The sequence below is a fragment of the Xyrauchen texanus genome, chromosome 3 (assembly GCF_025860055.1).
Source record: "Xyrauchen texanus isolate HMW12.3.18 chromosome 3, RBS_HiC_50CHRs, whole genome shotgun sequence".
NCBI lineage: Eukaryota > Metazoa > Chordata > Actinopteri > Cypriniformes > Catostomidae > Xyrauchen > Xyrauchen texanus.
In genome coordinates this window covers 34,702,156-34,774,244 of record NC_068278.1, presented here as the reverse complement: position 1 = coordinate 34,774,244, position 72,089 = coordinate 34,702,156, and the positions used below count along the sequence as shown (strand labels likewise).

General features: G+C 41.9%; 2 protein-coding genes across 4 annotated transcripts; one reads left to right on the top strand and one right to left on the bottom strand.

Annotated features, from left to right (window-relative positions):
* Positions 1–25,718: 25,718 nt before the first annotated feature.
* zgc:63972 (protein CutA homolog) lies at positions 25,719–40,602 on the bottom strand. Of its 2 annotated transcripts, XM_052102393.1 has the most exons (6): positions 40,372–40,602; positions 38,647–38,795; positions 27,949–28,008; positions 27,568–27,613; positions 27,330–27,379; positions 25,719–26,702 (listed from the first exon to the last, which is right to left on the bottom strand). In XM_052102393.1, exons 1-6 carry the CDS (start codon positions 40,414–40,416, stop codon positions 26,600–26,602), a joined length of 453 nt encoding a protein of 150 aa, XP_051958353.1. In that variant the 5' UTR covers positions 40,417–40,602; the 3' UTR covers positions 25,719–26,599. The 2 variants fall into 2 exon arrangements, with proteins under 2 accessions (XP_051958353.1, XP_051958362.1); XM_052102402.1 differs by lacking the exon at positions 27,949–28,008.
* A 23,742-nt stretch (positions 40,603–64,344) lies between these two features.
* On the top strand, positions 64,345–67,282 carry LOC127626506 (uncharacterized). 2 transcript variants are annotated; one of them, XM_052102335.1, is made up of 5 exons: positions 64,345–64,533; positions 64,857–65,273; positions 65,971–66,099; positions 66,242–66,306; positions 66,631–67,282. In XM_052102335.1, exons 1-5 carry the CDS (start codon positions 64,506–64,508, stop codon positions 66,754–66,756), a joined length of 765 nt encoding a protein of 254 aa, XP_051958295.1. In that variant the 5' UTR covers positions 64,345–64,505; the 3' UTR covers positions 66,757–67,282. The 2 variants fall into 2 exon arrangements, with proteins under 2 accessions (XP_051958295.1, XP_051958289.1); XM_052102329.1 differs by having other exon boundaries at positions 65,947–66,099.
* Positions 67,283–72,089: the final 4,807 nt, after the last annotated feature.

The window sequence follows — 72,089 nt, the reverse complement described above, 5'->3', positions numbered from 1 at the left end:
GCAATTTAAAAAAAATACACTTACTGTATAAGTGATCGGATATCAATGTTGAACCCTTAGACCTTTGAAAAGATGTATCATTTGTTAACATTAATTACATACGTATATAGACGGTAAGTTATATATATTAAATGTAAACAGAGTGACGTCACTCCAGAGTGCGAGTGATTGCATATCAACATTGCATATTAACATTCTCTTAAAGCAAGTCTAAATATCATATATGTTGCTTCTCAAGTAGGCATAAATGTATCTTATTTTAAGGATTTTTAGACAATTTTAAATGGAAAACAAGACAAAACACTTGATTACAAAGGGATTTTTGCAGTGAATTTCTTTACTGAATTAAACTATAAAAAAAAAAATGTTTCCCTTTAATTCAGTGAATGTCATTAAGAGGTATTTTTATCAGATGATTTTGTACTCTTTATTGTTAGTAAGCATGTTTAATACAACCTTTTATGTCAGACACAAGCTGAATAATCGGTTAAGAGCTAAGAGCTAATGATTAATCGATAGCAATAATCTCAGAATAGTCAAATAATCGTTCTAATAATCCTTAGATTCGTCGATTATCAAAATAACCATTAGATGCAGCCCTACTAACTTTCTTGGACAGCAAAGCTCATTCCCAATACTGGTAAATAACTGGATTAATAATCTTTTATGTGTGTCTAATACGCTATATCCCAATTGCTATGCATTTTTGATTGATTCCTCTATGTTAATTTATCTATGTTCTCTTCCACATGACATAAGTGAAAGTCACAAATCAGATTGTGTTACTTGAAATCTCTTAATGCAATAAATATGTTTAACAAGCAGCGAAGCCTCTCCAATTTACATGTATGAACAAGAACTTTCAATGTTTTGTGAGACCTAAAATGTATTTTCATGCTCTAAGATTTACTTTGAGAAGCGTCATAACTTGGAGACCAGGGGGCTTCCATCCATCCATCTTCAACCGCTTATCCGAAGTCGGGTCGCGGGGGCAGATGCTCCAGCAGGGGGCCCCAAACTTCCCTATCCTGAGCCACATTAACCAGCTCTGACTGGGGACCCCGAGGCGTTCCCAGGCCAGTGTGGAGATGTAATCTCTCCACCTAATCCTGGGTCTTCCCTGAGGCCTCCTCCCAGCTGGACGTGCCTGAAACACCTCCCTAGGGAGGCGGCCAGGGGGCATCCTTACCAGATGCCCAAACCACCTCAACTGACTCCTTTCGACGCAAAGGAGCAGCGACTCTACTCCGAGCTCCTCACGGATGACTGAGCTCCTCACCCTATCTCTAAGGGAGAAGCCCGCCACCATTCTGAGGAAGCCCATTTCGGCCGCTTGTACTCGTGACCTAGTTCTTTCAGTCATGACCCAGCCTTCATAACCATAGGTGAGGGTAGGAACAAAAATTGACCGGTAGATCGAGAGCTTTGCCTTTCGGCTCAGCTCTCTTTTCGTGACAACGGTGCGATACAGCGAGTGCAATACCGCCCCTGCTGCCCCGATTCCCCGGCCAACCTCCCGCTCCATTGTCCCCTCACTCGTAAACAAGACCCTGAGGTACTTGAACTCCTTCACTTGGGGCAATACCTCCTTCCCTACCTGCAGTACGCACTCCATCGGTTTCCCAGGGGGCTTATTACAGAAAAATTCCTATCTTAAGTTAAGATCTGATCAGTTAAGTTAGGATTGTTACAAATTCTTAATACAGAAGCAAATCCAAAATTGATTTTATCTTACTAAAGTTAGGAAATCATAAATCTCTCCGTTGAGTTCAATAATCAACTCTCATGTCTGTTACCAAACAACCAACAATGCGCAAACTGCTGCTGTGAAACAGATGAAAATGGAGTAACAAAATCAACACACTTTTAATTTCAAGGCTTCAGAAATAAAAGTTTTGATAACTGCATTATCATATTTCGTGGGAGTCTGTAATTATTTTTAGTGTTTTTTCCTCAGAGTGCAGCACATAATCTGGGTCTTCCTAAAGTGTTTCCACCATCAAAAAACCCTTTTCTCCGTTTTGTATCACTAAAAAATTTTGTGCCATTCTTGGACAGTGCTATTGTTATAATATATACAGTAGTATTGTAATGTGACTGTAACTGTAGGGTTATCCCAAAGTTATGACACCTTTTTAAGATTTTTGGCAAGTTAATATGCTTCTGTAATACTCTTTTCCTATCTGAGTTAAGATAATGCATTTAGGAAATTTTATTTTGTAATAGTTTTGTCCTGCATGAGATCCTAACTGAAATTGCCATGTTTACAAAGCAGATAAGACAGGATTCTAAAATGTAGGATCTTTCTGTAATATCCCCTTAGGGGCCATATTACAGAAACTTCTTAGGCCAGCCACACTAATTTCTTTTTGCTTGAAAACTCATTTTCAGTTTCATAATATCATAGTTTTCCAAAGTACATGGTAATGGAGAGCATTTTAAAAATTACATTTTGTTGGAGGAAAACCCTGTTCAAGTGTGGATAAAAGGAGCAAATGAAGCAAAATGAAAACCTTTTAGCATGGATGTGGCCTCAATTTAAGATCTGACAAATGAAATTCTAAAGTACATCCTAATAGAAATCACCATGGTTACTAACAGACACGATAGGTTTCTACAGTTATGTTACATCAAAGTCTTTCAAGCATCAGAGTCCACTGGCAGCCATTTTAGGAACGCTCACAGCTATTATCAGTCATGAAAGTGCAGCTCCCATCTATTTTTATGGGTAAAGACCGAAATCTCCAAAACAGTTGGTCAGGATTACGATCAAATAACATATTTTAAATCATAAGTAAAATCTGACAACACTGGTATCATAAATTGTATTTCTTTACCTCATATTACCCTAAAAACATCTAGGTTACGTATGTAACCTCCGTTCCCTGATGGAGGGAACGAGACGTTGTGTCGAAGAAGTGACACAAGGGGTCTCTCTTGAGCGCCGAATATACCTCTGATCTATGAAAAAAGGCCAATGAGAAGTTGGCGGACAGAATTCGCATGTCCCGCCCCCGGACATACGGGTATAAAGGCGTGGAAATGCATCTGTTTCATTCAGGATTTTTCTGAGGAGCCGGAAATGGTCCAGCCACAACAGTGGCTCGGCTCAGCTACATGGACAGGAGGACACAACGTCTCGTTCCCTCCATCAGGGAACGGAGGTTACATACGTAACCTAGACGTTCCCCGTCTGTCGCTCACTTCGAAGTTGTGTCGAAGAAGCGACACTAGGGGTCCAATTTAAATCACGCCATGCACTGAGCCGTGTACGTGTACTGCTGACACAGGAGCAGGCAGGTACTTGACGTGCCAAAACAACCAGCTGGATCAGACTGCACGTACCCTTCCCCAATGCCCCATAAAGTCATCAGAACCCTTATATTTACCCTAGACAAGGGAACCAGGCGACGCTTGCCAACCTGGAAATGGGCCGAGCCTTGCCGGGCCTCTTTTCTCTCTATGTTTCTCGCATAGAGCAAAACGGCTGGGGTTCTTACATGAATCGTGGGAAGGGGGTCTTACCCAGTTTCCTATTCTTTCTGAGGGAAAAAGACCCTGCGTAGACCACACCCGCCCAGAGAGGTGGAGGTAAAAGTGGCGAAATACACCACATGGGCTTTTAGGTCACATGTGGAAAGTTGCGCAGTGGTAGAACCCGCCTCTTCGGAGGGAGGAGTTGCTACAGACATGGCGACAGTGGGAACTCACCAAGGGAGACGCGGTTCCACTCATAAGGAGACCGTACCGCGGAAAATACACACAGGGGGAAGTCCACGTAGGAGCCCTGACCTGTGGTGCATCAATTCCAGTACAAGGTAGATTGAGTAACCGCAGTGGATTGGGTCGGCAAATTCCTCTGCTGAATTGCAGACCCCGAGGGCTAGGGAGGAGTCATCCAGGGAGACAAGTGGGTGGAATCTCCTGGGAGAAAAAGCGCATGGTTTTACCTCAACCGAGGGAAAGGTCGCTAGGTGCAAGCGACCCACCCAGTCAGTCTGTCAGCGTGTTACCTAGTTTTACTGACTCTACCCTGAGATTGTAAAATATCGCAAAGGTATTAGATGTTGCCCAACCTGCTGCTCTGCGTATGTCTGCCATGGAGTTGCCTCTGGTCAGTGCCCATGAGGACGCAACACTCCTTGTTGAGTGTGCTCGGACCCGCAAGGGGGGAGGCGCGGCCTGGGTGTGATAGGCCAATGAAATGACATCCACCCCCCAGTGGGAGAGCCTCTGTTTGGAGACAGCGTTCCATTTCTGCTGTTCACCAAAATCAGACAAAGAGCTGCTCAGAACGTCTAAAGCTCTGCATGCGGTACAAGTAGGTACGCAAAGCACGTACCGGACACAGTAACTAAGGGGCTGGGTCTGCCTCCTCCCGGAGCATCGCTTGCAGGTTCACTACCTGGTCTCTAAAGGACGTGGTAGGAACCTTGGGCACGTAGTACGGCCGCGGTCTTAGGATCACATGTGTGTCTGCCTGACCGAACTCCAGGCAAGTGTCACTGACAAAGAACGCTTGCAGGTCCCCGACCATCTTGATGGAGGTAAGCGTGATCAGCAGGAGAGGGTTCTGAGTCCAACTGATTCTATCGGCTCGAGGGGGCTCTCTGAAGGCCTGAGAGGACCACTGAGAGATCCCAGGAGGGGAACAGGCTTGGCCGGAAGGGATTAAACCTCCGGGCGCCTCTTAGGACAGTCGTGGGCCAATAAGGAGCCACTAGAGTGACTTGTTCCTCATCCGTCCTGACCTTGTACAGCACCTGTGCAAGAAGGCTCACTGGGGGAAATGCGTACTTCCGAAGCCCCGTGGGCCAGCTGTGTGCCAGTGCGTCTGCCCTGAAGGGGAGCCTCTGTTCGGCATACCAGAGCGGGCAGTGGGAGGTCTCTCGGGAGGAAAACAGGTCTAGCCTTGGCAATTTCCGTACGCTACTGCGTTGGTGCTGTCTGATCTGATCAAGACATGTTTTAAAGAATACAGTCAACAACTCTAGGCAGTTGATGTGCCAGCGCAGCAGGGCCCCTATCCAACGGCCCGCGGCTGTGTGCCCGTTTTGGAGGTGTCGGTCGTGACAAGGACGCGTCGGGACACCTGCTGCAAGGGGACTCCTGCCCACAGACAGCAGAGGTCTGTCCAGGGTTTGAATGTTTGGCGGCAGGCAGGGGTGTCCATCACACGGTGCGTGCCGCGGCACCATGCTCATCTCGGGACTCGAGTCTGGGCCCAGTGCTGAAGCGGTCTCATATGCATCAACCCCAGCGGCGCAACCACCGCAGAGGACACCATATGCCCCAGGAGCCTCTGGAAAAGTTTTAACGGGACCGCAGTGCCTGGCCTGAAGCGGCGAGGCATTCCAGCACTTACTGCAAGCTTGTTGGTGAGGTGTGCTGACATTGAGACTGAGTCTAACTCCATGCCGAGAAAAGAGATGCTCTGAACTGGGGCCAGCTTGCTCTTTTCCCAGTTGACCTGAAGCCCTAAGCGGCCCTCCTCGAGGGGGTCCGTGAGACGGGGGGGGCGTGCGCTTCCTGTGAGGTGCTCCACGCTGGGGCTGAGAGCTGGGCCTGGGTTGAGGCGGAGCACATTTTGTAGCTGCATGAGGACGCCCTCAGTGAGCAGACGGGGCTTGGCCCGTGGATCCTGCGGGGCAGGATGTGTGAAATGGCCTCCGTCTGCTTTTTCACCGTGGAGAACTGCTGGGCGAAGTCCTCGACTTATGTTTTTTCTTCTTCACCAGGACACTGACACAATAAGTCTAACAAGCCAAGTAAAAATCATTTAGCAAAAATATAAGTAGCTACTGTATAGTAACATGTTTCTGTGAGACCAGGTTGGCATTGCTTATGGCCTCTGAATACTACAGCAATAGCCAAAATATTCGCAGTGAAATACATTTTGTGTTTTGCAGTTTACTTCTTCAGTATTTGTAGATGTTTTTATGGTATACTGGAAAACAATAATAAGCATTTCATAGGCTTTTATTGGCAAAAACATTCAATATACAAAGAGTCATTATTTACAGTGTTGACCCTTGTTTTTAATAACCTTTGCAAATCGATCTGGCATGCTGGATATCAGCTTCTGGACCAAATCCTGATTGATGGTGATCCATTCTTGCCTTTTAGTGCTCGGAGTTGATCACAATTTGTGGGCTTCTGCTTGTCCACTCACCTTTTGAGGATTGACCACAGGTTCTCTATGGGATTAAGATCCAGGCAGTTGCCTGGCCGTGGATCCAAATTTCAATGTAATGATCTCCGTGCCACTTCATTATCACTCTTGCCTTGTGACATGGTGCTCCATCATGCTGGAAAATGCATGGATCATCACCAAATTGCTTCTGGATCATTGGGAGAAGTTGCTGTTGCAGGACGTTTTGATACCATTCTTTAATTATGGCAGTGTTTGTGGGCAGAATTGTGAAAGAGCCCACTCTGGATGAAAAGAAACCCCACACATGGATGGTCTCAGGATGCTTCACTGTTGGCACGACACAGGACTCATGGTAGTTTTCACCTTTTCTTTTCCAGACTATCGATTTTCCAGATGTCCTAAACATTCAGAAGGGGGATTCATCAGAGAAAATTACTTTGCACTAGTCTTCTGCTGTCCAATCCTTGTACTTCCTGCAGAATTTCAGTATGTCCTTGATGTTTTCCTTGGAGAGAAGTGGCTTCTTTGCTGCCATTCTTGACACCAGGACATTGTCTCTGCACTGGTGGTGACACGATTCCGTAGCTGACTCATCAGGAGGAGACGGTCCTAGTGCTTGCTGGACACTCTGGGATGTTCTGAAGCCTTCTTCACTGCAGTTGAACCTCTCTCCTTGAAGTTCTTGATGATCCAGTAAATGGTTCTTTCAGGTGCAATATTCTTTGCAGCAATTTTCTTGCATGTGAGGCCATTTCGATGCAAAGCGATGATGGCTGCATGTCTTTCTTTAGAGGTAACCATTGCTAACAAGAACACAATGATTGGAAGCAATTCTTCCCTCCTTTTATAGCATTCAGTCTGCTCTTATAATCCAATCAGAATGATAGAGTGATTTCACCTGACTAGTACTCATTCACTTTCCCAGGTGCTGCTGATATGATTAGTGAAATTATGTTGGCTGGTCTTTTTGTGCTAGGGCCAAAAAACGGTGAAATTTGTATTTTTGTGATAAAGTAATTTATTTGGCCAATGAAGCTTTTTGCAATAATTTAAAATGCATTTGATCACTCTGCACAATAATCTAGAAAAAATATGAATCAACACCAAAACAACTGAAGGAGAAAACTTTGCGAAACACAACATCTATGTCACTGCCAATACTTTTGGCCACAGCTGTACATACGGGTAAATCATTCTATGTTGCAAATGGCCTCATTTGCCTTCAAGCGTAATTTGTGTACACAATAGTACACACAACTCTTACTATTTTTAAAAAGAGGATGTTTGCTTTGGAATTACAACCCCTGTCTTTAATCTTTGGCGGCAGTGACATTTAACCAGAAGTGGAATTCATGAGCATGTTCACCTGAGTGAAGAACAGAACGCTGGGATATAACAGATTTTAAGTTTAGAGAGAAGAGAAGACTGCAATGGGGAAGCACCTGAAGCGGCCTGGGGAGCATGAGAACTCCATTCACACCCACTGACATTTTCCAGAGGACAAATCAATTAGCAGGGTATTAAAGAGAGGCCTTGTGTGACTGAGTCCCCAGGCACTTAAACTTTAACTGACAAAGTACTGCAAAATGCATGCACAAACACACGTACACACATCACCACACTATAGACATATTCTAGACAGCACAAACAAAAATAAAAAACATCCTGGCTTGGCACACACATACAGTATACACAAATTAATGTGTACTGTTTAGAATAACAAATGGGATCTAGGGGACCAGGACAGGGTAATGAAGGATTATTAATGTTTTGAAGCCTGAATAGTTGTAATAGATCTAACAAAAAATAACAGAGGAAAGAGAGAGAGAGAGACGCATGGAATTAGAAATAAAGCTGCCAACCAGCCATATTTACAAATAACTAGATTTTCTTTGCCTAAGTATTAGGTTTGTTGGCTCAAAGGTCAATGACATATTCACATAAACAGCAGACACGCTTCGGTGATCATGTGATTCCTTTTGATCAAGCTAAATACAAACTATTTTAACCACATGGTTACACCATTAGAAGACCTGTATTTACATATTTCAATATTTTAGCATTCCTATACTGAATACAAATTATCAGGGTCTTTTTTAAACCTGGTATCAAACATAGATGTATGCAAGAGTGCATCACACATTGAATCTCAATAATTAATCATAAAACTTCTGGCACACACATTTGTTAGCACAACATGAGTAAAACTTGTGCCATTGTTAATGCATGATCATGTGACATGTTCTATAAACTTGTCTATGTTTGTCACTGCAATCTCTTGAAGCAGATGACCATGTGTCACGAAGTATCTGTCTGGATGGAAAGCACATGCCGATTGTAAATAGCATTGATTTGAAAAAGGAAGAACACACTGCCTCTGTTAACAGAGAAAAATAGGAATGGGTCCATGTTGTGGGCACACAACTTTTTCATCAACCTTTCTAGTAAAAACAACATATACAAACTAAGTTATTAAACTCCTTGTAGTTTCTCAAATCCTAATGAAGCCTGGAGAGAGAGAGATTTACAGGATGATGCAAACGTATTTATTTCTCAAATCTAGACATTTTAAAACTTTAAAGCTATTTTCAGGAGAAAATTGGCTTAGAAAAGTGCAAATAAGTGACACTCAAGTTCTGAAGTGAAAATGATTTGAAACTGATCAAGCTAAATTATTACTAATATAAACACTATAAAACAGACCAACTAGCAAGTTGCTTTCATACAAGATCCATCTACATCATCATCAAATTGAAGTGTATGAAACAATATCATAGAGACATATTTTCTCAAGATAAATTGTTTTGTACTGTATTCTTTGTTAATCTTGGTGCGCTCAAAATGCAAATCAACAAATTTCATGCCTCAATTAACACATCTATCCTCAATACAATAGAAAATTGCTGTTTGTTGCCATGGCACAGTGAGTTCCATCCACATCCGTGCCATTATCCCCAAAGCACCAAACAACAGAAGTGAGTTAAAGATAGTCGGCTACTTCCTCTATCTGCCTGTGTGCATGTTTATTATCTATTTATTTCTCAAATCTAGACATTATAAAACTTTAAAGCTATTTTCAGGAGAAAATTGGCTTAGAAAAGTGCAAATAAGTGACACTCAAACCTTGTTGCATTTGAGAAAGTATTGCTTAAGTAATATAATCTTTTCTGTATCTAATACTGTGTTGCACTGTAAGCACTACCTCTCCACCCCTGTGGGATGGTCCTACCTGAGACTTGAATCCATCCCTGATGTTGGCTTTGAGATGAATATAATAAAGGCTTCTCCATAGTGTTTCTTCTACTTTGCATGATTGCAGCTGGTAATCTGATCCAGTATGCGTGTAGACAATCTATTGAGAGAGTCGCGCATCCATTACCGCTGTCCGACGCTCAAAGTCCTCTCTCAGCTGCAGTGTGTGCGCGTCAGTGAAAGAGAGAGAGAGAGAGAGAGAGAGAGAGAGAGAGAGAGAGAGAGAGAGAGGGAGAGAGAGAGAGAGAGAGAGAGATTGATTTACAGGATGATGCACATTTCCGCCTAAATTTACCCAAATTACCTTTTGTCTGTCACGTCTGTAGTTAGATGCGTGTTATTGTGTGGTTTGCAATGTGCTGAGAAAATTGACGGTCTCAATTTAAAGTCCTCATGAAGAAAATAAACTTCATGAACGATATGAACGGTCCACAGAACGCAGGAACGCGAGACATGACACGGCCAGGAGGATAACGTTCGCCTAAGCATTTTTTGGTATTATTATTATTAAACAGAATTCAAATACAAACATTTATGGCATAATTCAATAATCATCCATATGTTTTCCGTGTTGATACAGCATATGTAAAAACAAACAACACACAATAAAATAAAAAAAAAAACATAATAATACCCCCCAAAAAAGTAGAGGACATTAATTTAGTAACAAACAAGTATAAGGCAGAAAAAAGCGTTTAAATGTCTAGAAAATGTACCTGACGAGACATTTTTCATAGCAGCGCCATCTTTGATGTTTGACAGAAATTACAATGAGCGTGTGGACTAAAAGGCTCTCAATGGATTGAAAAGTTTAAAATGTTTTTGGATCGTTCTGCTGAAGAAACATTGGGAAATATATTTCCATGAAATTTGAGTGGGGGAAAAAAAACACACACACAAAAAAAAGACCTATTTGTCTAATCTAGTTGCGTTTAAATAGCTTTGCAGTGCATGTCATAGGCCTTGTTAAGACTGCCACTAAAAATCAGATTTTTTTGCATATCCAGATTGTATCCAGATGAGATTTTGATAGTCTTGACAACATAAAACCACATGAAATCTGATATTCAAAACACATCGAGAAGTGGTTTCGTGTGACTGAAATTTGATGCGTCTCAGTCCGGACACTCTGGCTGCTCAAATCGGATTTCAAATGGTCTTATGCTTCACTCTTAATGCGACACCCAACGATGACCTAAAAAGTCGGTGACTGCAGCACGGAACATCACATTATTCTCCTCTGTCGCTGAGTTTTTCTTGTGCGATGAAGGAGTTCTACACCGTGACTGGACAGGGCGCTTATTTGGAGAGCGAGATGATGCACCTCCATTTTTTCCGCATCTGTTTTAAAAGCATTATAATGTGGGTACGCCTACCTCATTACCATAGCAACCTATACAGATTGGTTGGTTATGTCTAAACACGCAAATCTGATTTGATTACTTGCAATTAATAGTGTGGACAGTCTGCTGAAAAGATCTGATTTGACAAAAAAAAAAATTGCCTGCAGTCTGAACATAGCCATAGAGCTGTTTAGCCATAACGTACATTTGTAGGCCACCCGGAAGTCTGATTCGACATGGGTTGTCATGATCAATTGAATCGATCTCACTGATATATAGATCAGTGGTCCGTCTGGTAAATCAAGTCCCCATGGGAGTAACTGTTTGTAATGCCTGATCAAAAACCTATCATGTTATCGTGAAAGCATGTAATTGAAGTCTAGGCTAACTGATAAAACACAGACAATGACACATCTTTAATTTTACAATCTACAACTTCAGTTATATATTATTATGTGTAACAAATGATTTAAAAGACATGAAATATTGTATTTACATATTTAAAACTGCATATACCATAAAGTGAATGTGTAAGATTTTTAATCAGGCACTGAATAGAGTACCCATTAGTAGCTTTTTTTTTTTTTTAAGTCATCTTTATTGCCAAAAAAAAAAAAAGGATACAAATCACAAGTGACTTATCAAAATATTCATAACAATTTTCAAACATAATATGTAAACAAAATACAAAAGTTTTTCCAGGGGACGCTTATAGGTCATTATAACGAAAAAGAGGACCATATGTTGACAGTTTTAACTGCCTTTTTGTTGTTGGAGCCAGAAATCAAATTAATATAATGTACAACTTAATTTTTTTAGTGCTGAATTTACATTTATGAATGTGAAATTTTGCCAACAGAATTAATAAATTTATAATGAAGTACATCTTTTCTTTACTTTGCCTTCTATAAAAGCAAAATACAACATTCTCCCACAATAAGGCAAAGTTTTTATAAATATGGTCAATGATGAATCTGCTGAAGTTTTGCCAAAATGTCCTGGTGTGTGAGCAATGCCAAAAGAGGTGCAAAACAGTTTCTGGGTGGACTTCCCAAAAAGAACAGTTTGTATTGATATCTCTATTAAATTTAACCATGTAAAGATTTGAAAACATTCAATGCAGCTCTCGCAAGACTTTAGGTAAAATGGGGTTATCTTCTCGACACGACCATGGGTTCCCTCTGGATTTTAATAAGGGTTTTTTTGAGCTTATGTGTAAACAAGGTCTGTGGTAAACATTACTTGAGGATACGTGGACGTGTTGTTACATCAAACATGAATTTTGAAGCTGTCATGTGATTTTTTTTTTTTTAAGTATGTACTTCAATATGTTTTCAAAATTCACATTGATGTATGACTGTGTGTAATTTATGTTTTAAAAAACCCATAGGAAAATCCAGAGGAAACACATGGTGAATTCTCTTCCAGGTTTTTGGACTACAAGGTGAACAGCTCTATTGAAGAGATGGTAAGTCTATCCCTCAAAGCCTCATGTTTATTCCCATCAAAAATCAAAGATGGCATTTATGTGAAAAAGGTCTATAATTTAAAGATGAAAATTACGTGAAATTACTCGCTCCCTCTGCATATGAGGCACATGACTGACACATGAACCAATAACAAAATCAAATGGTCAGGGATGTAATCAAATGTTCAAAAGATTACAATTTTACGAATCTGCTATAGACCCATCATATAGATGCCATATAGTATTAAACAAGGATGTGGGGGTTGTACAGTTTAATAGCTTGGTGTTGATCGTTCTGTTGGTGAAATATTAAAAATACATCATGGCAAAAAAACTAGGTTTTGATAATTGGATGTGATCTAGAACATTTAGACAGTCTGTGTAGGTCTATCCCTCACAGCCTCACTTTTTGAATGCAAAAAGTAAATGTGCCATCGACTAAGAAAATAGCCATTCAGACAGAACGCATGCGTTCACACACAAAAACAGCGCAGTAGTCCACCTAGCACACGTTTACTTAGAAAAACAATTAAAAACGTTTTAATCAAGGCCTGAAAATGTCAAACGTAAAGGCACTGCAGCAAGGAAACACTAGAAGGGCTATTCCAAATGAAAGTGTGCAACTGAATCCCTCCACGAAGGGCCCTTCCACATAGCGAACAGTATGTGCAATGACCACATTTCACCATTTATAATCAAGTATGTGTTACACAGTAAATAATAAATAATGTTCTTAACTAGTATTTTTGTCTTGTTTTCCAGTAAAAAAATTCTAAATATTCTTAAAACAAGATATATTTACTTGACAAGCAAAATGGCATAAATTAGTTTGTCTTGTTTTCAGATAAATCTGTAAAAATTGTCAGTTTTATGCTTAAAACAAGAAAAAAATCTGCCAATTATTGAGGCCCAAACCTGCATAAATAATAAATGAATAAATGTAATAATAAAAAAAATAAATAAAGGAATAAATGTCTTGCTAAAACAAATATAATTAGGTTCTAATTAAATTTATTCCTGAATTTATTATTGTATGAATTTATTCCTTTATTTTTATTCTTTTTAGCTTTTAATTATTTATTCATTTATTTTGCATATTTTTTTATTTATGTGTTAATTTATTTTTTATATTTATTTATTCCCACATATATTTATTTCCATATTTATATATTCCCATATATATTTATTTATTTATACATGTATTTATTTTTACTTTTCTGTGTGCAACATGGAAATGAGGGAGGCGGTCCTTGCGGAGCTCCAGTGCATCATTGGATGAGAGCTCAATAGTACTTATCAGAAGCAGATGGACGTCCCACCTTAGCACCCTTTGACTCGCACAGATTTTGAATATGCAGGGAAACGTTTTGCTGAGAGTTTAACAATCCAGGATGTGCTACGACATTCATACCAGCATCGAGCTCTCCTAAAACATAAATAAGCACCACTACTCTAAATGAAACATAGTTACAGGTGAAACTCGAAAAATTAGAATATCGTGCAAAAGTTCATTCATTTCAGTAATTCAACTTAAAAGGTGAAACTAATATATTATATAGACTCATTACAAGCAAAGTAAGATATTTCAAGCCTTTATTTGATATAATTTTTATGATTATGGCTTACAGCTTATGAAAACCCCAAATTCAGAATCTCAGAAAATTAGAATATTACATGAAATCAATAAAAAAAAAAAGGATTTTAAATACAGAAATGTCGGCCCTCTGAAAAGTATAATCATGCATATGTACTCAGTACTTGGTTTGGGCCCCTTTTGCATTAATTACTGCCTCAATGTGGCGTGGCATGGATGCTATCAGCCTGTGGCACTGCTGAGGTGTTATGGAAGACCAAGATGCTTCAATAGCGGCCTTCAGCTCTTCTGCATTGTTTGGTCTCATGTCTCTCATCTTTCTCTTGGCAATGCCTCATAGATTCTCTATGGGGTTCAGTTCAGGTGAGTTTGCTGGCCAATCAAGCACAGTAATACCATGGTCATTGAACCAGGTTTTGGTACTTTTGGCAGTGTGGGCAGGTGCCAAGTCCTGCTAGAAAATGAAGTCAGCATCTCCATAAAGCTTGTCTGCTGAAGGAAGCATGAAGTGCTCTAAAATGTCCCGGTAGACGGCTGCGTTGACTCTGGACTTAATAAAGCACAGTGGACCAACACCAGCCAATGACATGGCTCCCCAAACCAACACAGACTGTGGAAACTTCACACTGGACTTCAAGCATCTTGGATTGTGTGCCTCTCCATTCTTCCTCCAGACTCTGGGACCTTGGTTTCCAAATGAGATGCAAAATTTGCTCTCATCAGAAAAGAGGACTTTGGACCACTGAGCAACAGACCAGTTCTTTTTTCTTTAGCCCAGGTAAGACGCTTCTGACGTTGTTTGTTGTTCAGGAGCGGCTTGACAAGAGGAATACTGACATTTGAAGCCTCAGTCCACTCCTTGTGAAGCTCCCCACACATTTGAATGGCCTTTTCCTGACAATCCTCTCCAGGCTACGGTCATCCCTGCTGCTTGTGCACCTTTTTCTTCCACACTTTTCCCTTCCACTTAACTTTCTATTAATGTGCTTTGATACAGCACTTTGAGAACATCCAACTTCTTTTGAAATTACCTTTTGAGGCTTTCCCTCCTTGTGGAGGGTGTCAATGATGGTTTTCTGCACAACTGTCAGGTCAGCAGTCTTCCCCATGATTGTGAATTCAACTGAACCAGACTGAGAGACCATTTAAAGGCTCAGGAACCCTTTGCAGGTGTTTAGCTGATTAGAGTGTGACACTTTGAGCCTACAATACTGAACCTTTTCACAATATTCTAATTTTCTGAGATTCTGAATTTGGGGTTTTCATAAGCTGTAAGCCATAATCATAAAAATTATATCAAATAAAGGCTTGAAATATCTTACTTTGCTTGTAATGAGTCTATATAATATATTAGTTTCACCTTTTAAGTTGAATTACTGAAATTAATGAACTTTTGCACAATATTCTAATTTTTCGAATTTCACCTGTATTTGATTCGTGGTTATCCACTTCATTCGCATGTCGCGGAACTCTGTAGATATATGTGAAGAGTCAGCTATAGATTATTTTATTTTTTTATTGCAGATGTATACATACATAAATGATCAGGGAAATGAAGCATGGTTGTATCTTTTACAATGAACAATTATAACAACAGAAAACAATATTATGGATTTGCGGCCATCAAAATCGCCTAAGTTACGAATGTAACCTCCGTTCCCCGATGGAGGGAACGAGACGTTGTGTCGGAGAAGCGACGCTAGGGGTCTCTCTTGAGCAACGAATATACCTCTGATCTATGAAAAAAGGCCAATGAGAAGTTGGCAGCTAGTATTTGCATACCCCACCCCCGGACATACGGGTACAAAGGCGAGGCAAATACTAGAGTTCATTCAGGATTTTTCTGAGGAGCCGGAAATGGTCCGGCCACTACAGCGGCTCGGCTCAGCGATGTGGCCGGGAAGGACACAACGTCTCCAGACTGTGGACGTACTCCAACCAGCGTTCCCAAATCAGCTGGACCAACTGGGGGTGAAGCCTCCACTCTCCACTGGGCAAGCGTTGCCACATTGAGTTTGCCGGGGATGTGAGTGGCACGCAGCGACCTGAGTCGGACTGCGGCGGAGGATGCTATATGCCCGGCATTTCAGCACCGACTGTGCACGCTCGTTGGTGAGACGTGCAGACATTGAGACTGAGTCTAACTCCATGCCGAGAAAGGAGATGCTCTGAACCAGAGTGAGCTTGCTCTTTTCTCGGTTGACCTGAAGCCCCCACCGGGGGACGGAGTGGTCTTACCAGCTCCGGAGCTAACGTCTCGGTCTCTGGGTCGGTCATCTCAGGAGCGCCTGGGAGCCTTCTAGGTCCTTGAGGGTCCGACACAACGTGGAGAGAGCGACAGAAGGGGAAATGAAGTTATATACACAGAAAAAAAGAAAAGGACAAGGTTAAATCATATAATTTATGAAACTTGCTCATTTTGTGGTTTTGTTGAAGAAACAGTTCCCCATTTATTTTGTGATTGTAGTATAACCAATAAATCTTGGATTGACTTAAGCTCTTATGTTTTTAGCCTCACAAATAGCTATAGTTTACACGATATATGACATAACGTCACATCAAAACAAGTCAAGAGTAATCGAGCACACGCTTCAATCTACAATAAGCCAATGGTAAACAGGACCCGCCCACATCATTATCATACAAGAGACAGAAATGTAAGAATAAATACAAAAATAAATAAATGTGGGAATATTTAAATATAGAAATAAATACATGTGGGAATAAATAAATATAAAAATAAATTAATGCATAAATAAATAATAAAAAAAACTAAAACAAATGAAAGAATAAAAATAAAAACAGAAAATAATAAAGGAAAAAAGTCATACAAAAATAAATTCAGGAATAACTTTCATTAAAAAGGAATGATATTTGTTTTTATCAAGACATTTATTCCTTTATTTTCTTATTATTACATTTATTTATTTATTATTTTTGCATGTTTTGTCCTCCATAGCCAATGGGGTAAGAAAAATAAACTTTGAATTAAGTTTATTTTTCTTATCCCACTAATCAAGAAAATAATTTTTTGCAGTGTAGTGTCCACCTGAGGTTGATTCGGAGCCTCCCCTTGTGTAGCGATTCAACATCAGCATGTGCTCAACATTGCAGCAGAGTTTAAACTTTTTTATCTGCCACATAAGGAGAAGATGAAAAATCAATCAGTTGTACAAATTATATCTAAAATGTTGATGGTTATAACCCACGATGTTCACAACACATGGTTACATGCGTAATTGTATCTCAGTGGTGGTTTTTGTTACCATTGGATAACTGACTACAGGAGTCCATGGCATTGTTGACACAGACGGTGATGGCACAGACCGTGCCTGGCCATGTCCTGCTGTACTCACTCCAAAGACAGTCGACAATCCCCATCAATACTACTGTTGGGAACATGCTGTTCAATTTTTCTTTGAGAATATAGCCTCTAATGCAGCCTGCCAGTTGGATTGCTATGAGGAATCTTCAGTCATTATTAGCTGGTCGTCTCTTCAAATTCTTCCTTCTGTTTTAACAAGATGTCCCATTCCTGTGGATGAAAAGCAGGCCTACAGCATAATGCTACCACCACCAATGTTATATAAGATTGCTTTTAGGCAGTTTTGTGCCATATACATCTTACATTTTCCTGCATGTCAAAATACAGATGTGCGCATGGTTCTTTGGTTAACAGTTTTTTTTTAAGCTACCCTACTTACAGTTGATCAGTATAATGAAGAGCTCTTTATGTAAAGTAGTTGACTTGTGCAACTTTTCCTTTACTCTCAGCTATTGAACTATGTACTGTAATCCTTAAAAGTGACTGTTGACTTCTCTGTGGCTTTTTTACGTCCTACTAGACTCTAGGCAGCATCCACGTGGTTTGATGTTGCTTTCACCTCCTGATAACTAAAACAACAGTACCAAAAGGGACCTTATTTCAAAATTGTTTATGATCTTTCCTTAAATTATACACTTGGAATAATGTTAAGACAGAGTTTAATGGTTAGAAATAAAAAGATCACTTTGACCTAAATGTAGTAAAATATGATAATTGGTTTAGGTTATGAATACTTTTACAACGAGTGTTCCACTGCTGTGCAGTCTTTGCAGAGCTTGCAAATTGCAAGTGTATTTAAACACCAGCCACTTTATTAGGTACACGTGTACATCTAATTATTAATGCGATTATCTAATCAGCCAATAATGTGGCAGCAGTGTAATGTATAAAATAATGCAGATATGGGTCAGGAGCTTCAGTTAATGTTCAAATTGAAAACAGCTTGTTAGTGACAGTAACCCAAATAACTACAAGTTATAACAGTTTGATGCATAAAAGCATTTCTGAAAATACAACACGTCGAACATTGAGGTGGATGGGCTACAGCAGCAGAAGACCACTCCGGGTACCACTAGTGTCAGCTTAGAACAGGAAACTGAGGCTGCAGTGGGTACAGGCTCACCAAAACTGGACAGTAGACTATAGGAAAAACATTACATGGTCTGACAAATCTGGATTTCTGCTTAGGTACACAAATGGTAGGCCCACTGCAGCCTCAGTTTTCTGCTCTTTACTGAAAGAAGTGGAACCCAACGTGGTCTTCTGCTGTGGTAGCCCATCCGCCTCATTCTACATGTTGTGCATTCTGAGATGCTATTCTGCTCACTACAACTATACAGAGTGATTATCTGAGTTTCCGTAGCCTTTCTAACAGCTCAAATCAGTCTGGACATTCTCTGTTGACCTCTCTATTCAACAAGGTATTTTTATCCACAGAAATGCCTCTCACTAGTTGTTTTTTTCCACCATTCTCTACACACTCTAGAGACTGTTGATCTCAGGAGATCAGCAGTTACAGAAATACTCAAACCAGCCTGTCTGGTGCCTTCAATGCTTAAATAATTTCTGTTGCTTACCTTGTTATAAATAGGTAAAATTAGATTTTTTTTACAGACTGTTTCTGCCATGCCATGCCATCCTTCATTTTTATTGTTGAACTGAGCATTACAGAGCCTCACATTATGTATGCAATAAGATCGGGGATTGTGTGCCTTTGGTAAATACTAAAAGCTGCTGATAATCTTAAAATCATGTATAAATAAGAGCAGCGACCAGGTTATAATTAACAGTAAAGCAGCAGAAAGCAGTCAATGAACATCTTTTAGCATCTCTGTCAACCTCTGTAGTAGATGCAATAATCGATATTGACTTTGATGAATGGTTTGATCAATCAACAGTTTGAGCCCTGATCACAAACTGTAAGTTTTTACATATAATAAAACTAATAAACTTAATTTACAGTGCACCTTTCATGCAAGATTGTAGCTTAGAGTGCTTTACATACACACAAATAATAATACAAAAAAAAAACTATTAAGAAAACAAATAAATGTACATTTACATTTAGGAGACGCTTTTATCCAAAGTGACTTACAAATGAGGAACATAGCAAGCAATTTGACGTACAAAATTAAACAATATCTTCAGTATAACATTGCCATGTTCTCAAAGTGGCTGTGGTATTATAGAAGCTAGCATAGAAGAGACTATATATATATATATATATATATATACACACATTTTAAGTATGTGCACTTAGTGTGAATTGTTTAAGTGCTCTTGGAACAGATGTGTTTTCAGATGATTCTTGAATGTTGAGATGGTATCAGCAGATCATGTGAAGGATGGAAGCTTATTCCAAAACAGAGGAACAGAGAAAGTGAATGATCGTGAAATAGACTATGTGACTCTATGCGACTGGACCACCAGGCACCACTCTTTCATTGACCGCAAAGGGACATAAACCTGGAGAACTGAATTGAAGTAAGGGGGTGCTATTTCACAGGCTGTCCTGAAGGCCATAGTCAAAGCCTTGAATTTGATGCAGACTGCTACAGGTAACCAGTGGAGTGAAAGAAAGTAGATTGGGTTGATGTGAACCCTCTTTTGGCTGACCAGATGCACTGCTGCATTCTGGACCATCTGCAGTGGCTTAATCATGCTAGCTGGGAGGCCAACAGAGTATTAGAGTAGTCCAGTCTTGAAATGACCAGAGCTTGGACCAGGAGCTATGCAGCATATTCAGAAAGGAAAGGCCTTATTTTCTTGATGTTTAAAAGAGCGAACCTGCAACACTGTGCGGTTGATGAGATGTGGGCAGTGAAGTTGACCGAGCTGTCCTGGTCGGCGTTACTTTATCTCATTTAAAAGCTCAACTGAAAAGGTACTTTTTAAATGTTTTGAAAATTTGAACCAATCTCAACTGCCAAATAAAAGGTATTGGGTTCCAAAGTTCAGTATAGGATAATATCAGAAAGCTGCCTCTCCACTATTCCTGTAGTCATGTTGTATTTGTATCGAACCTCTATGTATCTTAGGCTTTGTGAAAAACATAAAACCAGAGTCACTGAGGTTAATTGAAGTCTTTTAGAGTTTTTAAAACAAGAACCTTGGTAAATATCCTTGATACAGGCAACAAGTGAAGTTCTTTTAAAATGGTAGTGATTTGTGCTGGATTTACTGATGGTGTTTTCTAGGTTTTTAGGTGTAGCTGATTGAATGGGTGGTCATATTTGTGACTTTATTATGAATGGATTGTAGCAAATCCCCAGACACACAAAAGTGTTTCCTCACATCATCACTTCTATTGTGTTGTCACAATTCCGGGAACACCATAGCAAAAGCCGGACTGACTTTCAACAAAACTAAATAACCATTCAGCAACACAGTTAAAGTTTGATCGTTTTGAGTTTCAATGCCATATCACCCTGCAGCTCTTGCCTGGTTGCCCACTAAAGCCAAGCAGGGTTGAGCCTGGCCAGTACCTGGATGGGAGAGCTCCTGGGGAAAAACCAAGGTTGCTGCTGGAAGTGGTATTAGGGAGGCTAGCAGGGGGTGCCCACCCTATGGTCTGTGTGGGTCCTAATGCCCCAGTATAGTGATGGAGACACTATACTGTAAAAAGGCACCGTCCTTCGGATGAGACGTTAAACCGAGGTCCTGACTCTCTGTGGTCATTAAAAATCCCAGGATGCTTCTCGTAAAGAGTAGGGGTGTAACCCTGGTGTCCTGGCCAAATTCCCCCCATTGGCCCCCATCTATCATGGCCTTGTATTAATCTCCATCCCTGAATTGGCTACATCAATCTACCATCTCCTCTCTGCCAATAGCTGGTGTGTGGTGGGCGTTCTGGCGCACTATGGCTGCCGTCGCATCATCCAGGTGGATGCTGCACACTGGTGGTGGTTGAGGAGATTCCCCCTATACTATGTAAAGCGCTTTGAGTGCCTAGAAAAGCGCTATATAAATATAATGAATTATTATTAATGCTGTGAGGGAACAGAAAAATAAGATGTCTGTTTTGTTGGATACTAAAGGACCAGACAATTAGGATTTAAGTCTGTTTAATAACTACACTTACAATATCTACTGCACATCGGTAATATTTTTTAATATCGTTGCATTTCTATTACAGATATAAGACTTCAGAAAGGCTGAAGTATTTCTGAATTAAAAGTGAATTTTAATTAATGGCAGCATACTTTTGCGAGGCAAGAGATTTCCACAGAAACAGATATTTATCAAAGTTGATCTTGATGTCTGTTTGAATCAAATCACAGAGAAACCTTTCTTTCTTCAGCTCAGTTGAACTGGGGAGGGATTTCATGGGGACATTCATGTTAATGAATATGACACAAAGCACAGTCATTACAATTCCATACAGATTTCATCAGTGATAAAAGTACTAGTGGTGGTGGAGTAGTGGGCTATAGCACTTAACTGGTAATCAGAACTGGCAATCAGAAGGTTGTAGGTTCGATCCCCACAGCCACCACCATTGTGTCCTTGAGCAAGGCACTTAACTCCAGGTTGCTCCGGGGGGATTGTCCCTGTATTAAGTGCACTGTAAGTCGCTTTGGATAAAAGCGTCTGCCAAATGCATAAATGTAAATGTAGCATCCATCTATACTGTATCTAAAATCTTTCTTCAAAGTAACATGTATTACAGCCATTCTGAGTTCTTCTCATTCTCGAAACTGCATTTTTATTTACCATAAAGTACAATTACAGTTGGACTTCTAAGTCATTTTATATATATTCTGCTTATATAAGAAATAATGTTTGTCCTTTTTTACTAATAAAGTAGACTTTTTTTACAGAAATGTTAAGGCCCAGATATACTTCATACGAAATCGAAGAACGAACGGCTATGATGCCATTTAGAGCAGGGTTTTCTTGACCACTTGTTCGCAACCCAAAAGTGGGTCGCAGATATGTTATGAGTACAAATTTCCAATTGGAAGATCAGAACTGTACATTTACAATGTTTGGGGCAACTGTGACCTCTATTGTCGAATTGCGTTAATATCTCCAGATTAATGTAAATGATTTTAAGTAAGAGGCTACATTTCTTTCACATTAATTATTAACTGTCTAATAACAATAATCCATCAATGCTACAAAATCATTCTTTATGGACAAGGTCGCTTTACGTTGTGTTGCATGCGCTAGCTCCATGCATTACCGTGCTATTCTGAATTCAATCCAATCTTTGGACATAATTTCAGAGCGGTATTCCCAAGTAGGGTTGCCACCCATCCCATAAAATGAAATGATGCATTCCATATCGAGTCAATACCGGATGCGATTTGTCCCGTGTTTAAGCTTGTTCGATGGCGTCAATGCAAAATTGTTCAAGATCACGAATTTAACCTTGACATTCGTTGGAAATTGTGCCTACAGAGGGTAAGGGACCGTCTGAAAAGTCCTCAAGGCATTCAAAAAATGTGTGTCGCAGTGGGTAATAGTTTGAGAAACCCTGATTTATAGAAAAATCGGGCACTAAAAACATTTTAATGTCACATTAGTTAAGTTTTTACATGGAGCATAGTATTCATATTTAAATTTACTTCTAAATGCCTCCCTCAATGGTGTGGCAGGAATCTGAATGTCCGCAAACAATATAGGGGAGAGTGGGGTGATTTGTGCCAGGGGGTAAGTAGATCCACCCCTTGTTTCTGGAAAACCATAGAAGAAATTGGTTATGTGACCACATAATTTTGAAAAGCCACCCATTTTACTCATCCTCCAAAGAAGAAAGACACATGACATGAGAGGTAAGCACATTTTAGCTCAAAAAACTGTTTTTTCCCTTTCAAAGTAAAATTTCAATGATTAAGGTTTTTTGATTGTAGCGTCTGAACAATTATAGACAAGTTTGAAAACATTTGACACGTTTTAGTGCTTTAGCAGGCTACACAATGAGTCTATAGAGTTAGCATGATGTTAGCTCTTAACTGCTGGATCATGAACTTGTGGGTCTGGGGTGATTTGTGCCAAAGGGCCTGGGTTATGTTGTGCCAGTGGCACAACTCACCCCCACTCATGTTTATTTTCCCTCGTGTTCGTTTCAAAGAATCCTTCATGAAAGGATCACCTGCAGGGTCCATAGGTCGTTCTACAAAGTCTGGATGGATGAATGAAGAAGCCTTCACCATCTTCCTGGAGCACTTCAACCGCCACACCAACTGCTCCATTGATCACCCAGTCCTGCTCATTCTGGACAACCATGAATCTCACATCTCATTGAAGGCAGTGACAACTGCTTAAGAAAATGGTGTCGTTATGCTCACCCTCCCACCTCACACTGATTGCAACCATTGGACAAAACAGTCTATGGACCACTGAAAAACTACTACTTCAGAGCAATGGACGATTGGATGCGCACACATCCTGGTCGAACCGTATCGATTTACGAGGTTGCAGAACTTGTGAAGCAAGCATTTATGTCTGCAATGACCCCCACAAACATCACATCAGGTTTCAGAGCTACGGGCATATACCCATACAACAAGGATGAAGATTATGCCCCATCAATGGTAACAGACAGGCCAAACCCAGAAGAGCCCTCCACTAGTGCTGCTGCTGACCCGTCTGGACCATCACATGAGGAGCCAACCCATGCCACATGTCTTGAAGCAGGTCAAGACCCAGGGGAGCCACCTGCCACTCTTCCGGAACCAAATCCTGAGCACTCATCAAGTGATGAAACTGGTTCTGGTGCCCATGGGAGTTATGTGTCTCCAAAAGTCATACTTCCCTTGCCAAAAGCTACAGCAAGAAGGCCCAGAATCATGACCGACACACCTGAGAAGATGGAGCTGGAGAAGGCACACAAAGAAAAACAAGATAAAAAGGTTGAAAAGGAAAAGAAAAAGAATGAAAGGCAGAAGAAATGGGCTCTGAAAGGCTCAAATCAAACCAAAATCATAAAGAAAAAGATCATTCACAGTGGCTCAGAAGAAAGCACCATGGGCCTTCCACTTGATGACACCACTGGCGATGAAGCAGAAGATGACCTGGAGAACACACACAACAGAGAAAATAAAAGGGCTGAAAAACAGAAAATGAATGAAAATAAGAAGAGAGGGGCTCTGAAAATGTCCAAACCAACCAAACCCAAAAAGAAAGTGACTGTCTACAGTAGCTCAGAAGAGAGTGACATCTCCATTCCACTTAACGACACCACTGATTATGATAGTTCAGATGTCCAGAATGATGATGATGGTGACAAGGATCTGTCTTCTGGTGACTTTGTCATTGTGAGCTTTGCTGGTAAAACCAAATCCTAGAACTACGTTGGATTGGTGGAGAAGGTTGAGGGTGCAGACATCAGCGCAAAGTTTCTAAGGCAAAGTTGTAAGAAGTCTGTGGATGGAAAGCCCATCTTTACATTTAAAGAAAATGATGGGAGTCATCCCTAGAGGTGATGTGCTCAAGAAATTACCCACACCCCAAAAACTTGGTGGTACAGCCAGAAGGGAGCAGAAGTTTATATTCCCCTGCAGCATTGGCAAGTGGGATGTTAAGTAGTAGGCCAGATCCAGACCACCTAGACCTACATACTCACAGGGGATAATCTGGAGAAGTGAGGAGTTGGGCATGCCTCATCAGTGTTTGACTTATGCCTACCTGCCATTTGTTTAATTTAGCTAACACTGATTTCAGTTTTGAGTTTGCACTGTAAAGAGAAGTTTTGAGTTTTTAAGTGGCCTAAGTCACAATAGTTTGTTTAGAAATTAGCCTAGTCACTTTATTCTTATATGTTAAATAATTGACAGACAGCATTCTATGTATGTCAACAGGCATCTATTGCCAAAGCCTTTTTGCCTGAAATGATTCACAACTATCATATATTATTTATTTAATTGTTTAGTGTTTCCCAAAAACTACAAAATATGACTTATTCCAACAGTTTAATAGGGTGACAATGTCTAAATAAACCTTAAATGAGTAATGTTGTATTGAATTTGTCTTGCTTTCATATAGCATTACAGTTCATAACATTAAAATGTTCTGTTTTACTTGAGAAATCACTGGCACAATTTACCCCAATGTATTCCCCCAAAGGAACTTACCCGCACCAGGGGCAAGTTATGACACGAGACCAATTTTTTCCCAAAAGCTATATTTCTGAAACAATTTATTTCAGATCCAAAGTTATTGTTCTCAGGGATGCACCACATCCTGAAATAGATGTACATCCTTAAGTTGAAGGCATTACTGTCATGGTCTCACTTTAAAGTCACTTTAAGTAAAAACTGGCACAACACACCCCACTTTCCCCTACCATTGCTCACTGTATAGAACTTCTTTTTACCCCTGAATGAAGAACAAGAGACCTTCTCTGAGAGTATATCAGGGGCTTTAAATGCATTTTGTCATTCTGAGATCTAGTGAGCCAAGAGGAGCCAAGGAGACTGGTAGTAGTGTGTTTAGTACATTTTGGTTGTATGGTTATTGCCTTCAAAATTAATGAGCAATGTGATCAAACTTACTGTTTCAGATATTTGTTGTGGTACATGTAAAAAAATGCACAAAAAAGTATGCCTACTGTCAGTCAACGCTGAAATGATCTCCATTTATTTTGAAATTAATTTAGAAAAGATTTGGGATTTTTTTTTAATTATGCCCAACCACATTTCAAAATGGCAATCCATTAAATAAGTTATGTGACTAAGTCCTCACATATTGTTTTAACAATGAATTAAATTCATATTAGAAATAACCTATCCTCTTTATTATAAAGTAAATTCAAGTCAACAAAGTGGTCAATAAATATATATTTTTGAACAGATGCTCGTCAGCAGTTTCTATACAACAATTTCTCAGATCAATGTAATGGATCACAATAACAGTCGGATCTAGTTGAGTATGAAAGGCAGCTTGGAAAATGTTAAACCTTTAAAATGTCAGGAGTATTTTTACACATTTCTGAGCTACTGGTAACACATTATTGGACAAACATCTTACCACACAAACCAACCCAGTACATATACACCGATCAGCCACAACTTTGAAACCACCTGCCTAATATTGTGTAGCTCCCCCTCGTACTGCCAAAACAGCACCAATCCACATCTCAGAATAGCATTGTGAGTTGCTATTCTTCTCACCACAGTTGTACAGAGCTACTGTAGACTTTGTCTGGCCATTCTGGATGTTTTTGGCACCATTCTAAGTTAATTCTAAAGACTGTTTTGTGAGCAAATCCCAACAATCATTAATACATACTATTTTGAGATTTGGGTTGGCGCTGTTTTGGTGGCACAAGGGGGACCTACAGAGTATTAGGCAGGTGGTTTTAATGTTGTGGCTGATCTGTGTACACTCTGATCTTTATATGAAGAGACATTCATTCTAATATTCCTCTGTCTAGGTCCAGGTTCCCATTAACCTGAGAATTTTGCATACAGAGTTTCCAGTAGGGCTGCTTCTCCAAAGGATTGCAAACGTTCATGTGTCAAATATCAGTGACTGCATCTTCAATCCACTTCAAGTAGTGCAGACTTCCATCTTCAATAGGAAAACTAATGATTTCTGGAATGTCATATGGATGCACAGCTCTAAGGGAACACAAATGAGTCCACATTGAAATATACTGTGCTCAGAGAAGTAGATACTCAGCATATCACAGACCTTATATTTAAATAGTCAATGTCTTCAGTAAACTCCTAGGCTCCATCTTTATTGACTTTTTTGTGGAAAATAATGCTCTTTATTTGCACTAAAATATAAATTAAACAAACAATAATATGATAATATTATTTGGCTTATAACTCAGTTCAGGTAAACTGGAAAATTTCTGTTTTTTCAAGTTATTTAGAGTCTGCTGGGGGGGGGGCGTGGGGCATTATGAGGAAATGTGTTTAGGTTCAAACTGGTAATTACATGGGTATTATGCTATAAATGTGGTTTATGAGGACATTTCTTTGTTTATAGTGTCCCCATAATTAAAATCACAAAAAAAAAAAGAACGTTTTTTTGAAAATGTAAAAATGCAGAAAGTTCTTTGTGAGGGTTAGGTATAGGAGTAGAGTTAGGGGATAGAATCTTTAGTAGAGTATAAAATTAATTATGTCCATGGAGTCCTCATAAGGATAGCTGCACCAACGTGTGTGTGTGAATGTGTGTATTTCTCTTGGGTGATTAGTGAAGATATTTCCATTAACAGAGACAAGAAATGTACTTACTTTACATAAGCCATAAGTCTCTGTATTAGAGATGTTCTCGTCCTCACAAGCTATGAAAGAAACCATAAATTTACTGTAGCTTCATTCTAACATATTTTAACCACAATAGAAATACACAATTTGTAAAATACGTAAAACATTTCCATAAACTTTAGCACTAAATATCCATGCATTTTATTATTACACTTTTAAACAAGAAACATTTTAAAAGTATTTGGAGCAATAGATATCAACACACCAGCAGGATTTCTGAAGCCTCTCGAATCTCTCCTTTCCAATAGTACCTGAAATTAATACACAATTGATATTTCAGGAGCATAACATTTTCGAAATACATGTAAGCATTTATTCCTAAACATTTACCAATACATTTATGTTAAGGGATAAAATCAAATTAAACACTCTACATCGTTTGAGCTGTAACAGCCAACATGGCATTCTTCATGTGAGTTACAGATAACATCACATAAAACAATACCTAACATTCCTGCTGTGCTGTACTGTGTATGCTAACCTAAGGTCAAGTTATTTTGCAATGTTGTTCCTGAAGTTATGCTTGAGCTGTAATGTTTTGTGTAAGACATCGAAGTGGGAAAGAGGTTAAACTTGCTGGTCTTACATGGTGGCAGTGCGGGGAAATATATTCACACATGCCGCCAGTCTTTTCTCCATAATGCCCCTAACAGTGAGAGTGAGAGAGAGAGAGAGAGAGAGAGAGAGAGAGAGAGAGAGAGAGAGAGAGAGAGACAGACAGAGAGAGAAGGTGTTTAGCTTATCTTCTCAGAGTGCTCTGTATTTGCCTACGACTGCATCTAAAGTCAAAAGGCACTCTGTTCTCTTTCATACAGATACAGCACACACACAAACACAACTCATCTGAATGCAAACACTCATAGAAACATACTCAAAACATTGTCTTAAACCATCAAGTTACATGTCAAACATGTTCCCCTCTTTTGGCAATACAACACCAACACTAAAACCTGTTAAAAAACACCAATTAGAAAATGTCAGTGAAGAATGTATGCTCTTTTGCAGAACAGGCTAAAATAACAGAGGTAGGATGGTGGATTTAATGCAGCAGCAGTAATGTGCAATCGGCATCAGGTGCAGTTCATCATGCACTATATCTTCACTCCTTTCATGAGCCAAACATAGAGCAGTTGGGACAATATTTTTCGGTGGGAGGGACATTTCCCCATGACATACTTTGTGGCTGTCTTAAACCAAAGTTTGTGGCCCAGTCGGTCAAAGACTTCACAGGCAGTGTTTTTGTATAAAAATACTATCTAAGAACATTGAGAGCATTTGCCTAAACAATCTTACACCAGTTATGTGTAATAGCCGACAACGTGTGTGTGTGTGTGGTCATGTAAATGTTTTAAAAGGCTTTCCTTTATCAGGTTAAGTTCATACACGGCTTTGCAAAAAACGATCGTCACAGGTTGATTTTTGCCCATTACATCGATATCGCTCTGCATGTAAACATTTTCACTGAAGTTCTTATCAGCTTATATAATGTGCGCAAGTGTTTTGCATATGACTGTTTATGTTTTGACCTCAAAAGCAGATTTCAAGTCTCATGTAAAAGAGGTTCCCTCACCTTGTCGAATTCTTGGAATAAGCTGATTTTTGGTTATCAGCATATTGATGTGCATGTATTATGTATATATAGCACTCACTGCTTTCAGACTGACTTCCAAAGTACCATAACATAATTTCTAACAATCTAGAACCAATTCAATTTTAGAGATAGGCAAGTTAATATTTATTATTATTATTATTAACTACAATCCTTATATTTTTTGTCAAAATATAAAATAAATTACATTTAGAAATTAATGTACTCTATTTTAGTAGACAAGATGTTGATATAAACATTGGATTCTGATGTGCCTTGATTACTCCCTACCTCTGGATATCCTGCTCAAAAGACCAGCTTAGAAGAGCATGAATTTCCATGCTGGTCCAAGCTGGTTTATGCATCTTTCTGACGATGCTGTTTGAAAAAGTGAGGGTTGCTGGTAAAGCTACAGTATTTCAGAAGCCTTACCAGGTACCAACATACCAGCATCCCATGCTGGTGACATCCAAAACACAACTTTTCATCAGGATACTGCCTTGAGAATGCAGCATTTTTCAGGTTTTGGACACAGCCTATATCTAAATGCATCTTGGCTTGAATCTGATTAGTACACAAATTTAAAAGATTAATAATGTACCTTTTACTAAAAATAATAAAGTGCCTTATTTTACATCTTGAGAAAACCTATTTTAGATTTTTACTGCTAAGTTAAGGTAGAAATCCATAATGCACGGTTTATGAGTATTTTATGACTATGATAGATTTGTCTTTGCTAACTCATTATTTGGCCCACAATGTTTTGGCAACATCTATTTCCTAATTAATAGCTGGTCCCTTAGTTGTGCTGCCATATCATAGTCCAGTGTTTCCCAAACTTTTTTGCTGTCAGTAGCCCCACAGCACAATCAGTAAGGCTTAAGTACCCCTTCATCGACACAAAACCAAAGATGAGTACCAATGGCAAAAGGTAACTTAACGGTATCATTAATATTATAATATCCCTGATACAAAATGAAATTGCCAGTTTTTATTTATTCTTCAACAACAGCAAAAACAAAAGTGGGCCAAATTATCTGTAAAATGCACAATTAGAACAGATTAATGCTGAAACCTTGCAACTTTGTAAAATGTATACTTTATAAATGCTAAAAGGGTAGGATCTCTTTAAGAAAACCAGCAGTTCAGTGTTTTGTTTTGGTTGAGCGCATATTAACGAAAGTGCACAGAAATTTTTTTTTTTTTTATCAACAACTTACTGTAGAACAGAAATGTTATTAAAAGAGACATTATCAATAACAAATGGATTGCATGGACCTCGTCTGTGGATACGAGTGAAATAGGAGTAAAAACATACTTTTACTCTCAACACGCAGTGAAACTTACTGCTCAACTTTGCATATTAAAAGATTGATCTTAGGATATTAAGGATCAATATCAAGATTTTTTTAAATGAAGATCGAGATTAATGGAAAAATCTATATTTTTATTCAGCCCAAATGCGCATTATTTTTATTCATACATTTTCATTTATAGGTTTAACAAAGCAAAATCAAATTATTTTTGCATACCCCCTGGAACCTGCTTGCGTACCCCTGGTTAGGAATCACTGTCTTAGCCTACTGAGAGTTCTCTTACGAGAGGTTCTCTCGTATTGCGTAAGCTAGCTTGCGCTACGGGAAAGATTCATCTTTTCTGAGATATTGAAGCCAAAAAAATTATCCTTAATTTTGTATCCATTGTTAACGCAGTGCAGCAGCTGCATACCTTGAGCGGGCTAGCTAGCGAGCTCATTGGTTGCTCTGCGGCAACTGCTGCAGCCTATAGATGAACTTGAGTGAACTCGCGTCCAATGACAGGCGCCCGCGCCGTCACTGTATCAAAGCCCGCCAGAATGGGCATGGCTAGAGTGCATATAAGCGTAAGTTCGTAGGCTGGAACCCTGATTTTCATCTATTCAGCGAAGCTCTTCGCATCTCTGAACTGCAGAAGCCGCATCGCCGTTCGAGGGGCATCTAGCAAGCTTGGACAGCCCTCGAAGAAGCCGGCCGTCTTCGCCACCTTCAGCCATCCTGCGAGCTACGCCATCCGGCGACGTATCCTTTTTAGAGCAAGCTAGTTCCTCAGCGAACTTCACAAAAAGAGCAACGAGCGTCTTTTTAAAGATGCCTCGCACAACCTGCGCCTCATGCCGCGCCCCTCTCAGCACCGGAGACCGCCACCTCATCTGGCGCTCTCTGCCTGGGACTGGAACATGCAGAGCTCGCCTCGCTGACGGCGGATGCGACCTCTGCGAGGAGCTTACGATGTCGACCCTGCGGGCTCGACTCGAAGCACTCAAAACCGAAGCCGCCGCCTTTCGCTTCGCCACAGCAGAAAGCGCCGCCGCTCCCAAAGGCTGCCGGAACCGGTGTTAGAAGCGACTACCTCGCCGGAGCCTCTCCCTCGAGCCTCGCTTTCACCCTCCCTGCCCCCCGAACGCCGCGAGTTGCCGCCAGCGGCCGCGACTGTTGCCATCTCGGATGACGAGGCGGAGGATAAGGGCTGCTGTTCCATCATGGCTTCGGACAGCGAGGAGTGGTCAGGCTCCCAAGCCTCCTCCTCGGCCCAGGAATCCAGCAGGACCCGCGCCGAGTCGAGGAAGAACTAACGCCTCCTCACACAGGCCGTCGACCGCCTCGGGCTCGAGTGGTCACCGCCCCCTGAGCAGGCTCCCAACAGACTCGACGGCTGCTTTCTTCAGAGCCGTGGCCCGGGCCGCTCCCTTCCTGCCGGAACTCCACGCCGAGCTCTCTAAATCGTGGAACGTGCCTCTCTCGGCCAGGAACCGATCCCATGTCTCCACCTCTCTCGCTTCGGTGGACGGCGCCACCGAGAGGGGCTACTCTTCCATCCCCCCGGTCGAGGATTTGGTAGCAGCACACCTTTGCACGCCCTCCGCGAGATGGCGGTCTAAGCCAGTGCTCCCGTCTAAGGCCTGCAGAACTACTTCCTCCTGTGTTGTCCGCGCCTATGCCGCCGCCGGCCAAGCCGCATCTGCTCTGCATTCCATGGCCGTTTTACAGATCCTCCAAGCCGTCCTTCTTCGAGAGTGGGATGAGAAAGGCAGGCACCCAGAGGCTGTTTCAGATCTAAGGAGCGTGACGGATCTCGCCCTTCGCGCCACCAAAGCTGCAGCTCAAGCCCTAGGGAAGTGCATGGCCGCGCTGACTGTGACCGAGAGACACCTATGGCTAACGCTAGCCAACATGGGAGAAGCTGAACGCTCCACGTTCCTCAACGCGCCATTCTCTCCGTCCGGTCTCTTCGGTTCCGCGGTGAGTGGCATTGTTGACCGTTTCTCGGAAGTCCAGAAAGCCACCCAAGCCATGAATCTCTTCCTGCCTCGTCGCGCTAGCTCCTCTGCAGGCCACCCACGTGACCAGCCTCCTGCACGAGCCTCTTCACAGCGCCCAGCTCAGCAAAGCCAGACTTCTCAGCGTCGGCAGGGCGGCTGCCCTAGAACGCGCTCAGACAGCCGCCGCAGACCCCCGCCCCCCCGCGGGCCTCGGCCTAAGATTGCGCTGAAGCCTGAGCAACCGAAGTCCTCCTAGCTTTGTTGAGGAAACAACGGCTCAGTCCCGCCGCGGCCGGACCACCGTCAAAGCTTAGCCCCCTGTCAGTCCCCTTCTCTCAGGCTACTGCAGTGGTGGATTCAGCAGCCAACAAGCCGGTGATACTGCCCGCTTGCCTGCACTCAAATGCCGTTTTCACGGCGACCCAAAGAAATCTTGTAAAAAGCAAACATGCCTTGTGTAGAAAATGTGCCCACAATCCAGTGTTCACCCCTACACACAAGCATTACACTTCCCGTGTCCCTATCAGAGCCCGCTCACATAAAGCGGGCACAGCCAGCTTGAGTGTTAGTCAATAAACGAGTCCCCGAATCCGTGCGCGCGCCCCTTCTCTGCCCGCTCTGTCACATGGCCAGCAAACACCTCTCTGTATGTAAGTCCCATGCCCGTGACTATGCTCGCGCATCACTTAACAGATGTGACTCTTTCCCCATTCACCTCAATCGGGAAGTCACTCACAGAACAGCCTGTCCCTGCTGTCTGCGAGCAGTCATGCATAAGCACAGTAAGCGCTCACACATTCTGTTCAGCTCGCTGTGTGCGGCAATCAGGGTGACTTGGCCATTCACCCTCTAGCGTTATGCTTCAAAATGTGGAAAGCTATCCCACGGATATCCAAATGGGTGTTAAGCACAATAAAACAGGGCTATTTGCTACAGTTCGATCGCCGCCCTCCCGCTTCAGAGCGTGCTCGAAACTACTGTGAACACGGAAGCAGCCTGCATGCTTCGTTCAGAAACAGCAAACCTTCTGTGCAAAAGGGCCATAGAGAGAGTGCCACCTTCTCTGAGCGAGTCAGGGTTTTACAGCCATTATTTTCTTGTCCCCAAGAAAGACGGCGGCCTCAGACCAATATTAGATCTCAGGGTTTTGAACAAGGTGCTCGCAAAAAGACCGTTCAAAATGCTTACAATCAGGAAACTCCTCGCGCAGGTGCGCCAGGGGAACTGGTTTATTTCTCTCGATCTGAAAGATGCCTACTTTCAGATTCAGGCCATTCTTGAGATTCGCCTTCGACGGCCAGGTTTATCAATACACCGTCCTTCCGTTCGGCCTGTCTTTAGCACCCCGTACTTTCACGAAGTGCATGGATGCGGCGCTCGCACCCCTGCGGAGTCAGGGCTTGCGAATTCTGAACTATTTGGACGATTGGCTGATTTTGGCACAGTCACATACGGAGCTTCTGTCTCACAGGACAGTTCTCCTCAGTCATCTGAACAGTTTGGGTCTTGCAGTCAATTGGACCAAGAGCTCACTACAGCCCAGTCAGGCAATTTCCTTCCTTGGAATAGAACTAGACTCCATGGCGTTGACGGCTCGCTTATCTACACAGCGCGCGCCATGTTCAGCGACTAGCCGCGTCTTTTCAGATGAACAGCCTCACGCCTCTGAAAAAATTTCACAGAATGCTAGGTTACATGGCCTCAGCTGCAGCCGAATGGTATCAGCGGGGAGTGACGATGGGAGCTGTATCTCGCCGAAAAGTCATCTCGACAGACACGTCCAACACAGGTTGGGGCGCGGTCTGCGAGGGCTCTTCGGTTTTTGGCCTATGGTTAGTTCAGGAAAAGCTCCTTCACATAAATTGTCTGGAAATGATAGCGGTCGAGTACGCGCTCATGCGCTTCCTCCCGGTCATTCAGGGTCACCACGTCCTGGTCCGTTCAGACAACAGATCTGTGGTATCCTATCTAAACAGTCAGGGCGGTGTCAGATCCAGGAACCTCTTCCATCTGACAAAACGCATACTGAGTTGGTCCCAGTGCCACCTGCGCTCGCTGAGGGCGACGCTTGTGCCAGGCCACCTGAACGACGGCCCAGACAGACTGTCCAGAGACAATATTTCCCCAGGGGAATGGTCCCTGCACGCTCAAACAGTCCAGAAGTTATGGAGCATATTCGGCAGAGCAGCGATAGACCTCTTTGCGTCAGAAGAGAACTCTCACTGCCCAGTATTTTTCTCGAAAAGCGAGGACGCGCTGGCCCAGGACTGGCCCAACCGCCCGCTTCACCTTCCCTCCCGTCTCGCTATTGCCACAGGTAATGCAGAGGATCAGGGAAACGCGTCACTCGGTGCTCCTCATAGCCCCACGCTGGGAGAATCAGACATGGTTCCCGGAGCTTACGCAGCTGTCACTGACAGCCCCGTGGCCCATTCCAGTGAGAGCAGATCTCCTCTCTCAAGCTCGCGGCACGATCTGGCATCCCCACCCAGAGCGCTGGGCACTGCACGCGTGGGTGATCAACGACTACCCGTCGCTTTGCCAGAAGGAGTAATAAACACTATCATACACGCTAGAGCCCCTTCCACGAGAAGACTCTATGCGTCCAAATGGTCTGTGTTTTCAAAATGGTGCACCGACATAGACCTGGACCCACGGACATGTGGGGGTGTCGTCGCTGCTCGTGTTTTTACAAGAGCTGCTGGATAAGGGCAGATCCCCATCCACGCTCAAAGTGTACGTGGCGCCCGTCGCGGCGTTCGCTGAACCCCTGCATGGCCAGTCACTGGAAAAAAACGAGCTGGTCATCCGCTTCCTCAGGGGAGCTCGCGCCACGAGCGACTTTCGCTTCATTCAATGAAAACCAGGGTTCCAGCCTACGAACTTACGCTTATATGCACTCTAGCCACGCCCATTCTGGCGGGCTTTGATACAGTGACGGCGCGGGCGCCTGTCATTGGACGTGAGTTCACTCAAGTTCGTCTATAGGCTGCAGCAGTTGCCGCAGAGCAACCAATGAGCTCGCTAGCTAGCCCGCTCAAGGTATGCAGCTGCTGCACTGCGTTGACAATGGATACAAAATTAAGGATAATTTTTTGGCTTCAATATCTCAGAAAAGATTAATCTTTTCCATAGCGTAAGCTAGCTTACGCAATACTCGTTCCCTCATCTAGAGAGAACCAAGGTTACGTTAGGTAACCAATTCGTTTTCCTGCATCTCCCTTTTCTGGATTTACCAGCCATTACTTCATACTACTTACCATACCTTGTGCTAATCATTCTTTCTTCCCCTTAATGTTCCCACTCTAGCAGCTCACTCGATCAATAGACCTATATTGAGGACCACTGAGCTGCTGTGTTCCTCGAACCTTGGTAAGGGGTAATTTCCTACTCCAGGCCTCAAGTGGATACTCCCAAATTATCAATTACCAATTACTTTAAATCAGTTTCCCTTATTCCCCATTATTATATTATTGAAGAAACTGGATCTCATAACCTCAGTGCCAACATCCTACCATGTCTTGTGGTCTCTGTCCGTTATGGATTATTATTGCTTCTGTATCTTAATGCCTTTTCTATCATCTCACCTATGTGCCAGAAAGAAGTAGAAGAGCCCTCAAACCCCACGAACTGCAATGAGTCCCACTTTTATGAGCTAACATCTCTGGAGTGCACCCTAATGACTTAACAAACGTAAAGTGCTCTTTAACAAGAGCATAATGGGCAAATAAATCCTAATACAACTGAGAGGGGATATATTGTAGAAGCTCAGGCCTGGATACTGTATGATATGAAATTCCCATTGAGCAAGTTCAAGTTAAGAAATGCACACATAACAATGTGTAAAGGCAATTGTGGAGATCTTTGTGGCATAAAGAACAGTTTAGCAGACAGTTTGTGATAATTTGTGTTCATGAAATGTAATATTTAATAATATTATATTTCATAACTGAACATCAATGTGTGTACTGCAAACTCTGGTGTAATTTGCATCTGACAATATATATGAATTACTTCAAATTGCTATGAGTTTTCTGTTGGCACAAACCCATGTGGCATTTAATCACTAAAACACCTGAATATTTTCAGTCTTCAGTTTATATGTGCATTTGTCCTAGGGCTGGGCGATATGGCCAAAATTGTTATCACGATAATCTTTCTCATATTTTTCGATATTTATCATAATATACATTTACACATTGCACTTTCTTTTTTTTCATTTCAAAGTTGACAGAAGAAAAGAAGAAAACAAATCAATCCTAAACAGTCAAAATAGTCTCAGTGGGTCCAGAGACGGCCAAAGCAGTGGGGTCGCCGGGATCTTTTACCGACTTTTACCATTTATCAATAGAAAAAGAATGTTAAAAGATCATCTGTTTGTTCTAAAGCATAATGACATCAGTCCAGTATTTGTTGGAATATTTTTACATTCAAATTAAATATTTTCTATATTTCTTCAGCATCAGATACCCAAGTATGGGGGCATAGAAGACCTTGTGACTGTGGAATGATGCTGAATGTGGGTTCAGGGGTGTCCCGAGAGAACATTTAGAAAACGTTTTTTTAAAAAATGTAAAAAACATTTGTATATTTTCATTAAAGTGAGAGACTAGTCTACCAACTAGTAATTTTAGAATTTCCTAATCCATTCCAGGCATCTAATTAATTTTCACAAAATTAGAACAGAAATCGATTTGTTTATTATTAAAGGCTAGTAACATGCTGATTAATAAAGATACATTAAGAAGGGAAAAACATTATGGTCTAAAAGGTGCTTTGAAACCACATTAACTCATGCTGCGCATCATGTCTTCACACATGCAGGGAAAGAAGCAACGCGTGCGGAGAGGGACAGGGCAGAATGATGCATATTTGGTGTTAGAGAACAATATTCAAGAATACAGCGCAGAAAGATCAGAGCTGTTGTCCACATCACTGTTGTTCTGTCACACTCTTCACTAGAGACGATGAGAGGGCACAACAATTGTCATTAAGTCTTGCGGTGCGGATGGAATCAATCCGGTGTCCGACGTAGCCTAATCGGTAGCAAGGCAGCTAGTATTAGCAAGTTCATCCAGTCTGACCCATTGCGAGCCAAGCAGAGAGCGTTTTCAATTAAATCTTATGAAAGCCGAGTGTCATGCTCGCAAGCTGGATCGTAGGATTGGCAGCGGTGCGGAGCAAGCTCTCTCCTAGCACTGTGAGCGCCATTGAGCAGATTCCATTCGCCCCAGTGAAAACGCAGCCTGAGAAAGCCGAACTGCTTGTGTTTTAGCTATACGCAGTAAACATCGAAATTTCCTCAAAAGCTTAGAGGATTTTATCGTGATATATATCGATATTGTTTTATCGCCAGACCTAATTTGTCCGTAATTGTTTTTGGCTGGATATGTCCATACAAATTAAACACATTTCACCCATGTATATTTTGTCCCAAAACAAAAAATATGTTAATACCATTGTGAACTATTCTTCCACGCATTCTATTCTCATCGAGTTTCTATAACTTTTCAACTCCATCACTGAAGATAAACAGGAGAGTGAGTCTTTTTGCCCTCAAGTTAGAACTGTTAGACATCTGGTCTCACAAACCTTTTCAGAAACATCTAAGCATTAAATGAGACAAAAGAAACATACTTTAGTTTACCTTTTTTTGTCATACCACTGTTGTTTTATGTTACATGTCCCTGCTGTTTTGCCTCTGGTTTTCCTGTGTGAGTGTGAAGCTGCCAATTGCTGTAAATGGGGGAGGAGACTTAAATCAGCTACACCCGAAAACCTGCCTATTTAAGAGATGCTGGCTGAACTTCATAGCTGTGGCACCAGGAAACCTGCTCTTGTGTTTGTTTGATTTTTATTAATTTTTTTATGGATGGTGAGTTTTGTATTACATGTAGGCATGAGAGATTACACATTGAGTAGGTAAAGAAGCTAACTTTTTTTTTTTTTTTTAACAGGGGTAAGGAAGTTTTGCAAACTCTTCAGTAAATTGAAAGTTTAAGTTAGTATGCTCACCTGTCCTTGCTTAAGTTAAACAATCAATTTACTGAAGAGTTTGTGTGCCACTAGCTACCCATACTATCTGGGGCTGTAACCAGCAGACATTAAGGGGCACATGTCCTCCACAATATTCAGATTAGTGGCGAACAATATGGGTTTTCCAGTGGAAGATTATAATCCCCAACATGCAGAATTAGGATGTTAGGTTACATTTTCTTTAATGAGCAACCTTGAAATAATTTAATTGAAGAAACTTGTGACTTGAAACATGTAAAAACTACATTCCTTCACCTGATGCCTGGTGGCAAAGTAGGTCACTCGTTAGCTACTATAAAGTCGAGTCCGATTTCTTATCCTTTATACTTGTTTCCTTGTGTGTGTTTGTTCTGTGAGTATACCTGCCAACATCTCTGGCAATCTGTTCAGTAGGACAGTTGATGAGCAGCACAGAGTGATATCCTGTCACATAGCTCCCAGTAACAGCAGAGTGGATCTGAACAACCAGTGTCCTCAGCATTGGGTACAGGGCAAGGGTTAGTACTACAATCTACACACATGCACACAGAGACAGGAGAGGGACCATTTACATAAGGTCAGAGAGCATTAATACAATGATACATGATGCAGCATATAAAATCATCAAGTGATTTCTCTAGAATGCATGTGTATATTGTAACTTTTCTGGGTCATTTGCCCTGTGGAGATCAATTAAATGAAACTGGGCAGGTATGTTTGGGAAACTGGGGCTAGATCATAATTCATTTTATTCTATTACAACCTTTTGATATTAGGGCAAAAATCATATTCTTGATGACACTTTTTGTAATGTTTTCCTGTAAAAATATCAAACAATCCTTTAAACAAGATAACTTAGATTTATCTTGTTTTAGAAACAACACTGCATAAGATATTCAAGTTCTTCAGAGAATATATTTTTAATGTGTATTATATGTACTGGCAGGGTTTTTATAGTTAAAACAAGTGAAAAAATTGACCAGTGCTGGAGAATTAATCCAAAGTATTTAGAATATGTTACTGAATTTGAGCAATCTAACGGAATGTTTTACAAATGACATTTTACAGCATGTATTCTGTAATCTGTAGGCCTAGTGGAATACATTTCAAAAGTAACCCTCACAACCCTGCTGGTACATAATTAGTCTTACACAAATGTATTTTCTCTAGCAGAAGAAACACTCAGTTGAAAACAATCCTAAATTAGAATAATTCTCCAAACATCTTTATATTATTGCTATAGCTGTTATGTTAAAGCGAACACAATAAAACCCCACTGATACATTCAGACAAGGGTCAACAATCAATGTAGTGATGGTACATTTTAACCAACTGGCTTGTTTTGAGGGGGTTATCTCAAAATCACCATGGAAGTACCAAGTGTTTACCAAAGAAACAGGTGTGGAAATATCACATGTTTACCAAAGGAACGGGTGTATTCACACATATATATATATATATAGACAAGACACAAGTGAGTTTCTAAATAAAGGAACAATTCTCAACCTCAACCACTGAAAGGAGGACCGCTGTTCCAAAGAAACTATTTGTGTTGAATGCCTGCCTGTATCTGTCAGAGCTAGCTAGTCAGGGATAAACATGCATTATTGTGTTCGATGTGAAAAGTACAGTGGGGGATTATTTTGCGATGACCTGATATCAGATCACATTTTGCAGGAATGCTGTTTGCCACAAGAAGTATACTTGCTAAGCAGCTCTTGGAGAAACATGGCTTAAGTTGGCATTACATAAAAAACGAAGAAGAAATGACTGGCATTTCACAAAAAACACTTTTTTCAAAGCTCTCACTATTGGTAAAATATGGACGCTAAAACGCTCAACAGCAAAGCATAATATTCACATCAGGCTCGTCAGAATTTCACGCGAGCTCCTATTTAGCGTTTTTGTCAAACTTTGTTTTCTTCCGCATGACTATTTTGGTGTTCAACGGTATCAAAAGCCTGTGCAGTTTTTAAAGGCAAATTCTATAGAGCAACAGCAACCGAAGTTGATGCATGTGAACTTTTTGTCAACTATGTGAACGTGGCCGCTGCTCAAGTCACGGCCAACAAATGTAATATCTAGAGGAGGAATAAAACTGCACTCACCCCGCACATGACCACAAATCCCGATCGAGGGAAAGCCAAAGTCATTGTGTCATTGGGATACCGCTGGTAGGCTACAACAAATCTGTTTGTTCCCTTGCATAAATTTAATTCCAAAACATTAAAGTTATATCGCCGATGAAGGAAATATGCAGACTCAACTGCACGTGCCCGGGAAGTCTCAACTCCCTACTGTACTAAAAGTCCGGTTAGCAGTTTGTATATTCACGCCACTTCCTGAGCTACTGCGTGTTGAGGTTGATGCTTGTTTGTGTGACGCTCATATCCGGATACTGGGGCTTCCAATCAAGAGCGGTCCACGGGTCTCATCATAAGAGGATTTAAAACCTAATAAACCTAAGTGCTGCAGCTGACTGTTTGTAGTTTGTGGGTGTGCAGCTGTACGCTTGCGAAAACGTGAAATGAATATGCATTTTTAATACCTATTTCTTTGTCTGACATATAAGAGTTACCTGAATTGATCAAGGAATAACAATCTTTAATTTTTAAAAATTAATAAATGAATAAAAATTAAATCAATTTAAAATAAATGCAATCCAGTAAAATATATGTTTGATTATAAAATGTTAAGTAGATATATCTTAAGGATATATCCAAGGACTAAGTCCTGGAATAAACCTAATAATTCAAAGTCTTGTCTTTGTGAACAAAGCAAGTCAATGGAAATACAGTCAAGATAAGGCCTCAAAGTAGGAGATCAGAAACGAAGAGCTATAGGGTTCAGATGTTAGTCTGAAGAGCAAAATTTAAGTTAAGGTCTTTATACTTTCTTGAGGCTGTGCCAAGAAAGACTACCTTTTTTGGTACAGCGGGTTCTGCACAATTGATGCAGCTGTAACTCAAGGTGTCAGGCCATATTGTTAAGTGGTTAAGTGGAAAGAATATGTTGCTGAATAATTCGTGCATACATTCTTGCCAAAGCACTCGTAAATATCATGCTCAGCAAAGTGCACACATAGGTGTCTAAAAAGGCATTATGTGTGTACAGACTGTCACGAACAATAACAACTATAAAACTTAGCTCTCTCTGCAACCAGCTTTGAATCCTCATCAGGTCAAAAGGGCAACAAGTTCATATACTAAGAGTCTAAAATGTACATCGTTTGTCGCATGCAGCGCTCCAGTTTCTCGTGGGAACATTGGGCACAGAGAGCACCATTTACAAGGATAGAGAAAGTGAACATATAAGGCTTAATTCTGGAAACATGCATGTATAAACACATGAGTCAAGGATGGGCATAGGAGGAATACATGAATTATCAATACAGCTATAATGCCATATTAGATGATTACATGAATGTGAAGTATATGATTACATTTTGATTATAGTTGAGTACATAAATGTGGTTACATGAAAATGCTTGTATAATATCAATAAGCAAGAGTAAGCAAAAGTATAAAAATATAGGAAGGACTCTAGCCACTTTCATCATGGATTAATGTCATTAACATGCTTGTAACTCATTAGTACCCTAGAAATTCAAATCTTAATCATTTTACACCACAATTTTCCATTGTTTTAAAATTTGGTTCATTTCCATTGATCGACTTTTGGATTAAAAAAAAAAAAAAATCTACTTTAGTCAGACTACAGCCAGAGGTGTTTCTCAGTGCTATAAATGCAGAGAACAGACTTAAAACCATTCATGCCAAGCTACCATGGAAGAACGAACGTGGAACGACAGGAGGAAGTAGAACACATATATTGCAAGCTTTAAGATGTGCTGCTATCTTTCTTGTTGTGTAATTGCGCATTCCAGCACATTTGTAGTGACATATAAAGCAAACAATCACAGTCAGTTTCGCCATAATGTGCAATTTAGGGGCAGGGTTATCAGAGATATACAATACCTTGAAGGAATAGTTTACCCAAAAATCATTATTCACTTACCCTGATTACATTCCCAATGGATAGGTGTAGGTGATGGATTCACTCTTCAGCAGAACACAAATTAAGATTTTTAGAAGATAGAGCTCTGTCAGTTCCTATTAATATAAGTACTCTAGTGCCAGCACTTTGACGGACCAAAAGTCATATTTAGGCAGCATAATAGTTATCCACAAGACTTCAGTCGATCAAGGAATGTCTTCTGAAGCAAATCTATACGTTTGTGAAAAAAATAAATAGATAATTAAAATGTTATATTATCCTGCCAGCAGTTAATACGAAGCATTAAATAAGCGCATTGGTGAGTTCACGTGAGAATTCGGAAGCGGTGCTTATTTACAACAGAAGAACGAATGTCATGAGAGTTCGGCCATTTCAAACTGCATCAGAGCCCTAGATGGAAGCGCAGATTTAAAGTTAAAAAGCTTTGAATTATCGACTTGTTCGTTAGATAAACCTATCTATTTGCTTCAGAAAACATTCATTGATCGACTGGAGTTCCATGGATTACTTTTATGCTGACTAAATGTGACTTTTGGATTGTCAAAGTACTGGCACTAGTGTACTTCCATTATAAGGACATGATCGAACTCTATCTTCTTCTAAAAATCTTTGTTTGTGTTCTGCTGAAGAAAGACAGTCATTTACATCTGGGAAGGCATCAGGGTAATTGAATAATGAGAGAATTTTCATTTTTGGGTGAACAATTCCTTTAATAAAAGAATGACATGGGGAAAGAAACCATTTATATGATGGCATGGCAATCACCACCAGCAATTGCACAGAAAACACTGGGAAATAGCAGTAAATGTGTAGAGAGCCCAGCACAGAAAACCTCATAAAGAATTTCAGAGATAACTTGGTAAACAAATCAGAATATGCAGTTCTTCTCCACTTTACTTTCTGCTACATGTCGAAACTCTGAATATCTAAAAAAAGATTTGATGTCACTAACCTGGCAAACTTGGGCAAATCTGGTGATTATTTTGTCCTCAAAGGCTATGTTCAGAAGGACTATCCAAATCAGATTTTTGTGCATAACCCATTTGAATCCGATCATATTTATACAGAAAACATGTTGGCGGTGGTGGCGGAAATAAGTTGTGGGGTGGTGGAGAGTAGGTATATCTGAGAATATGAGTTGCGATAAATAGACAGGACATGGTGATAACAAAATCACGAACAGGTGCGGACAATAACACTGTGCTGGCAGAGGGAGCCGGGAAAGATGGGAAATGTAGTTTTGACACAAAGACAGTGAAACGCGGGGCGGACAACAAGGAAAACGTGACATGGAATGTGATAGGTGAAACGGAGAACATAGGGCAGACAACACAGGAACGTGACATAGCCCCCCCTCAAAAGGACCGGATTCCAGATGGTCCTAAGAAACAACAGAATAGAAAAAATAAACAAAGGTTCAAGGAGAGGGGGGCTGGACAAGGGGGAAAACAGACAAACCAAAGGGGCCACAAGGGACACAGAGACAGACCAAGGAGGCACAAGGGACAATTAGGCAGTCCATGGGGGCTAGAAGGCTCTGGGGTCTCTGGGAACAGAGCCGTAGGAGGCTCGGGGGGCGGAGCCCTGGAAGGCTCGAGAGGCAGAGCCCTGGGTGGCTCGAGAGGCCTGGGAGGTGGAGACCTGGCAGGCTCGAGAGGCTTGAGGGGCGGAGCCCTGGAAGGCTCGAGAGGCAGAGCCCTGGGTGGCTCGAGAGGCTTGAGGGGCGGAGCCCTAGAAAGCTCGAGAGGCTTGAGGGGCGGAGCCCTAGAAGGCCCTGTGGTCTCTGGGAGCAGAGCCGTAGGAGGCTTGGGGGGCGGACCCCTGGAAGGCTCGAGAGGCGGAGCCCTGGAAAACCCGAGAGGCTTAAGGGGCGGAGCCCTGGAAGGCTCGAGAGGCCCGAGGGCAGGCTTGAGAGACTTCAGAGGCGGAGCCCTAGAAGGCTCGAGAGGCTTGAGAGGTGGAGCTCTGGGAAGCTCGGAGGGCGGAGCTCTGGAAAGCTCGGGAGGCGGAGCTCCGGAAAGCTCAGGAAGCTCGGAAGGCGGGGCTCTGGAAAGCCCGGAAGGCAGAGCCCCGGAAAGCTCGGGTAACTCGGAAGGCGGAGCTCTGGAAAGCTCTGGAAACTCGGAAGGCGGAGCTCTGGAAATCTTGGGAAACTCGGTAGGCGGAGCTCTGGAAAGCTCGTGAGGAGGAGCCCTAGCAGACTCGAGAGACTTGAGAGACTTGGGAGGCGGAGCCCTGGAAGGCTCGAGAGGCTCGAGAGGCGGAGCCCTAGGAGGCTCGAGAGACTTGAGAGGCGGAGCCCTGGAAGACTCGGGAGGAGGAGCCCTGGAAGGCTTGAGAGGCGGAGCCCTGGAAGGCTCGGGAGGAGGAGCCCTGGAAGGCTCGAGAGGCGCTGGCTCTAGGACGGGCACGACCACTGGCGCTGGCTCTTGGACGGTCCTGGCTACTGGCGCTGGCACTTGGACGGTCACGGCTACTGGCGCTGGCTCTTGGACGGTCAAGGCTACTGGCACTGGTTCTTGGACGGTCGTGGCTACTGGCACTGGCTCTTGGACAGACATGGCTACTGGCACTGGCTCTTGGACGGTCCTGGCTACTGGCACTGGCTCTTGGACGGTCGAGGCTTCAGGCACTGGCTCTTGGATGGTTACGGCTACTGGCACTGGCTCTTGGACTGTCGAGGCTTCAGGCACTGGCTCTTGGACAGTCGAGGCTTCAGGCGCTGGCTCAGGGACGGTCGAGGCTACAGGCGCTGGCTCAGGGACGGTCGAGGCTACAGGTGCTGGCTCAGGGACGGTCGAGGCTACAGGCGCTGGCTCAGGGACAGTCGAGGCTACAGGCGCTGGCTCACGGACATCTGAGGCTACAGGCACTGGCTCATTGACGTTTGAGGCTATCAGCACTGGCTCACTGACGTCTGAGGCTACAGGCGCTGGCTCGGGGACGGTCGAGGGCTCAGGCTCGCTCACCGTGGCTGACGAGGACTCAGGCTCGCTCAAAGTGACATGCGTGGGCTCTGGCTCGCTCACCGTGACATGCGTGGGCTCTGGCTCGCTCACTGTGACATGCGTGGGCTCTGGCTCGCTCACCGTGACATGTGTGGGCTCTGGCTTGCTCACCGTGACATGCGTGGGCTCTGGCTCGCTCACCGTGACATGCGTGCGCTCTGGTTCGCTCACCGTGACATGCGTGGGCTCTGGCTCGCTCACCGTGACATGCGTGGGCTCTGGCTCGCTCACCGTGACATGCGTGGGTTCTGGCTCGCTCACAGTGACATGCGTGGGCTCAGGCTCGCAGACCGGTGTAGGCGCGAACCGGGAGGCGGAAGCCCATCTTCTCTCCCTCCTCCGGGTAGACGAAGATGAACGCGCTGGCTCTTGGAAGGCGACTGGCATGAGGGTGACCTCGTTGACAGGTGGGACTGGTATGACAGGAAGAGCCAAGGGCGAGCTGAAGGCCGCCACCGCGGGAGGTGAGGCAGGTTTCTCCTCTGCCACGTAAACCGTGAGTGACGAGCCGCAGACCAGCAGAGCCTCTTCTACCATCTCCTCCAAAGTCCAGCCGCGCGTCGCCGGTGGCAACCACTCCCTTAGTGAGGCATTCAGATTACCCCAAAAGAAGACCACCAGAGAGGAGTCTGGGAAATCGGAGACAAAAGCCAGCTCGAGGAAGTCCCGGACGTGGTCCTCAATCGGTCGGTCCCCCTGCCTCAAGCAGAGCAGCCGGTAGTTAGCCTGTTGGGCCGCTGGATCCATTGCGGTCTATCGTTCTGTCACGAATGTAAGGCAATGAAGGCTGACGAAGGTTGAGGATCCAAATGCAGCTTACTTTATTGTTAACAAAAACACAAAGGAAAACCCTCAGTGGGGAAATAAATATAAATAGAGAACTCGGGCAGGGAACACAGACCAGGCTAACAACATTCACAAAAATTCAACAAATGACAAAGGAAAGGGAAAACAAGCGGGTTTAAATAGACAGGACACGGTGATAACAAAATCACGAACAGGTGCGGACAATAACACTGTGCTGGCAGAGGGAGCCGGGAAAGATGGGAAATGTAGTTTTGACACAAAGACAGTGAAACACGGGGCGGACAACAAGGAAAACGAGACATGGAATGTGATAGGTGAAACGGAGAACATAAGGCAGACAACACAGGAACGTGACAGGCTCCTCAGTCTGTAGCTCATCTATGCTACCCTCTACAAAACCATTTAATCAAATCAAAGTGTATATTTACTACAAACTAATATCACAAAACAAGTCACACATACATTTTATGTTAATGCTTATTGGTTATCCTTAGAGAAAACAACACATGATAAACAAGAAAAGTACACTCAGAACGGGACTCGAACCAACGTCTCCGGCATAAGATTCGGATGCGCTAACAAGGACCTAACAAGTAGGTTCAGTGGCTAGTGCACCTGTTGAGCCCAGGAGAGTGAGGTTTACACACTGCACAGCTATCTACCTGCTGGCTCTCGTTACAAGTGCAGTGTGATAAAACTAGTGTTCCTGGCTACCCACTGACTGCTTTCGGAAAAATCCCCATAGCCTCATTTGCTTCATTTTTGCTGTCTTTCCTGCTAACTGCTGTTAACTCGCCAATAAGTAACGTTAGTTGATGTCAACTCCTCCCCTACCTACTGCATATTCAACAGAGAGGAAGAAATGGAGTAGCCCATAGCAAAGAAACTTATTCTATAGGCTAGATTATTTTTAAGACCTATGTCTATTTTACAGGCTGTATGCAGTATGTGCAAAGCCAAAGCACATTGAAATAAGGCAATTTATGATTACGGGGGTTTACATAGTCTATTGTCCGGTTTCATATTTGTCAGTCAACATTTAAAAATACATTCGGGGCTACACTCAAAACATTCGAGGCTGAATCCCCGGCAAAATAGTCTGCCGCCGCCTCTGGCTGTGAATATGTGTGCAACACGTGACTAGAATTTATAGCCTCTGTTGGTGACATCAACAGGATGCGCCAGTACCAGGGCTATACATGGATGTGACACAGGTGCATCATCAGGTCTTTTGTCTTCAGACCACTCTGTGATGTGTTGTGCTTCTCAAGCCTCTCAAACACTGTATTTTCCTCTGATAGGAGTTAGATTTGTCAGGCAGTGTGCAGAAATCTTTTCTTCTTTCTTCTATCACTTAAGTGTGAAAGATGAAGAGAAAATGAGCGATAAACAAAGCAAATGGTGTGTGTTTCCCTGTTTACGCCATATGGCTGAATCGGACACACACCAGTTCTGTTTTGTTTGTTTGGGGGAAGAGCACGCTGCTTTTGCGTTAGAGCAAGGCAGGTGTGAGCATTGTGATCTGATCACAGTGAAGATGCTGTGCACTCGTCGCGCTTATATCCAAGAGCTAGCCCCCACAATTTCATTATGGGGCTCACGTATGGATCTGGCTGAGGAGCGAGAGACGAGTTCGTCCCTATCACTCGCGCTCACTTCGCATGATCTCGAAGCAAGCCTCGGTGCCTCTTCAGTTCATGAGAGGGACGATGAATCTCTTGGGACCGCGGAATCTGAGTTGCCTACCTCTGAGCATTCCTCGTGTGATGACAAAACGGTTGAGGAACTGCTCGAGGTGGTTACTCGTGCGGTGGCCAGATTACAATTAGACTGGCCGCATGAACAAGAGACCCCCAAACGTTCACAATTTGTCACAGCAAGTCTGGTGGCCGGGGAAAGGGAACTCAAAATCAGTCTCTCCCCTTCTTTGATGACCTCCATGACGAGTTGACTCATTCATGGGGGAAACTTTATACTTCCCTTATATTTGTGCCCTCGACGTCGACATATTCAACTATCGTGGGTGCTAAGGCTCGGGGTATACATTGATGCCACGGGTAGAAGAGAGGCTCGCGGGCTATCTCTCGCCTGGTTCGGCATCATCATTAAAAGGACCAACTCTCCCCACAAAGCCGTGTAGGACTACCTCAACGCATGTGGGGAAGGCTTATCAGGCAGCAGGTCAGGCTGGTGCCGCCCTACATACTGTGGCAGTATTACAGGCATACCAGGATGATTTATTAAAGGACTTGAGGGCGGGGAGTACTATCGACTACGAAGCATTCTTTGAGCTTCGTCGAGCCACAGATTTATCTCTCCGTGTGACCAAGCAGATGGCTTGCGCTATCAGCCATTCAATGGCTACTTTGGTTAGCATGGAGAGGCATCTGTGGCTAAACCTTTCAGACATTAAGGATAAGGACAAAGAGTTCCTTCTTGATGTCCCGCTCTCACCTTCTGGCCTATTCGGTGACTCGATGAATACGGTCATTAACAGGTTTAGGGAGGTAAAAAGAAACGAGGAAGCCTTTGTACAATTCCTTCCTCGCTGCACTCAGTGCCGGCCACCCACATTGAAATGATTAATAAGTTAGATCACTGAGGAACTAGTGATAAATCAGAAAAAAGATCTACGCTGGCAAAGGAAATACCTGTACCACCAAAAAAAAAAAAAAAAAAAAAAACAAAGAATACAAAGTGAAGTTCAAGAAGAAGGGATAGAAGATGAAAGTCTGAACAACAGGTGCACTTCTCATTCCCGTGAGGTATCTGTTACGGCTGTGGGAAGCAGGAGAAGGCAGACGAGTGATTTGGATCCAAACGCGGCTTTATTTATAAATCATAAACAAATAAACACAAAGGAAAGTCCACGCTGGGAAAAACTAAACTAAAACACAAAAGAACACACGGCAGGAAGAACATAAACGAAGGGAAGGAATTAGGGGCATAGACAGCGAACATCCACGAAAGGCAGGGGGTAACCTCGAACGAACAAGGGGAACAGAGAGAGAACCACGAGAGAACATAGGAATCGACATGAAACACCAACGAACGACAAAGGGAAGGGGAAACAGCGGGGTTTAAATAAAGAGACACGGTAATGCCAAAACAACAGACAGGTGCGGACAATAATGCAGAGAAGGGCCGGGAAAGACGGGAAGTGTAGTTTACACACACGGACAGTGAGACTCAGGGCGGACAACAGGGAAAACGTGACATGGAACGGGATCGGTGACGGGTGAAACGGAAAACACGGAGCAGACAACAAGGAAACGTGACATAAACGTGACTAGTGAGACCGAGAACACAGGGCAGACAACAGGGGATCGTAACAGTATCCCAGATTGATGGTTCAGAAGGGCAAGCTGTGTCAGATAAGGAGTCAGTTTCGAGAACAGAGGTGAGTGATCTTTATTTTCCGAATTGGCTTTGCAGTTCAAAAGAAGGTGCAGGTCAGTTTGTTTTGAATTGCATTGAAATGGAAATCGAAAAAGCAAGTAGTAGTGGTTTACTGTCTGAAAATAACGATGATGACGTGTGTGTTGAGGATTCGAGGAATGATAGTGACAGTCTTTCAGACGTTTCCAAATTTGTACACTGTGGAAGAAATTAATGGGTTTCTGGATCAAACTAAAGGACAGAAAGTTGATGTTTAAATTTTTTTTTCCTGATGATGAATTTACAGAAAATTGTGGGTTCCCCATCTGTCACTCACTCAACGTTGTGTCGATGAGTTGACACTAGATCTCTGATTTTGAGAAAAGGCCAAGGAGAATTGGCGTGTGGAATTTGCATGGCACTCCCCCGGACATACGGGTATAAAAGGAGTGACGCTGCAAATACACCTCAGATATCTTCTTCGGAGCCGAGAGAGCAGTCACAGAGCTGAATTCCTCTGCTGTTTCATTCATCTCTACAAGCTGTTGGTTTTACGGCGCTTTCCAGCGGTCCTCCCCCTCGCATACCCCTGGGCGCTTCAGCAGCTGAAAAAGAGCTCACGGAGTGAATAACTTCGTTTATATATATATTTATATTCCCATATACATAAATATATATATATATATATATATATATATATATATATATATATATATATATATATATATATATATATATAAACAAAACAATAAAAGTGTATATTTCTCTAAAAGAGTGGCGCAAACGGTGAAGTGTCTTTTTCAAGATGTCTTTCTGTTTGTGTGTGTTTCCTGGTTGCGGTCGTTCTCTCTCCCCGACTGATGGCCACGATCACTGCCTCTTGTGTCTGGGTGCTACCCACGCAGAGTCAGCATTTGTGGATGGTTCATGCCCTCACTGTGAGAGCATGGCCATGGCTACATTGTGGTCGTGGCTCGCACTCGTACGAGCCACCCCAGCTGCTCCCCGACTCGGTCCTTCTACCTACGGGTATGAGGCACTGTCGGCTAGCGCTGGGGGCGATATGAGGACCTCAGTGGGAACCTCTCTGCCGGGTACAACCCCACGGACCTCCATCCCCCCGCCACGCTCGTATGCTCCAACCGAGTGCTGGGGCGCGGTTGCCGGTTTGCTTCACAGCGGACCCACGTTCTCGTTCGGAGCGCCTGATGACGATGATCGTGGCATCGAAGAGCGGGTTCGTCATGTCTGATGCTGAGGACTCGGCTGAACTACCACCCTTGGGTGCGGTGGCTCAGTCGCAGGCTGACGCAGAGCTGACAGCCATGCTTGCCTGGGCAGCCGCGAGTGTCGGGCTGGAGTGGAACCCTGCGCCTCCCCCCAAACCCTCGACAATTGGTTTCTGGGGCCAGAGCGCCACTTACGGTCATGCTCCACCACCGTTCCTTTCTTCCCGGAGGTGTATGAGGAGCTTACGTGCTTGTGGCAGGCAACTTTTACTGCCGCATGCGAGCGCCGATTCCCCAGGTGGACCAAGCGGTCACGGTGCACTTATGCCTGCAAAACGCCTCCACCTGGCGAAACCGCCCGAGGCTTCCGTCCAGGGCCTGTAGGCTGACGTCATCGCTGACAGCTAAAGCCTACAGCGCTGCTGGACACGCCACCTCCGCCTTGCATGCCATGGCACTCCTGCAGGTGCACCAAGCCAAGGCACTTAGAGAACTACACGAGGGTAGTCCTGACCCAGGCCTAATGCAGGAGCTGCGTTCCGTGACCGACTTCGCGTCCGGGCAACGAAGGTTACGGCGCAGGCTCTGGGGCAGGCGATGTCCACCTTGGTGGTCCAGGAGCGCCACCTATGGCTCAACCTGGTCAAGTCACGAGAGGCTGACAAGGTACGTTTCCTTGACTCCCCATCTCCCAGGTTGGACTGTTTGGCAACACCGTTGGAGACTTTGCCAGGCAGTTCTCAACGGTGAGGAGGCAGACGGAGGCTATACAGCACATCCTGCCCAGGCGGAGCTACAGACCCCGCACCCCATCTGCTCGTCGCCCAGCGCATCCCCCTGCGGTACCAACACCAGCCCCGCCACAGCCCACGCCTCGGGGCCGGTCCCGACGCGGAGCTACCCGCAGGACGGCGACACCCCCCGCTTCACGGCCGGCCGCCAAGAACCCAAAGAAGGCTTCGAAGTGCCCCTGAGACAGGTTGCCCTGGGACTCAGGAAACTGCACTTCGGGAGCTGGTAAGCAGACCACTCCCTCCCCTGCTGGAGGGGCGGGTGGAGAATCCTTATTTCCTTTTGAAATTTATTTTGCCGCACGCCCAACGGGCTGTGGTACCCACATTTAAAAAAAAAGTTTCCTCAGCCCCCGGGCTCTTCTTCCGGTCTCCCCGGCCGTCGTTATCACCGGTTTTCTGTGGCAAGTATAGCGCCCTGGAACTGGATCTTCCACGCGCCCAGCCGTGGCACAACCCCGCCCCCGAGCCGATGGTCTCCTCGGGCCACGAGGACGAAATTCTTCCTCCCCCGTCCCAGGCTGTTCCGGGAGTGGTCACAAGGAGCCAAGTGCTTCGATGCCCCCCTGCCGGTACGTCCGACGCTATAGTCTCCTTGGTCCCTCTCGCTCGGAGCTTGGGGGCATGGCTCGCGCTCCCCAACCCATCGTGTTGGTTGATCAGGACCGTCTGACTCGACTGTGCGATTCAGTTCGCCAGGCGCCCGCCCAGGTTCAACGACGGCCGCCCCACAATGGTGAGAGGCGAGAACACTGCTGCCTTGCGTGTGGAAATAGAGCCTGTCCCTCCAGCCGAGATGAAGAAGGGGTTTTACAGCATCTACTTCATGTTAACCAAAAAAGGTTGTGGGTTGCAGCCAATCCTCGACCTGCGAGTTCTGAACCGGCCTCTGCACAGACTCCCGTTCAAGATGCTCACACAGTGATGCATTCTAGCAAGTGTCCGGCATCTGGATTGGTTCGCGGCGGTAGACCTGAAGGTTCGCGTACTTTCATGTCTCGATCCTTCCTCGACACAGACTCTTTCTCCGGTTTGCCTTCGAGGGGCAGGCATATCAGTACAAAGTCCTCCCCTTCGGCCTGTCCCTGTCCCCTCACGCCTTCACGAAGGTCTTAGAGGCAGCCCTTGCCCCACTGAGGGAAGCGGGGGTCCGCATCCTCAACTAGCTCGACGACTGGCTAATCTTAGCTCACTCGCGAGACATGTTGTGTGCTCACAGGGACCTGGTGCTCAGGCACCTCAGCCGCTTGGGGCTTCGGGTCAACTGGGAAAAGAGCAAGCTCATCCCGGTTCAGAGCATCTCTTTTCTCGGTATTGAGTTGGACTCGGTCTCAATGTTGGCGCGTCTCACCAGCGAGCGTGCACAGTCAGTGCTGAGCTGTCTGCGTACGTTCAGACGGAACATGCTGGTCCCACTGAAATCCTTTCAGAGGCTCCTGGGGCATATGACATCCTCAGCCATGGTTACACCACTTGGGTTGATGCATATGAGACCACTCCAGCACTGACTACAGACCCGAGTCAAGAGACGAGCATGGCGCCACGGCGCACACCACGTCCTCTTCACGCAGACGTGTTGCCGCTCTCTCAGCCCCTGGTCAGATCTAGCGTTCTTATGGGCAGGAGTTCCCCTAGGCCAGGTCTCCAGGCACGTCGTGGTCATGACAGATCCCTCCCAAAGGGGTTGGGGAGCCGTATGCAGCAGGCACTCAGTCACCGGCCCTTGGATTGGCCCGCGACTGCATTGGCACATCAACTGCCTCGAGTTGCTGGCAGGACTACTTGCCCTGAGGCTTTTGCCATTGATCCGGGGCAAGCATGTGTTGCTCCGGACGGACAACAGCCGCGGCAGTGTATATCAACCGCCAAGGCGGTCTACGCTCTCGCCGCTTGTCACAACTCGCCCGCCATCTCCTTGACATCGTGCCGAGGACCCGGGCACAGATATTTTTATTAAACTGTTTATTTATTTATTTATTTTCCTTTTTGTTGTTGTTTGTTTTAATATACCTCTTGGCTCTAGATGTAAAAGTTTTGTAAGCATAAATAAAAAAAAATAAAAAAAATGTCTGACGCAGGTGTAAATTGACGGGTCCTTAAATAAGCCCTCATAATAAATCTCCAAATGATTTACATATTCACTTATGAAATGTATTACTGTGAAATGTATGCCAATGATTGGCTTATGTTCAATAATATGGTAGTAAACAATACATTGTATTCTAAAGCTGGTTTTGTCTTATCAATGATTAAGAATGTAATGCATTTTAATTATCTGAATATTTTTTATTTATATATATATATATATATATATATATATATATATAAATAAATATTTTAAGATAACTATGTATAGTTATATATTTATATACAGGTGAAACTTCGAAAAATTAGAATATCGTGCAAAAGTTCATTAATTTCAGTAATTCAACTTAAAAGGTGAAACTAATATATTATATAGACTCATTACAAGCAAAGTAAGATATTTCAAGCCTTTATTTGATATAATTTCTATGATTATGGCTTACAGCTTATGAAAACCCCAAATTCAGAATCTCAGAAAATTAGAATATTACATGAAATCAATAAAAAAAGGATTTTAAATACAGAAATGTCGGCCCTCTGAAAAGTATAATCATGCATATGTACTCAGTACTTGGTTTGGGCCCCTTTTGCATTAATTACTGCCTCAATGCGGCGTGGCATGGATGCTATCAGCCTGTGGCACTGCTGAGGTGTTATGGAAGACCAAGATGCTTCAATAGCGGCCTTCAGCTCTTCTGCATTGTTTGGTCTCATGTCTCTCATCTTTCTCTTAGTAATGCCCCATAGATTCTCTATGGGGTTCAGGTCAGGCGAGTTTGCTGGCCAATCAAGCACAGTAATACCATGGTCATTGAACCAGGTTTTGGTACTTTTGGCAGTGTGGGCAGGTGCCAAGTCCTGCTGGAAAATGAAGTCAGCATCTCCATAAAGCTTGTCTGCTGAAGGAAGCATGAAGAGCTCTAAAATGTCCCGGTAGACGGCTGCGTTGACTCTGGACTTAATAAAGCACAGTGGACCAACACCAGCCGATGACATGGTTCCCCAAACCAACACAGACTGTGGAAACTTCACACTGGACTTCAAGCATCTTGGATTGTGTGCCTCTCCATTCTTCCTCCAGACTCTGGGACCTTGGTTTCCAAATGAGATGCAAAATTTGCTCTCATCAGAAAAGAGGATTTTGGACCACTGAGCAACAGACCAGTTCTTTTTTTCTTTAGCCCAGGTAAGACGCTTGACATTTGAAGCCCATGTCCAGGACCCGCCTGTGTGTGGTGGCTCTTGATGCAGTAACTCCAGCCTCAGTCCACTCCTTGTGAAGCTCCCCACACATTTGAATGGCCTTTTCCTGACAATCCTCTCCAGGCTACGGTCATCCCTGCTGCTTGTGCACCTTTTTCTTCCACACTTTTCCCTTCCACTTAACTTTCTATTAATGTGCTTTGATACAGCACTTTGAGAACATCCAACTTCTTTTGAAATTACCTTTTGAGGCTTTCCCTCCTTGTGGAGGGTGTCAGTGATGGTTTTCTGCACAACTGTCAGGTCAGCAGTCTTCCCCATGATTGTGAATTCAACTGAACCAGACTGAGAGACCATTTAAAGGCTCAGGAACCCTTTGCAGGTGTTTAGCTGATTAGAGTGTGACACTTTGAGTCTACAATACTGAACCTTTTCACAATATTCTAATTTTCTGAGATTCTGAATTTGGGGTTTTCATAAGCTGTAAGCCATAATCATCAAAATTATATCAAACAAAGGCTTGAAATATCTTACTTTGCTTTTAATGAGTCTATATAATATATTAGTTTCACCTTTTAAGTTGAATTACTGAAATTAATGAACTTTTGCACGATATTCAAATTTTTCGAGTTTCACCTGTAAATATATATAATCATTATATATTGAATTATTGTTATACAAGGGGCTTTCTCAGCAAATATTTGTATATGTGGTTAATCACGATTAATTAATCGGGGCACCATGTAATTAATTTGAATCACGATTAATTATTCGGGATATATACGTGGAGATATATATATATATATATATATATACATATATATTAGGGCTGTCAATCGATATATATTTTTAATCGAATTAATTTTTAATTAAATTAATTACATGATGTCCCGAATAATTAATCGTGATTAATCGCATATACAAATATTTGCTGGGAAAGCCTCTCATATAACAATAATTCAATATATAATGATAATGAATTATCCATAGTTATCTTTAAATACAAAAAATATATATATATATATATATATATATATATATATATATATATATATATATATATATAGTTTAGAGAAACACCATCTGTATGTAGATGATGCGGCTTGGACACATCATCATTTATGAACCCAGGGTCGTCTGGTGTTTCGGGTCTAATCATCAGACACCCTCACCTGGGTGACCCAACCGGGGATGATCAGTCCCCAGCTTGTGTCCAAGCGGCACGCTACACCATGGATCCACCCTCTTGATACACAACCACCTTGAAGCTTTTTCCACAGTTTCAATGATGTTCCTGGTGGCTTTTCTTTCTTTTTCTTTCTTTCCTGCAACCCTCTCATGCCAAAGAGCCTGAGTGCCCGGTGCAGAGACTTTACATTTACATTTACATTTATGCATTTGGCAGACGCTTTTATCCAAAGTGACTTACAGTGCACTTATTACAGGGACAATCCCCCCAGAGCAACCTGGAGTTAAGTGCCTTTCTCAAGGACACAATGGTGGTGGCTGTGGGAATCGAACCAATGACCTTCTGATTAACAGTTATGTGCTTTAGCCCACTATGCCACCACCATGCCTGTAAATCCCCTGCAGCCCACCTTGATAGGCTCACAGTGGGCCTTCCATCCATTCCCTCTACAGACCTCTAGCAGTTCAAGATATTTGGCCCTCTTCCGCTCATGGGCTTCCTCTATGCGGTCTTCCCAGGGGACTGTAAGTTCCAAGATCACTACTTGCTTTGAGGAGTCAGATGTTAAGACCACGTCTGGCCTGAGTCTTGTTTTCGCAATGTGCTCTGGGAACTTCAGCTGTCTCCCGAGGTCCACTTTCAGCTGCCAGTCATGTGCCTGCGTTTTCTCCCCTGCCCTGACAAAGGTGATGTTGCGCCTTGCTTGGAGCTGGTGTTTGCTCTTTCGCATTCCTGTGCAAATGGTATCCGCTACTGCCTACAACACCTGGTCATGGCGCCATGTGTACCTCCCCTCTCCCAGGGCTTTTAGGCAGCAGCTCAGGATGTGCTCTAGAGAACCTCTTGCCAGGCACAATGGGCATGCTGGAGTTTCCACAAGACCCCAAGTATGCAGATTGGATGGGCTTGGGAGGACATTGTATACCGACTGAATCAGAAATTTGAGTCTCGCTGTTTCTGACTTCCAAATTTCTATCCAGGTGATCTTTCTGGTAGATGCATAGTCCCAGGTCTTCGAAGCTCCCTGCTAACGCATGGCCACTGTCCTACTGCGATGCTCCTCCTCCACCTCAGCACAGATGTCCTCCAGGACCAGCTGCCGTCTCTCACTCCTCTGCGCTTTGTCATAGCTGGGTCTTGTATGACTACCAAGCCCTGCTCGTCCTTCTGCCACGGAGCCTACCAAGACACCATGTCTCAGACTTGCTTCTGCCTGCTCAACTACCTCCTGAGCCCGCCACTTAATTCCAGTTCTCACTGGGATGCCTGCAGAGGAGACTCTGCAGTCAGATGAGTCCCTGTAATGTAGGACCTCCCTGGCTCTGGTGACTTTAAACTCCTCTGTCAGGCCAGTGAAAGGAAGCTGCAGCTTGTTGGTGTGTCCATATATATATATATATATATTCAGATAATTAAAATGCATTACATTCTTTTGGCAGAAGAGTTATTCATTGATAAGACAATACATAAAACGGCTTTAGAATACAATGTATTGTTTACTACCATATTATTGAACATAAGCCAATCATTGGCATACAGTTCACAGCAATCCATTTCGAAGGTGAATTTGTCAATCAGTTTGAGATTTATTATGAGGGCTTTTTTAAGGCCCGTCAATTTACACCTGCGTCAGACATGCTTGTGTAGCTTCTCGGGTGCATTGCATCATAAACATAACATTTTTAGGTCACTGTGTCAAGTTTAATACTTCGAACACATCTTGAGATCCCTTAGTTTGAATTTGCGCTCCATCAAATGTTATAAATGTATGAACGTAATGCATGTTTGTTTTGTGTGTCTGCTAGATGGTTTCCCTTTACAAAAACCTTCACTATGATGCTGTGCTTTGCTAAGCACTTTTGGGAACAATCCTGCATTGTGACCAGCTGTGAATATGTGTGTAACACGTCAATGAACATTGACCGGAATTTATAACCTCGGCTGGTGAGATCATTAGATGCACCTGTGGCCAGGCTATAAATAGACGCGTCACCAGCTTGTCGTCAGATCCATTTTCTTCAGAGCAAACCTTGTGTCTCACAAGCTTGTCAGAAACTTTCTTTCCTCAGCTAGGATTTAGAATTTGTTAGGCAGTGCGCAGTGAACCTTTTCTCCTTTCCCTCTTTCTATATATATATATATATATATATATAAAATAGAAAAGAAAAAGGTGGAAAAATGTCAGAGAAGCAATGTGTCAATGTCAGCGATGTGTGTTTCCCTGTCAACGTTCTATGACTGTCAGGGACACTCATAAATTTTGTTTTGTTTGTTTGGGGAAGAGAATGCTGCTCTCGCGTTGGGGCAGGGCGAGTGCGCGCATTGCGACCTACTTTCGGGCAAAATGCTTCGCGCTCACCTCGCTTACTTCCAGGAGTCAGCGCCCACTCTTTCATCGTGGGGCTCTCGCATATATCTGGCTGAGGAGCGAGATACAGGTCCGTCCCTATCGCTCACTCTCTCCCCAGATCCAGCTGATCCTTCTCGTAATCTGAACCGCGCCTCGGCGCCTCTTCGTTTCACGAGGGGGGCGCTGAACCTCTACATTTCACGCATAATAATAAAGCGGCTGAGAAATTACTCGAGGTGATTCCTCGGGCTGTGGCTAGACTACAGCTAGACTGGCCACATGAACAAGAGACCCCCCCCAAACGCTCCAAACTATAATACTGTCTGGTGGCCAAAAAAATTAATAATAACAAAAATAAAAAAAGGGAACGCTATATTAGTCCCTTCCTTCCTTTGATGACCTCCATGACAAGCTTTCTCACTCATGGAGGAACCCATATACTTCCCGTGTTCACGTACCCTCGACCTCTTTATACTCGACTATCGTGGGTGCTAAGACACGGGGGTATTCAATGATGTCGCCGGTCGAAGAGACGCTTGCGGGCTATCTCTCACCGGGTTCGGCATCATCACTCAAGAAACCCGCTCTCCCCACTAAGCCATGCAGGACTACCTCCATGCTAGTGGGGAGGGCTTATCAAGCGGCAGGTCAGGCTGGTGCTGCGCTGCACACCATGGCTGTGTTACAGGCATACCAGGCTGACCTACTGAAAGACCTGAGTACGGGTGCAACGCTCGACGAAGAAGCCTTTTCTGAACTTCGTCGGGCCACAGATTTATCTCACTGTGCTACCAAGCAGACAGCCTGTGCCATTGGTCAGTCTATTTCGCCTTCCGGTCTCTTCGGAGACGCCATGAATACAGTTATCTCCAGATTCCAGGAGGCGAAAAGCCACGAGGAAGCCTTCGGGCAGTTTTTTCCTTGCCGCACTCAGGGGGGCGGGGCCGTCGGCCACCCAGTCCCGCCCCAACTCTGCTAGGCAGAGCGTGGCGAGTCGTGCTCCACCTCGTAAAGACCGGGGACAGGCTCGTCGCCCTCAGCAGCCCCCGAAGCAGGACCTCAGGGTCGTGATTTCTAAAAGAAAGAAACCCTGACGGTCTTGTACCCAGCCTTGTGGGGGTGGTTCCTCTCTGGACGGGGTGCGAGTACCATCCACTTCAGCCCTCCCGATACCCTCACGAAACCTCTTCACTCCCGCCGCCTTTGGTGTTTCGGGTGACAGAGGCTTCCAACAAAGAGTTGGGTGCTTCCTGCCTTTATCCAGGATGCGGAACACTCGACATCCCCTCAACAGAAAGTGTCGAAATTGATACCCATCTCAGAGAACCTGGCAGCGTGGAAAATTCTGCCAGGCATTTCTATGTGGGTTTTGAACACAGCAGAAAGAGGCTACAGAATTTAATTCGCTCGCTGCCCTCCGCGTTTCAACGGCGTGGTTCCCACTACCGTGAAACCATTGCAGACACGTCTACTGTGGAAAGATCTGCAAAAGGGGCCATGAACATGTTCCCCTTCCAGAGAAAGAGTCAGGCTATTACAGCAGATACTTCCTGGTCTCCAAGAAAGGGGTGGGGGTGGGGGTTTGCGTCCGATTTTAGATCTTTGAGGCTTGAACCGCTCGGTCAGGGTGTTCAAGTTCAAGATGCTAACTGTCAAGACGGTCGTGTCTCAGATCCAACATTACGATTGGCTGATCACGATGGATCTCATGGATGCATATTTCCATATTGGAATTCTGCCACAGCACAGGAAGTTCCTGAGGTTCGCTTTTGGGGACGAAGCCTTTCAGTATCAGGTTCTTCCATTCGGCCTAGCCCTATCACCCCGTTTATTCACGAAATGCATGGATGCAGCACTGGCTCCTTTGCAACTCTGGGGCATCCACATTCTGGCAGTTCAGCACAGGGATATTGTCTTAGCTCATCTGGTTTCTCCAGGTCTGAGACTCAATGTCAAAGAGCATTCTCTCTCCAACCCGGTGAATCACCTATCTGGGGGTTATATGGAATTCGATCACGATGCGGGCACAGTTGTCTCCCGCTCATATCATGTCCATTCAGAACACCCTGAGCAAACTCAGGCTAGGTCAAGGTTGCAGTGTTCACCAGTATCAACAAATACTATGTCTCATGGCGTCTGCATCCACGGTTATCCATTTGGGCCTGCTCCATATGAGACCGTTTCAGCTGTGGCTAAAAGCCAGGGGATTTCATCCAAGGGCCAGTCCCCTAGGGCTAATAAGGGTTACGCGCCACGTGCTTCGTTCCCTTTCTATGTGGTTCAGACACCAGTTTCTTACCTTGGGTCCCACTCTAGGTGCGTCTCGTCATCGCAGGCTGCTAACGACAGATGCCTCCCTGACGGGCTGGGTAGCGGTCTTAAGTGGTCGTCCAGCTTAAGGGGAAGGGAGGTTTGTCAGCTCGGTTGTCACAGTAACTGTCTCGAGTTGATGGCTGTATTTCTGGCCCTGAAATACTTCCTCCAGAGGCTCCCATGTCTTCTGGGTGGGCAATACAGCGGTAGTCTCTTACATAAACCTTCAAGGAGGTCCACGTTCACGTCAGCGAAATTTCTGGCACGTCGGACTTTCCTTGGGGCCCAGGGAAATCCCCTGTAACTCAGGGCAGTTTATATCCCTGGATGCCCGTATGTGGGAGCAGATTTACAGTCCAGACAGAAAATACTGACTGGTGAGTGGAAACTCCACCCCTAGGAAGTGGAACAAATCTGGGTGAGATTTTACGGGATAGAAGAGGACCTATTCGCCTCTATGAACAGCGCAATGTCTTCTCTACTTCTCCCTGAGTCACCCAGCCCCCCCTGGGTCTGGACGTGATGGCACAAACATGGCCCTGAATGCGTCTGTATGCATTTTTCCCTTGTTTCTCTGCTCCCGGGAGTCTTGGCCAGAGTTTGCCAGCAAGGGTCTTGCCTCTTACTGATAGCACCGCGCTGGCCGAACAGGATATGGTTCTCGGAGTTAATATCTCTCCTTGACAGCTCGCCTTGTGCAATTCCGGACAGGAGGGACCTTCTGTCTCAGGCGCAGGGGACGATATTTCATCCCCGGCCCGAATTGTGGAAACTTTATGTTTGGCCCCTGAAGGGTACCAACTGAGGGATACAGGGCTGTCACCTGAGGTTATCAAGACCATTCTTAGTGCTAGGCCTCCCTCTACCAGAAGAATCTACACCAATAAATGGGGTGTCTTCAAAAAGTGTTGCTGTTCACATGGTGCAGATCCAGTTAACTGCCAAATTGTTTCAGTTCTGGACTTTCTGCAGGAAAAACTGTCAGCAGGCTTATGCCCCGCTACTCTCAGGGTTTATGTGGCTGCCATTTCGGCTTGCCACGCCTTGATGGACGGGGTGCCTTTGGGGAGGCATTCTCTACTTGCTCGCTTCATTCGTGGAGCCATGTGACTGAGGCCTCCTGTTAGGACCATAATTTCTTCATGGGACTTAGCAATAGTCCTGGAGGGTCTGGTTGAGAACCCCTTTTGAACCTCTAGAGTCAGCGTCTGACAGACTTCTGACTCTCAAATGGTCTTTCTTATGGCGATTACCTCTCTTAAGAGGATTGGGGATCTACAGGCTCTGTCTGTTTTGCCGGCCTGTTTAGAATTTGCCCCAGGTATGGCCAAAGCTATTCTGCATCCTCATCCTGACTACCTTCCTATGGTGCCTTTTTCGACACTACGTCCTGTCACTCTGGAAGCCTTCTGCTCCCCTCCGTTTTTAATGCCTGAGCAGGAAAGACTTCACGGACTCTGCCCAGTCCATGCCCTTCAGACTTATGTCCACTGCACTAGCCAGTGGCGTAAGTCAGGGCAATTATTTGTCTGCTATGGGGGTCGCCACAGGGGGGCGGCCGCTATCAAGCAGACTATGTCACATTGGGTGAGGGATGCTATTGCCCTGGCCTATGAGGCGTGCGGTCAAGCTTCGCCAGTAGGTGTCAGGGCTCACTCCACTAGAGGGGTCGCCTCCTCTAAAGCCTTGGATAGAGGGGTCCCTCTGCAGCAGTTTTGTGATGCGGCAGGCTGGTCCTCTCCGCACACATTCATCAGATTTTATAGTTTAGATGTTTATGCTACTCTGGGCTCTTACGTCCTTGAGTCGACATCTCAAGCTCATTTCTGAGACCTCTCGCGTTCTTGTGAGCACACTTCACAACCGCAGGGGTCCGGACAGCCCCAGTGCGGCGGCGTGGGTACTGCGTTCTCAAAAGCGCCTAGTAAAGCGCAGCATCATAGTGAAGCTTTTTGTAAAGGGAACGTCTCGGGTTACATGTGTAACCCTTGTTCCCATGTGGATATGTATCATTTCAAATTGGTTTCTTGAACATGACAATGAGTTCACTGTACTAAAATGGCCCCCACAGTCACCAGATCTCAACCCAATAGAGCAATAGAGTGTATATATATATATATATACTGTATATATATATATGTGTGTATGTTTTACATATATGTATGCATATGTATATATATATATATATATATATATATATATATATATATATATATATATATATATATATGTGTGTGTGTGTGTGTGTGTATATATAAACATATAGTGTTGGATTAACACTTTTAATGAAAAGATGGAAAGGTTTTTTAGTTTATGATTACATTATTTATTTGTAAAATAAGGAGATCTTAAAAGTCAAAGTCTCTCTCTCTCTCTCTCTCTCTCTCTCTCTGGTTGGTTAGGCATCTAGGCCAAAAGTCATAAACATCTAGGCCTTTAAAAGGATAGTTTACACAAAAATGAAAATTCTCATATAATTTACTCACCCTCATGTCATCCCAGATGTTTATGACTTTCGTTTGTCTTCAGAACACAAACAAATATTTTTTGAAAAATATTCTAGCTCTGTAGGTCCATAAGTGAATGTGAATGCGGCCAGACATTTCAAGCTTCAGAAATCACATAAAGGCAGCATAAATGTAATCCATGACTCCAGAAGTTAAATCCATGTCCTCAGAAGCGATATGATAGGTGTGGGTGAGAAACAGGTTTAAGTCCTTTTTTACTTTAAATCTCCACTTTCAATTTCACATTCTGTGTGGAGATTAATAGAAAAAAAAGGATTGATTTCCATATTGATCTGATTCTCACCCAAAGCAACGACATCGCTTCAGAAGACATAGACAGGTATTAAAACACTGGAGTTAAATGGATAAGTTTTATGTGGCCTTTATATGATTTTTGCAGCTTGTACGGTCTGGTCACCATTCTCTTGAATTGTATGGACCTATAGAGCTGAAATATTCTTCTAAAAATCTTAATTTGTGTTCAGCAGAAGAAAGAAAGTCATACACATCTGGGATGGCATGAGGGTGAGTAAATGATGAGAGAAATTTCATTTTTTGGTGAGCTATCCCTTTTGATACTGGAGAGAAAGAGAGTTGAAAATGATGATGTAAAAATAAGCTATGATTGTTTTTGCTGCATGAAACATTGACTAATATCTCAACAAATAAAATGTTTAAAAATATATCTTCATGCCAACTCTGGATTCTTTGCGTCACAAACAACATGGACGTTTTTATGACATGACTTTGTGGTCCATATCTAACACAGATATTGTATGTGCCACTCAGACCACTGACCCAATTTTAGCCTGCCGCTGCCTTCAACTTCTTTGTGTGCCTCATATTTTTAGATCGAAACACTTTGAGGTGGAATTTTGTCTCACTACTGTTTTTCTTTCTATGGCATATTGTTATACAGCACAGCAAATAATAAGGAAACAAAGCTAAAACATTATGCAGCACGACAAGTACAAATGAACTTGAGAATTGGGCATTTATGATAGCTCTTTATAATGACATAAATATTTGGGTACAAAAAGCTAAATCCGCTGTGTTTTAAAGCCATTTTCAAGGTTATCACAAAAATATTTTCTTTACTACCATGAACCATGTTTTAACACCATAACAGACTTGCTTTAACACTTTCTTTTCATATTTGTGAGACAAAAAATATTTATTTAATTTAAATGCAATGGAAAAAATAGCCACAAGAACACAACCAAACGAACAAACAGCCACAATGTTAGAAAGAATAAATGTAAAGATAAAAACATAAAGTGTCTGTTTTGATTCAAGAAGCGGAAATCCCATTGAGTTACATACTCATCACCCACAAGCACTACCAAACATTCAGATGTGGTCAACATGAGACGTCTCCTCACTGTTCTCGCCAGTAAGTGATTTCGCTTCATACTTCAAATATATTAAAATCTGTATATTTTATGTTTATTGTAGCTATACCTACCCTATATAGTTTTCTGAATTACTGTGGATGTGCATAATTTCTTTATCACTATATCACACATTATACACTGGATAAGGTGTATGCATGTTACCATGTCCATTTGTGCTCTTAGTTCTTATTTGTCACATTAGTAAGATGATAAACATGAATGCATATGTAGTAAAGACCAAATAAAATTCCTTTATATGAGTCGGATCCCAGACAGATGAAATTATATCTGAGTAAAACCATATTTTCTTGTTTGAATATAGTTGCACTGAGTTGCATTTACTTGAAGGTCTCTGGGACACTGGTTAAGGTAGTGGTCAAGCCTGGAGATAATGCAATTCTACATTGTGACCGTCAGATTATCGAGGGACAAGACATCCAATGGGTCAAGATCTGCTCTGCACAAATCCAACCACCGCTAATCATCTCTGCTTACAATACCCTTTTATTTCCTTATCCTCGATTCTCTCTGTCCTGGAACAATACTTCAAAATCCCATGACTTAGAAATAGAGAACATCACCGAAGCAGACCTTGGACTCTACTATTGCACTAGGGTAGAAAAAAAGAGGATTGAGCACAACAGGATGATCTTTGAGAGGGAAGTGTACCATTTGGGTGAAACTCTCACAAAGCTGACATACGGAGCTTCAAGTGATCCTAAACATCTTGATTCATCTGGTAAGCTTGTTTCAAACTAAAAATATTATATAAATGTCAGTAGTGGAAATATTACTTAAAAATTCTACTTTCATAAGAAATATCCTGAGAAAAAATATTGCGATACATCAATATTTGATTGTTTCGACACAGCCCTACTTAACATACATACAGACAGTACATACAAGTGGAATGTTTTATTCAAGCAATGCTCAAAATACAACCTTTGAATGTTTGAAAATTAAAAAAATGAACTACTCGTTCATACTACTCGTGTGCAGTATAAATGTATAATTCCTTTACATTTCAGATCATTTTAATAATGTTTGCTAGTGCTGTTGAAACCTAATTTTTACAAATTAAATAAAAAGTATATTATTGAAGCTCCATATTTGAAGAACAAAATGAATTACAATATACTGTATATATTTATATATATACACACACACACAGTACATCAATGTGTGGGAGAACTGACATTTATAGAGTCTTTTTTTTAATTGAATGTAGGTCGTGTATTTGTCTTTACAGGAAACAAAGTGCTGTTCTGAAATGTAACGGAAAAAACATATGATGATCAGATAACTAAGGCTTTTCTCACAGCAGCTCTTCTGTATTGAGTTTAAGTTAGATCCTGTATTATTTAAATGCAGCACAGTCAAGTAACCCATTTGCTTTACATTTATTTGTTCAGCATGTTCATTAAACGTCTCCTCAGGAACCCACTCTGATCCAAACTGTCACTGTTGGCAGTGCTGGCTGATACTGCAGACAATGTGCCCAGCATGTTCTCTTCTCTCTGCTATGTTGGCCTTTGTTTGTGGGTACAAGTGCTGCCACAAGACAGGTCAGAACAGTATTTATAATGTATATACATAAAAAAGAGAGAGAAAAAAAGGATGTAATTTATGCTTTCTATTATATTATGGGAGTCATAATTTTTCAATACTTGTTGTCATTTATGTAAGAGATTACTGCTCTATCCACAGTGCTGAAGCAGTTTGAAGGTCTTCCAAGCAGTTTTGAGATGCAAAGACAGCAAAATCAAGAACAGGTAAACTAAAGTTCACGTTTAAAAAGGCAGCTCACAAACAGGCATAAAAGTTCTAAGATTTGTATACTGTCTGAAATCTGACACATGAATTAATAAATCAATAAAATAATAATAATTATAATAATAAAATAATCAACTTTAAAATATTCAAAACCTTTTCAAAAGTGAGCATTGTAAAAAAATTATAATAATACATTTCTAAAAATATTTAGTAAAATGTATATTTTTGCTGTAGAAGTGCTGTATGTCCATACATTGTTGTTGTACATGCACAAAAGTATTATCCATTAATAAATAATAACATTTTCAATTTGATCCATTTAGGATGTTCATGCAGATATTTACTATGCATCACTAAACATCCCCAAACGAGGAAGTAAACTGGCAAAGAGCAAGCGATTGCCAAACTCTGACTACAGTGTGTACAATGATATTAAAATGCACTGTTAAGGTATACCCTGCAGGGGTTTATTTTTGCAATAATAAGTAGCTTACTGCACATTACCCTGTTTATTACACAACTACTTACAAATAAATAAATGTACATGAAATATACATTTTAATTGCAATTATTTTTGTGACCACAAAGTGATTGGAGAGACATGAAACTCTAGAAAGCAACTACAGAGTTTAGCACTTGTTCTTTTTAAGGTAAATTAACTATTTTAAGGTATGCTGTGTATTAATGACATTATTTTATCATAGTTTTATTGAATCTGTTATTTCATATTGTCTTGTGATGTGGCTCATTTATAGTAAAAATAGGCTGACAAGTCTAATTAAAACTGCATCTAAGGTTATAAGGAGTGCAACAATTTCAGCTAAAGGAAATGTATAACAAACAATTAATTGAGAAAGTGCATACAATTGTGAATTTTATTTCTGTATATCCTGACAAATCCATATTGCTCTTGACCGAAATATTGATCTATTTTTGCTTTTTGTGTTATGTTGACTTGTGTGTTTGGATGTTTTAATGTGACACTTGTCCAAATGAAATTTCCCAAGGGATAAATAATAAACTGAACTGAACTCATGTAAAAAATATTTGACTGCAGAAAACAATACATAATAATATTATATTCTGTATTGTAAACACTGTGATAGATCTTGATCAGAATAAAGTATTCCAGAGAGCCATGAATTAACAGTAAATATATGTTTTCAGTCAGTCAAATTAATATTGTATCATCATTTATGGATTTATATCATTTTATTATTTTATTTGTAGATTGGTCATTGACAAATAAGGTTGTAAAAATCTAGTTTAAAACACGTCAAGTTCATAAAAATCTTTGTGTCTATGTGGTTTGTATACATTTCTGAAAAACATTTATAGCATTTTCCAAAAATTATTTAAAAACATTTCAAGTAGCATAACCATCAAGTAAAATGTAATCAAACGCTTTATATGCCTTATACACATGAGTGTACATAATTTAAAGTTGAAAAGTACATAAATATATTTTTTGAACAAATATCATGAATTTTTGAGTCACAAATATCAAGAGGTCTTCTTAGGGTTACTTCATTTGACCTGAGCAAAATGTGCCTTTGCAAAAATTGGCAAAATATAAAATAATCTTATATAGATTTTTTTTAAACTTACAGTCATAATGGTCGTGCTCTCTGTTTTATGCTTTTTAATGATTATTTTTATAAAACAGTTTTATACAACAATCTGCTTGTTGGTCACAGTACCTGAATTTGATTTGATTTGATATTCATTAAAAAAAAAAAAAAATATATATATATATATATATATATATTTTTTTTTTTTATAAATTAAATTAAAAGCTATTTAAATCTAAATAGCTTTAATTTGTATTTTTATAGGAAATAATAATAAAACTTCATTCAAAACTAATTATGCCAACATATTTCAGCTTTTAAATATTTTTTTAATTATTATTTTTAATTTTATTTATTTATTTTTACTGTCTTGACGATTACACCACTTTGACATTTTTGACTTAAGCCCCAGAAAAATATTATGTATTTTGAACTCTAATTAAAAACATATTCATCAAAGAGAAGTATTCAACTATTTGCTTTGTGTGAATTGCATTTTTAATGTGTCTTTGAATAACTTAATATATCCAAACCAAAAAAGTAACTGATGTATAGTAAACTGAATGTATTGTTGTGGTGAAGCCAAAAATGTTTGTATAAATATTATATTTGTTTACATAAAACAAGCATGATTGTTGATGTTTTGGGTTTTTTGAAGCAAATGTCTATTTGACCACATTTATGTGAAAGGTTGAAAAAGAGAAACGTTTTCTTGAAACGACATTAAGACATTATAAACATAATTAACAGACATTATGTGATCATCACTATTAAATTAGTAGGTTGAAAATCACAGACCCCATATTTTGTTATTGGTATATTAACATGACTGGCATCAAATGAGATGGAATAGCTCATAAAGCAAACAACTTACATCAGTACAAACTTACAGATAGATGGCAATCCTAATAAATTGGGTATTGATTTTTTCTGAATATTTTTAATATCTGTCTGACTATTTAAATAGTCAGCAGCATTGTTTTACCTATTTTAACCCTTGTGAATAGTAGTTACCCATCAGGAGTAGTGACTGTTTCTGTACTCTGGTTTGTAACTTTTTATTTTTATCAAATTATGTAATGTTTATAAAAGAAAAATCATTTTCAAGATGCAGAACAAATTATTGTGTTTGATACCTTATATATATATATATATGTATTTATTTATAAACATTATAAACATAGTATATATATATTTTAAAATATTTTTTAAAAAGCTTGAAAATATATTTTCACGTCAATATTAGAAATTTGTTTAAAAATAATAATCATTTAAATATGATATATTGTTATATAATAATAAAAAAAAAATGTAATGTATGAACTTGCACAACATGTATTTATCTACCTTCAGACAAATAATATTAATTGAACATACATTGTTTTAATTATATCAAAATAACAATGCTTTAGCATTAGTTTCAGTTGCTTTTTAAGTACTTATTCCTTTAGTCCTTTTAAATATATGGAGAGCATTGTAATGACATAACTGATTAAAAATAAGACAAAAAAGAGAGGGAAAAAGTGCTGATATGAAGGGCCGAAAAGTTCTCATACAGTTCAATTACTTTCATAAAAAATTATTTATATTCCAACCTTCTCACCCCACTTTTCCCACCCAGCCACAATTCTCTTCTTCCCTCTTTCTGTTTCTTTCAAAATATTGAACAGAGGTCAAATTACAGAGAACTACAGCATTTAATTTAACTTAAAATACACATTTTAAGTCACAGCAGTAATGACAGATGAAGAGCTACAGATGAACATGTCTATTTATTTTAATTTGATATGCTTTTTAATTAAAGCACATTACAAGGCAGACAGGCAATAATAGAAGAATTTAATATTGGGAATAGCCATCTAGTACCCTTATTATGAAGTGTTCTGATATTCTGTACTTTGAAATACTTGCTGACATGAGCAGCAAAGACCAGTCACCAACATATGGTGCATTTTGTATTGTGGTGTCATTTTTTTCCAAACCAGGATGCTTAAACCTTAAATTCATACCTTGTATCTTTTGAGACCTGGGACCTCATTTCACCCCTGTATCTTATCAATTTTTTGGAGTTGTGTCCACACCTCTTTAGTATTTCTCGATCTATCTCTTATAAATAGTGTAACACAAAAAAAAGCCAAAATTGCAAATAAAATTATAATGTTTAAGTAGCAGACATGTATAGGGTCATTAGAGACCCAAGGTATGCTATAGTGTCGTTTTTTTATTTTTTTTTATTATTATTTATATTTGTATGATTATTTCATATCTATACTTATATTTACTATCACAGTATATCTATTTCTTTGTTTATTACAAGATCAATTAGTACTATATTTATAGAAATAAACACTTCATCATGTTGATAATCAGTGCAACAATGGTGAATTATCTGTATCCCATATGCGTGTACACTATTTGTTACTCAGGTTAGCGCTGTTGTTTCAGTGGTTGATTTGACTTATATTTGACATTGCTGTTTTATGAAGAAACAACACTGACGTAAATTATAGCAAATACAACACATGAACAGTATAATATGACTATTGTAATTTGGGTGTACTATTGAAATTATGTAAATTATGCATCTATTTTGACTCAATAACTGCCTGAGGAAAATATTTATGTGTAGCTTTTGTGTTATGTGTAGCTCAAAGTGTTTGACAGCAAGTTGAGTCTCATGAACTTTCAGTGTGCATGTAATGAATCCTGTTCTAGATTTGTCCTGACTTGTTGCATTATCTCTTTGATATATAAAAAATAATACATCAAAATATATTTTTATATATTATTTTCTAATATTTTGAAAATGTTACATTATCTGGGCAATTTGTTGATACATTTTTTAAAGATATACATTTTGGGTCTCTAAAGATCCTGAATATGTAAGAATGTTTGCTAAAAATCCCAAGCACTTTGGGGTTAAGTGCACAGCATGTGTCCTACATAAACCTCTAAATCTCCAAGACCAAATTAGTTGACAAGATTCTGCTGTTTCTTTAATTTAACCAGCAAGACCACCTTGGTCCATCAGCCACAACAACACTAAACAGGCACTTGCATGCAAAAGGACCAGCAAGGAAATTCAGGTTGATCTAGTCAGAGAGGACATTACACAAAACACTGGAAAATATTTCATGTCTGTGCTTCTGTAAGTGGACTTTGTGGTCTTCAGATGCATGTGTGTCAGACCATGCACTAACCCAATTTCAGCTTCTGACCTCCTTTAACTTCAGGTTTACAGCTTCAGATTTTCCCACCTATCACAACACTTAACATGGTGAATTGTAAAAGTAGTTCTGTTTCAGAAGATATCATAATTGACATTTCTAACATTTTTCTCACAAGTTACATTTTTTTTTACCAGTACTACTTCCAACCATAAAGCAATGAAACTAACAAACACAACTTTACGTTTATAAAGAATACATGTAACAGACAGTTACAAACAGGTTGTCTGTGTTTGTAATGATTCAAATAGCGGAAATCACATTGACAGTGGCACCCTTGCCACCCACAAGCACCACCAAACATTCAGAACATGAGGCTTTCTCTCGCTGCACTTACCAGTAAGTCAATTTCTGTTTATTTTAGGCATAACGATAAAAAAAAAAAAACATGTCATACATTATATCTTCAGTATATATTCACTACATTCATAAATGGGAATTTGTCATGAAATACTTAGATTAGATTAGATTAAACTTTATTGTCATTGTGCAGATTACAAGTACAAAGACAACGAAATGCAGTTTGCATCCAACCAGAAGTGCAAAAATATTATGTATTTTGAACTCTAATTAAAAACATATTCATCAAAGAGATGTTTTCAATTATTTGCTTTGTTTGAATTGCATTTTCAATGTGTCTTTGAATAACTTAATATATCCAAACCAAAAAAAATGTAACTGATGTATAGTAAACTGAATGTATTGTTGTGGTGAAGCCAATTTCTTTTTTGCATAAAACAAGCATGATTGTTGATGTTTTGGGTGTTTTGAAGCAAATGTCCATTTGACCACATTTATGTGAAAGGTTGAAAAAGAGAAATGTTTTCTTGAAACTACATTATGACATTATACACATAATTAACAGACATTAGTAGGTTGAAAATTACAGACCCCATATTTTATTAAATAAAATACTGAAATAAGGCCATATAACACATACTAAACATTTGTCCACAAGCCTTTTGAGAACTGGATCTTGTAGCT

Excerpts from the sequence above, each read along its gene's own strand:
- zgc:63972 (XM_052102393.1), bottom strand. The coding sequence starts at position 40,416 with ATGACTTTGGCTTTCCCTCGATCGGGATTTGTGGTCATGTGCGGG. Across the intron at positions 38,796-40,371 it reads GATTTGTGGTCATGTGCGGG|ATTGTAGTACTAACCCTTGC; the intron begins GTGAGTGCAGTT and ends GCATGTGTGTAG. Across the intron at positions 27,380-27,567 it reads AGGCTTCAGAAATCCTGCTG|CTTGTGAGGACGAGAACATC; the intron begins GTGTGTTGATAT and ends TTTCTTTCATAG.
- LOC127626506 (XM_052102329.1), top strand. The coding sequence starts at position 64,506 with ATGAGACGTCTCCTCACTGTTCTCGCCA. Across the intron at positions 65,274-65,946 it reads TAAACATCTTGATTCATCTG|CATGTTCATTAAACGTCTCC; the intron begins GTAAGCTTGTTT and ends TTATTTGTTCAG. Across the intron at positions 66,307-66,630 it reads GACAGCAAAATCAAGAACAG|GATGTTCATGCAGATATTTA; the intron begins GTAAACTAAAGT and ends TGATCCATTTAG.